The sequence below is a fragment of the Triticum urartu genome, chromosome 4 (assembly GCF_003073215.2).
Source record: "Triticum urartu cultivar G1812 chromosome 4, Tu2.1, whole genome shotgun sequence".
Classification (NCBI taxonomy): Eukaryota; Viridiplantae; Streptophyta; class Magnoliopsida; order Poales; family Poaceae; genus Triticum; species Triticum urartu.
The window spans coordinates 32,076,645-32,148,733 of NC_053025.1; the positions used below are offsets into that span (position 1 = coordinate 32,076,645).

At 48.3% G+C, this 72,089-nt stretch overlaps 1 protein-coding gene and 1 pseudogene across 2 annotated transcripts; one reads left to right on the forward strand and one right to left on the reverse strand.

Annotated features, from left to right (window-relative positions):
* The first annotated feature begins 8,693 nt into the window (after positions 1 to 8,693).
* On the forward strand, positions 8,694 to 10,870 carry LOC125553470 (annotated as a pseudogene).
* A 1,438-nt stretch (positions 10,871 to 12,308) lies between these two features.
* Positions 12,309 to 18,733, reverse strand: LOC125550457 (SWI/SNF complex subunit SWI3D). 2 transcript variants are annotated; one of them, XM_048713453.1, is made up of 8 exons: positions 18,168 to 18,733; positions 15,937 to 16,478; positions 15,060 to 15,791; positions 14,802 to 14,968; positions 14,455 to 14,729; positions 14,164 to 14,367; positions 12,957 to 13,153; positions 12,309 to 12,830 (listed from the first exon to the last, which is right to left on the reverse strand). In XM_048713453.1, the coding sequence occupies exons 1-8, from the start codon at positions 18,565 to 18,567 to the stop codon at positions 12,585 to 12,587; spliced, it is 2,763 nt and encodes a 920-aa protein (XP_048569410.1). In that variant the 5' UTR covers positions 18,568 to 18,733; the 3' UTR covers positions 12,309 to 12,584. The 2 variants fall into 2 exon arrangements, with proteins under 2 accessions (XP_048569410.1, XP_048569409.1); XM_048713452.1 differs by having other exon boundaries at positions 14,164 to 14,729.
* Positions 18,734 to 72,089: the final 53,356 nt, after the last annotated feature.

Here is a 72,089-nt window from a genome sequence, read left to right on the forward strand (position 1 = left end):
TTGGGAATGACGACCAAAACTTCCATGATCAAGTCGACCACAGCTGGGATTTCAACTTCAGTCGAATCAGTAGGGCTTTTAGGTTGTGGGGGATCCTCCGTGAAGGGATCCTCTTGGGCAGATGGCGTGTGAAGATGCTCCAAGAATACATTACTAGGAATGGTCTCTCTCTTGTAACCTATCTTTGCCAAGTCATCGACTGCTTGATTTTTCAGTCGGGGTATATGGTGAAGCTCTAACCCCTCAAACTTCTTTTCCAACTTTCTTACTGCATTGCAATAACCAGTCATGGCTGGACTCCTCACGTCCCATTCCTTCATCACTTGATTGACTACCAAATCCAAGTCCCCGTAGACCATTAGGCGCCGAACGCCGAGTGAAATGGCCATAGCAACCCATACAAAAGTGCTTCATATTCAGCTTCATTGTTGGACAAATCAAAATGAATCTGGAGAACATAGCTGAGCATGTCTCCTCGGGGGGATACCAATACCACCCCAGCACCAGAACCATTCAGCATCTTAGATCCATCAAAGAACATGGTCCAATGCTCCAAGTGGATCTGAGTCGGTTGTTGCTGCTCAACCCACTCGACGAGGAAATCTGCTATTGCTTGGGACTTGATAGCTTTCTTTGCCTCAAACTTGATATCCAATGGAAGGAGTTCAATCGCCCACTTTGCCACTCGACCAGTTGCATCTCTGTTGTTCAGAATTTCTGACAATGGTGTGTCGCTGACGACTGTAATGGAATGATCTGAGAAATAATGTGCAACTTTCTTCGTGGTCGTGTAAATTCCATAAACAAGCTTCTGGTAATGCGGATATCTCTGCTTGGACGGAGTCAAGACTTTAGAGATATAGTATACTGGGTGTTGGAAATATGCCCTAGAGGCAATAATAAAATGGTTATTATTGTACTTCCTTGTTCATGATAATTGTCTATTGTTCATGCTATAATTGTATTAACTGGAAACCGTAATACATGTGTGAATACATAGACCACAACATGTCCCTAGTAAGCCTCTAGTTGACTAGCTCGTTGATCAATAGATGGTTATGGTTTTTTGACCATGGACATTGGATGTCATTGATAACGGGATCACATCATTAGGAGAATGATGTGATGGACAAGACCCAATCCTAAGCGTAGCACAAGATCGTGTAGTTCGTTTGCTAAGAGCTTTTCTAATGTCAAGTATCATTTCCTTAGACCATGAGATTGTGCAACTCCCGGATACCGTAGGAATGCTTTGGGTGTACCAAACGTCAGAATGTAACTGGGTGGCTATAAAGGTGCACTACAGGTATATCCGAAAGTATCTGTTGAGTTGGCACGAATCGAGACTGGGATTTGTCACTCCGTATGATGGAGAGGTATCTCTAGGCCCACTCGGTAATGCATCATCATAATGAGCTCAGTGTGACTAAGGAGTTAGTCATGGGATCATGCGTTACGGAATGAGTAAAGAGACTTGGCCGTAATGAGATTGAACAAGGTATAGGGATACCGACGATCGAATCTCGGGCAAGTAACATACCGATAGACAAAGGGAATTGTATACGAGATTGATTGAATCCCCGACATTGTGGTTCATCCGATGAGATCATCGTGGAACATGTGGGAGCCAATATGGGTATCCAGATCCCGCTATTGGTTATTGGCCGGAGAGGTGTCTCGGTCATGTCTGCATGGTTCCCAAACCCGTAGGGTCTACACACTTAAGGTTCGGTGACGCTAGAGTTGTTATGGGAAATAGTATGTGGTTACCGAAGGTTGTTCGGAGTCTCGGATGAGATCCTAGACGTGACGAGGAACTCCGGAATGGTCCGGAGGTGAAGATCGATATATTGGACGAAGGGTATTGGAGTCCGGAATTGTTGTGGGAGTACCGGGTGACGACCAGCGTGACCGAAAGGTGTTTCGGAGGCCCCGACAAGCGTTGGGGGACCTTATGGGCCAAGGGGAGGGGGCACACCAGCCCACTAAGGGGCTGTGCGCCCCTCCCAACCCCTCTCGTGTAACCTGGAGAGGTGGGGGTGCCTCCCCTAGGGCAGCCACCCCTCCTGGCTTGGTGGGCAAGTTTCCTAAGGGTGGGGGCGCCCAAACCCATCTAGGGTTTCCCCTGTGGCCGCCGCCCCTCCCCTAGGGAACCCTAGGGCGCCTCCTCCACCCCCCCCTTCCTCCTATATATAGTGAGGGAGATAGAGGGCAGCCGCACCCCTTCCCTGGCGCAACCCCTCCCTCCTCCAACTCTTCCTTCTCCTCCATAGAGCTTGGCGAAGCCCTGCAGGAATACCACAAGCTCCACCACCACGCCGTCGTGCTGCCCGAGTTCTCCCTCAACTTCTCCTCTCCCCTTGCTGGATCAAGAAGGAGGAGACGTCCCCGGGTTGTACGTGTGTTGAACGCGGAGGCGCCGTCCTTTCGGCGCTAGATCGGATCTTCCGCGATTTGAATCGTCGCGAGTACGACTCCATCAACCGCATTCTTGTAATGCTTCCGCTTAGCGATCTTCAAGGGTATGAAGATGCACTCCCTCTCTCTCGTTGCTAGCATCTCCTAGATTGATCTTGGTGACACGTAGGAAAATTTTGAATTATTGCTACGTTCCCCAACACTGAGCGCTGAACTTTATAGGATTTTCCTTCTTCTTCCCGCTCGACCGTGAGTACTGTACTGACAACTTGTCTAGTGGCTACGATATAAAGAAGTAAAGGCTCTTTGCTAATTGGGGCAGCGAGCACCGGCTGGGTGGAAAGCAGGGCTTTGAGCTCTGCAAACGTTGCGTCAGTTTCAGGAGTCCACTCGAACTTATCAGATTTCTTCATCAGTCGGTAAAGAGGCAATACCTTTTCACCGAGGTGAGATGAACCGACTCAAGGCGGCAAAACAACCAGTAAGCTTCTGAACGTCATGCACACGAACAGGGCGTTTCATCCGGAGTATGGGCCCAACTTTCTCTAGGTTCGCGTTGATCCCTCGTTCGGAAACGAGGAAACCGGGTAACTTTCCTCCCGGAACTCCGAATGTGCACTTCGATGTATTAAGCTTGATATCATACCTTCTCGGGTTGGCAAAGGTTTCAGCGAGGTCAGTCAGCAGGTCGGAACCTTTACGCGACTTGACCATAATGTCATCCATATATGCTTCCACATTCCGACTGATTTGAGTGAGCAGGCACTTCTGAATCATCCTCATAAATGTGGCACCAGCATTTTTGAGACTGAATGGCATGGTGACATAGCAAAAGCACCCGAATGGGGTGATGAAAGCTGTTTTTATTTCATCGAGCTCATACAGTCGGATCTGATGATACCCGGAATATGCGTCCAGAAAAGACAAACAGTCACACCCCGCAGTTGAGTCGACAATTTGGTCGACGCAGGGGAGAGGAAAATGATCTTTTGGGCAGGCCTGATTGATATGCTTTAAGTCAATACACATATGAAGTGAATCGTCCTTCTTGGGGACCATGACAACATTGGCGAGCCACTCAGAGTGGTAAATCTCTCGGATGAACTCAGCTGCCATAAGCTGAGCCACTTCCTCGCCAATTGCCTTTCTCTTCTGTACGGCGGACCGTCGAAGATGCTCTTTGACTGGTTTCACTTTTGGGTCGACTCGCAAACAGTGCTCAGCCAGTCCCCTGGGTACACCCGGCATGTTAGAAGGTTTCCATGCAAAGATGTCCCAGTTCTCACGGAGGAACTAGACGAGTGCTTCTTCCTATTTGTTGTCGAGTGATGTTGAGATATAAGTAGGAGCAGCATTAGGATCGGTCGGATGAATATGAACTGACTTTGTTTCACCGGACGACTGAAATGCAGAATCTGTGACAGGCTTTTTGGCTCGCAAAAAATCACTCGGATCTGCATTCCTCTGGTATTCTTGCATTTCAACTGCTGCCATTTGTGCATCGGCAATTTTTGAACCATTCTGGAGGCACTCTTCTACCTTCTGCCGATTGCCAATGACCGTGATCACTCCTCTGGGGCCAGGCATTTTCAATTTGAGGTACACGTAACATGGTCGAGCCATAAAACATGCATATGCAGGCCTACCCAAGATAGCATGATAAGCACTCTAGAAATCCACTACTTCAAATGTCAACTTTTCCTTACGGTAATTCTTTGAATCACCGAAAACCACGTCAAGAGTGATCTGGCCGAGTGATTCGGCTTTATTTCCAGGGATAACACCATGGAAACTCATGTTGCTCTCGCTAAGCTTGGACATCGGAATGCCCATCCCCTTCAAGGTTTCAGCGTAAAGAATATTCAGGCCGCTACCGCTATCCATCAACACTTTGGTCAGTCGAGTGCCTTCAACAACTAGGTCGACTACCAACGCTTGCCTCCCTGGGGTGGCAACGCGTGTAGGATGATTAGATTGGTCGAATGTGATAGTTGTTTGTGACCACTTTAGGTATGTTGTTGTTGCCGGAGCAACCATATTCACTTCTTTGTTTATCACTTTCAGTCGACTTTTGCTCTCAACATCAGCAAAAATCACCAGAGTGGAATTGACATTGGGATAACCATCATCACCTTCTTCCTTGTCCTCATCCTTTGTCTGACTCCTTTTCCTTTTCACTGGGCTGCTTCTTTCAGAATTGCTGGATCAAGAGTCGACACTGTCGAGTGGTGTGTTTAGAATAAATCAGATTACCCTCTTCATCCTTCTTGGTATGAATGTGACATGGCAAATCCAACACATCATTTCCTGCTTGATCCTTTACCTTCTTGGGGGTCCAGGGCCCCTTAGGTTTCCCTTTAAACTTTCCTTGAATCACTACTGCAGTTTCACCAGGTCCCGCAGGCTCAGCTTTACGCTTCTGTTTCCGATTAGAATTGCCTCCGCCGGTGTCCCGACCCACTGGTTTACTCTTTACACTGCGGAGTTGATCCTCTTCTTCTCCATTAGTGTACCGAGTGGCTATTTCCATCATCCTAGTCAGAGATATATCTCATGTCCGACCGAATTTCAAGTTAAGCTCTCGATACCGAACACCTTCCTTGAAGGCACAAACTGCTTGATGTTGGGATACATTTTCCACTGTGTGATGCAAAGTGGTCCATCTCTGAATGTAATCCCTCAGAGTCTCATTCGGTTTTTGTATGCAATGCTGCACTTCTGCTAAACCTGCTAGCCGTTTGCAAGTACCCTCGAAAGTTCTGACAAACACTCGGGCAAGTTCTTCCAAACTGAATATACTGCATGGGGTCAATTGATTCAGCCATGCTCTGGTCGAACCTTCCAGCATCAGAGGAAGATGTTTCATGGCCACCTCATCGTTGCCGCCACCAATCTGCACAGCCACTCGGTAATCCTCAAGCCAAGTGTCAGGCTTGGACTCACCAGTGAACTTACTGACTCCAGTCGCCAACCTAAAGTTGGGAGGAATCTCTGCAGCCCTGATGGCCCTGCTGAAACACTCTGGACCTGAAACATGAACCCTGCTACCAGTCGAGCGGTCTCTGTCAAGGCCCTCCCTGTGTGCTCTATTCCTGTCGACCAAACCTTGAACGAGAATGGATCTCGCATCAAAGTCTGGCTCCCTTGGGTCGACTGGAATTCTTCGCTCGCCACTGTGCGGGCGTCTGTCATCATATTGCCAAGGCACATAAGACCCACTCCTCGGAGGAGGTGTGGGCACTCAACGACGGTCATCACGACCGAGTCGGTGATCATACTGCTCGTGGTTCCGTCCCACGTGCTGATCCTGCCGATGCACACGTCCCTCACGCCGCGGGGGCGATCTTGGGCTGTGGGCCGACTGAACTGTATCTGCCATCACAAATCTGCTATGAATTCTATCTCGCGACTGAGATATTGCCGTGTTCTGCTCTCCTTTTGCCCGAAGTAAAGCTCAGATCTGCATCAAACCTCTTCTAGCCTCCGATTGGGAAGGCTGGATGGACTCTGCTATACGGGCCGCGGCTGTAAGATTCTGAATCGGAGTGCGGTATACCTGATGCTGAGGCGGGAAAAGCTGTCGATACCGTCGACTGGACTCAGGGATCCGCTGCCGAGCACGCTCATCGAGTGCATGCTGAAGGTTCTCCAGACGAGTATGCTCAGCCAAAGTGGCCAGGCGCGTTGCCTCCAAGGCCCGAGCCTCGGAGGTCTCCTCGATGATAGGCGTGTGAAGCGCTTCTTCGTTGCGGCGGCGAAGTTCCTCCCTCTGCTGCGAGGAAATGGCTTCAGGATGATACTCCTCGTGAACACGTGACGGGTTGCCACTGTCGTCACCGCCATCGCGACGAAACCCGGGTGGGCTGTGCGGCGCATTGACCACCAAGACCTCCGCCGTAGGGTCGCTGTTGTCGCATTCGGAGAGAGTCTCGACGGAGCCAGTCGAACAGGCCGTAGAGAGATTCGTCGGGCTTGATTGCCACGACTTGTGGGGTGGCCGACTGACGTGCCACTGCGTGTTTCACCCACCACTGAAGCCGCGATCGACCGAATCGCTTGCGCCGGTGAACAGCGGGGAGCGAGAACACCACGGGAGCCGACCGATACTTGGTCGACGGCTGCCGCAGAAGGACGCCGCGAACGCACGCGTGAAAGTGCGTCGCCCCGCGGACGGGGAGCGTCTCGACGTCGAGGGGAGCTTCCTGGAGCCAGGCGGAGTCGTCGGCGACGAAAACAAGCGCACCGGGACGGATCTCGCGGCCCTCAGCCAATCCACCGCCGGAAACCATGATGATGGGAATCGGAAAAATCGCAACCTCACCAAAAAGTCGCTAAGACACCTGCCCCACGGTGGGAGCCAACTGTCGTGGTTCTAAGCCTGACAGTAGAATGGGGGTAGGTATGAGGAGGCAAGATCCTAGCTATGGTGAAGTTGTACACACAAGGTTTACGAGTTCAGACCCTTCACGGTGGAAGTAACAGCCCTACATCTCGGTGCTCGGGAGCTCGGTCGACTGAATTATGTGTGTGGAGTTACAGGGGGTGCGAACCCTTGTCCCTGAGGAGGGGGTGGCTTATATAGAGTTCGCCAGACCCCTCCGGCCCTCAGTTACACAGGGTTTAAGGTACATAAAGATGGGGCGTTACTGGTAACGCTAGAAATAAAGATGCATGAATAACCATTAAGTCTACAGAGTAAATGCCCGAGCGTTGCTGTACAGAGTGGCTTCAGGTCTTCTGGTCGTCGAGTGAGTATTTCTATGGTCGAGTGACATTGAATCTTCCGAGTGGAATGCTTCTGGTCGAGTGGATGATGTTATCCCTTGAATGCTTCTGACTTCAGGGTAATGTCCTTGGGGAGGGTGTCTAGGTCAGGCCTATGACCCTACCCTAGGTACATGTCGTCGTCAGCGGGGGCGAGGAGGTGGTCGCGGACGCCAAACATGCCCACGATGGTGAAGAAGAACCGACGCCATTGCGCGTAGTTTCCAGCGTGCAAGTTCAGGGTGATGGGGACATGGTGACGGATGTCAATCGTCTGGAGCACGGAGGTGGGGAAAGCACCGGGGGCCAGCACCGGTGCAGGAGCAACCGGCGGTGCAGGAGGGGTGCTCACCAGAGCAGCGTGGAGGACGCCAGCCGGCGGAGGAGCATCGTCATCAGAGGAGTTGGGAGAGGCGAGAGGGTTGGTGGCCATGGCAGCGGAAGGAGGAGGGTGGGCATGCACGAAGGGGTTGGTTTCCTCTGCGTCTGATACCATGTTTGAGGGAGAGAAGATCGAACACACTTGCATTGATCAGGAGAGTTACACTTATACAGGAGGGAGTAGAGGGCGTGAGCCCATGATGGTGATCGTGGCCGGGCCATATGCCTCGAGGAGGTGCTCGTGTGTGCTGACTCTGAAAACTACACACACACGCACACTCTGACGCTCTACCGTACAGGAATATAGGTACAAATACATGAGGTTTAACAATTTCTACTGGTTGAATTCCTTTTTTCTGCCAAAAAGTTGTGTAGTCAAATGACTTTATAGCTCATGCATGCCTTCGCCACTATCCGTCGTTTGATTTGACTGTTGTATATCTAACAGGGGGTGCAGATGAAACCCTAGCCACATGTTCACCTTTCTTTTCTTCCATAGGAAGAAATAAAAGACGCATCTATTTGTTCTGAATCATGGTATGGTGCTAATATAATGCATGCAAAGAGTAGTGCAATCAATTGCATGCAATAAGCAAGCAATTAGGTGCACAGGCAAAACCATAAAAATGCTAAGGCACACAAAATGAGACTAAATCCATGACATCATTTCAAATTTTTGATAGTTTGACGATGACAAAATCACAGACGGCTTTACAGAACACCAGTGAACGCACACGTCATGTCACGAAGTGCCACAGTAAAAAACAATCATTTCTTTGACAGAATGGGCCGGCAGTGTCCGGCGGTTCTCTGTGACCAGTCTAGACTACAGAGTGCACACATTGAATCGTTCGGCCATATTTAAGGATCTGATTGGACTTGTGGTGACGTGGTGTTATCTATATGTGGCAAGGAAATGCTCCTGCAGGCTCCAAATGGACCATCTTCATGTCCTCGCACGTATGTAGGCTTCGATCCCTGTCTCTGGTCATCGTTTGAAGTGTTCGACTGAAAATTGTTTATCTTCGCCATTACTTGTTGCAGGGAGGACGATGTAGTTACATATACCGAGTTACCTACGCGCTGCGCGCCCCAATTGACTGTACAGCTAGCTAGCTCAGCGTCGATCGATGGCAACGGCTCCACGGCGCCTTCCCCTGCTTCTCCTCGCCGTTGTCTTGTCCTCCTCTTACGTCGACGTCGCTGTAGCACAGGGAGTGGCACATTGGTTCTGCTCGACCACGGGCGACTACGGAGTGTATAGCCGGTACCGGCTAAATCTTTTGGCCCTCATGGCCGACCTCCCGGCGCGTGCCCTCGACAACCGTTTCTACTACAACGGCGCGGCCGGCGAATCACCGGACGAGGTGTTCGGCCTCGTCTCGTGCTATGCCGACCGCAACTGGACGGAGTGCCACGACTGCCTCTACACCGCGGCCTATGGGATACAGCAGTCGTGCCCGTTCGGCCGGCAGATGAAGGTTGCCTACGACTCGTGCCTTCTCCGCTACTCCAACGAGTCCTTCGTCTCCGTCGCCGACCTCGACTTCGCCATCTACGTGGAGGACCCGTACGGCCCGTACCCGTCCAGCATGAACAGGACCTACGTGGACGACCCGTCCAGCATGAACAGCACGAGATGGGATTTGCTCACCCGGTTAGCAGCGGAGGCCGCGCGTTCGCCGCTGCGGCTAGCGAACGGGAGCGTGACGTACGCGGCCAGCTCGCAGTCGCCGACGGCCATGCACGGTCTGGCGCAGTGCACGAGGGACCTGAACGCAAGCGAGTGCAGCGGGTGCCTTACCAAGTTCGTGGGAGAGCTCTCCAGTGTGTTCCCAAACAGCACCTATGCTGGCATCAAGGGCTACAGCTGCTACGCCGTATACAGCATCGGTGACGGCGAGTTTCTCCGTATCACCATTCCACCGCCGTCCAATCTCCCATCAGGTACTATTAATTCCTTTTCCTATTTCATTTTAATGGAAGGAGTACATCGCGTGACATTTGTCTCATTGAAGGAGTATGTGGTTTTTTTTTCATTTAGAAGCCCCGCCACTTGCCGCCGACAGGACTAGCAGCCGGACAACGCTGGTGGCCGGCGTGTCTGCCGGTGTCGTCGTTGTATTCGTCATCTCATCGAGTCTCTTGGTTTGTTTCCTTTTGCGCTATCGGAGGCAAAATCAGATTGCAAGACAAGTAGATACTTTTGACGATGATCCCATGGAAGACGACTTCGAGAAAGGCACCGGGCCCAAGCGGTTTCGGTACAGTGATCTTGCCGTCGCCACCAGCAACTTCTCTGACGAGAAGAAGCTGGGCGAAGGTGGCTTCGGTTCCGTGTACAAAGGATTCTTGAAAGAGCTTAAAGTTGAGGTTGCTATAAAAAGAGTGTCCAAGACCTCCAAGCAGGGGAGGAAGGAGTACATCTCAGAGGTGAAGATCATAAGCCGGCTGAGACATCGAAACCTGGTGCAGCTCATTGGCTGGTGCCATGGCGGTGGCGAGCTCTTGCTTGTCTACGATCTTATGCCCCACGGCAGCCTAGATACTCACCTTTACAGTTCAAACACCATATTATCGTGGCCACTCAGGTGCGGATATATTATGACTATTGTATCTCCGGCGTCTAGCTTATCTCTCCAACCTAATATGTTTTCGCTTATTTCGTTTGGTGTTGTTTTTAGGTATGAGATCGTGCTGGGGTTAGGGTCTGCACTTTTGTACCTGCACCAGGACTGGGAGCAATGTGTTCTACACCGTGACGTCAAGCCAAGCAACATCATGCTGGACGCGTCGTTCTGCGCCAAACTTGGTGATTTTGGGCTCGCGCGGCTTGTCGACCACGACCGAGGACCATACACAACTGGTATTGCAGGAACAATGGGCTACATGGACCCTGAGTGCATGGTCACGGGAAGGACAAGCGCCGAGTCTGATGTCTACAGCTTCGGCGTAGTCATGCTCGAGATCGCCTGCGGCAAGCGGCCCGCTGTTGCTCGGGGACGAGAAGACATCATTCATCTGGTGCAATGGGTCTGGGATTCATGGGAAAGTGGAAGGACCCTTGCCGCGGCCGATGCGCAGCTCAACCTGGAGTTCGACGACCGAGAGATGGAGCGCATGATGGCGGTCGGGCTCTGGTGCGCACCCTGACAGGACCCTGAGACCGTCCATCAAGCAAGCGGTCAGCGTGCTACGATTTGAGGCGCCTCCGCCAAGCCTTCCGGCAAAGATGCCCGTAGCGACATTTACCGCAACAATTGATTCTTCATTAGTTTCTGCATCTCAGCTTACAGGCGGCAGATGACAGATTATGCTTAATTGTTTGGAAAGAGTAAGACATGCACGTACACACACTAGTTCGCCGTGCAATCTGATGCTTCTTCTTTTTTGAAAACTTCCAATCTAATCATTTGTCATGACACTATAAAATACACCAGTAATAAAAAATGCATCCAGGTCTGTAGACCACCTAACAATGACTATAAGCACTGGGGCGAGCCGAATCCTTGGCGTCGTTATCGCCCCTTCCTCACAGGAGCTGGGCAAAACTTGTTGTAGTGGACAGTCGGGCTATCATCATACTAAGGTCCCACGGGACTAGCACACTAGACATTAATTGTCGTTGATTAAGAGAAGCATAGACCAGAAGGATCCAACATGTAGATCCGTGAACAAAGACTGGATCAAGGGGATCCTCCGAAGGCCAACACCGACCGAATTATGTGAGGTGCGCCGGAGACACACATCCACACGCTCTGACGATGCTAGACGCGCCGCAAGGACAAGGGTTAGGCAGGAAAAATCTTATTCAGGGAGCCATTGTCACGTCTTCCTAATCAAGACATAAACCCTAATCAAACGCCGGTCGAATCCCACGAAATCTGCCGGAAACAAACCTCCACCGCCCCGTCTCTTTAAGCAGGACACAAAGCCTATACATCTCTGTATCTTGACTTTTCTCCATACAACTAGTGAAGAAGCCGTAGAAGACCAAACCAGCAAGCACTTGACTAACCTCAAAGTTTCAAGGAGCCCACATGAGAACCTAAAATTGATGAACGCACTATGGTCGAGGGCACACGCACACCCCTTGCAAGGATTGCTTCATCACTGTGCTCTCTCCGGTCCTTTTTACTCTACATACAAGAATTGTCTGAAGTCAAACTTCATAAAGTTTGACTATATTTATATGAAAAAATATCAACATGCTAAAGTTATACAATATGAAAATTTAAGTCATGACGCATCTACTGATATTGATTTCACATTATGAATATTGATATTTTTTTTTATAAAGTTGGTCAAATTTTGCAAGGCTTGATTTCAGACAAATCTTATATGTGAACTAAAAAGGATTGGAGGGAGTACAAAAAAACGAATCAACATACCTAGTGACAAGAGCATGCTTGAAAACACTCGCAGCCAATATAGGCCTAAGCGCCAGACAATAATCCAGAAGAACGAGAGCCGAAGCGACAGATAACAATCCACAAGAACGAGAGACGTCGATCCGCGGACCACATGCTCAACCTCGGTGTAGGTTGCATCGGCTACGACGGCCACATCAAGACAGGGATAGAACCGTGGGGCATTTATTCGATACGACGCTGCCTCAACCGTCGAGACTTTGCCACCAAAGACACAAACAATACATAGATGGGAAAACAAACAAGCAAGACTCCAAGCATCTTCACACGAAATTCGCGCAAGGAAGACCACGAAAACCGAACCATCGCCTCCTCACAAGCACATCAGTCCGCATGAAAACTCTTTTGGTAACTTCAGGTCTACACGGAAGATCATAACATGGCTCAGTCACAAGCAGAGTGCACGGAGAGAGCATCACATCCAAAGCCAAAAATGGCCGGGTTTTTTCCTTATACAGATCACGATACGGTACGCTCCTACATGAATGCTACAACAACAACATAGCTTATGCCTGATTGGTCTGAGGTGTGCTTCTAAAAGAATCGGGTATACAGGTCGATCACCGAGGCGACAGGTTTTACCTCATCGACTCAGCTGCTCGGCCGGGGCATTGCGTTTGGCGGTCTTACTGCAGGGGCGCCATATCCGGGCGGCAATCTGTTCCCAGCTGCACCCTGCTGGTTCGGCCTAGATGGCAGTGCGCCCATGCGAGCTGCGATTATCGCGTTCCGCTCCATCAGAAGCTTCTTTCTGGTCTTTTCAGTGTACTCTCTTGTGCGCAGGGCCACGTGCTCAACATCTGCAAATAATGACATCTTCGCCTCCGTCTTCTGCAGCTGCATAAATGAAAATATATATAATTTGCAGTCTTTACTGGCACAGAACACTAGTATATAATTTGCAGTTATTACTGGCACAAAACACAGGAGGGATCATTTGGAGAGCAAAGCATCCGACTATACCAGTTTCTCGACCACCAGTGCAGCTAGCCGTCGAATTTGATCTTCTTCCTGCTCAGCAAGGAGCTTAGCCTTCGCAGCAGCTGCTGAAACAGCAGTCGCTGCGGCTCGTTTTAGCCTAGTTAAGGAATCATTATGCTCGGCGGTCACTCTTGAGACCATCTCTCCATCGGCAGGTACGTTTTCAGCACTGTTAGGTTCTGCAAGATAGGGATACCACAGGGGAGGATATCAGCTGATGAAAAATTGAACCACCAAGAGGTTTGACCTATGAAGCTAAATCTGTTTTCTAAATTCTGCCCCTCTAATGACTGCCTTTTTCTAATTCATACGACTCTGTTTACTTCATCGTGGTCAGATATCACAAAGCTCTCATCGGGCCATCCTTACAGGAGACAGCTGATATATATTCTCCAATATTTTGGGGATACAGATGTCAGAGAATGATTATGTCTGGGAACTAAAAGATCAAGAAGTGAAACGAGAAATTAGAAATAAATGCACTCATCATCCAACTGAAAAATGAAAAGGAAAACAAAACTAACCATTTTTTTTAGGCGTCCTGCCTTGGACGCTTAGGCGATAAGGCGCCCGGGCAGCGCCTTACAAATATGCCCGCCTTAGGCGCTTAGGCGTCGCCTTAGGCGCTTAAGCGTCTCCTAGGCGCTAGAGCGGGTGGTGCTCGCCTTAGGTCGCCTTACCGCCTTAAAAACAATGAAACTAACTACACGTATGTTTAACTAATTAAGTTGTTAAAGCACATAGATAGAACGGTTCAAGCAACTAAAGCATTTAGAATGCTCCTTCTCACTTCCACATCCATATTTTGCTACAAGTTGATCTCTTATGGCAGCACAGGAAAAGCAAACCACATATTCCATGGCTACAATACTATGTTTGCAAGCAGATCTAAAATTCTGGATTTAGCAGGTCCTGCTCAGAAACAGCTCAATCTGATGGCGTGTTAAGAAATTATGATGAATATATGGGAATGTGAATAATCTTACCCAGCATGACCAGACCAGCATAACTGCTTACATGTGCAGTTGACGCAAGTCAATGTTGCAACGAAGTCTTCTGGACTAGTGAATAATTATAAGGGTTAACTACTCAGAATGCGCTAATTGAACTTTGCATGCTTATTACTCTTCTCTTGTTTCATTAGAGATAGTTTCGGACTTTACGTATAAGCTAAATGTAGATGAAGTACCTTCCAGCTTGCCATTCCCCAATGTATGGGTTTTCTCATCTTGTACGGCAGTTGGGGCAGCAACTGCATCTTCAGTCTTGTTAAGCTCGATCTTGCCTTGTGAAGGTGAATCATCAACTGGCTCCACTTCAGAACTTGGTTTGTCCTTTAACAGCTCAGGATTAGTTGCACATGTAGTACTTCCTGCAACAACCTCTTGAGAAGCTGACAAACCACATCCATTTGCATTATTTTCTGGAGCAACTGAATCTTTGGTAGAACTTGACGGAACTTGTGTGTCGTTGGACGCACTCTTATCCACCAGAGGAATTGGATCATCGGTCTCCTTAGCTTTATTGGATTTAGGCTTCACTGTGGGTGCTTCATCATCGCAAGATACATTCTTAGTATCTGATTCTTTGTGGTCTTTTGGTGAAATGGATGGACTGTTTTGCTTTTCCACAGACACAGTATTCTCTTCCTTACCATTGATGTCCTTTTTCTCAGTACCAGTTGAATCTATAACCATATCCTCATCTTTTGCTTGATCCTCACCTTTTGCTTGATCCTCATCTTTATTTGTATTACTGAAAATTTCATTGACCCCATCAGCACAATACATTGCAATAGAATTTTACACAGGTGCAAACACTGCTTACCTTACAGTGACAAAAATGTCTTTCAGATCACTCGGTGGATCTTCAAGAATATAACAGTGCCTACTTGCCAATTGTAGTGCAGGAGAATCCTCTGAGATAGCTTTTAGTGAACTACGGCAAGAAGTGGTAGCATTGTCATCTTCCACAAGACCAGCCAAAAATGCTGCCTGCACAAGACATTTGACATACCTCATTGTAGAAAATACTGTATAATTAGTAAAGATGTCCAAGGGTATATGACACTATGGCAGTTCTTACCAGTGCCATAACAGGATTCCCTGCATCAGCAAATGAACCTTCATGTCCAGGGAAGTTACCAACAGCCTCGAATGCAGATTTCAGGATATCAATAGCATCATTTGATGCATTTTCACCAGAAATATCAATAGCATCATCTGGCACATTTTTCTCAGAAGTATCAAGATTAACAGAATTTTCCTTTGCTAGGTCAGTGTCAGAAGATGGTTTTGGCTCATCAACGTTTGGTGTTGTGACTGAATCTGCACCACCTGAATTTTTGGCATCTTTATTTTCAACAACACTTCCTTCTTCTGTTTTTTCTTCTGTGTGATTGCCTTCCGTTTTCTCTGAAGGCTTCTCATCCTTGGTATCTTTTCCTTCAACTTTCTCTTCAGTTTCCATTTTCTCAGGTACTTCAGGGGTGCCTTTTTCCACCAAGGCTTGCTCTGTGCTTTCATGGATATTTTGGTGAATATCATCACCATCATGGAAGCGATCCTCAATTTGCATTTGCAGAAAGTGTAACATACACTGTGTTTTTGTTTTTGTAGCAACATGTTCGGCAATCTCAGTCCATTTTCCACCAAAAATTTCCAGAGCTTCTAAGAGAAGCAATGTCTCCTCATCAGTCCAGCTAGTACCACGAGCACCAGAAACTTCTGTGGAATCCATGAGGATGAAATCTGTTTTGGACATGCCTGCATCGAATTTTGCTTCGTTGTAGCAGTTAGAACACAGGTCAAAATCTGCCTGCAGCAATAAAACAAAAATCAATGCTACCATCCACAAATTGAATCACAAGGTGCACTATATCAGAATGATTCTAATGGGTGATATAACATATGGTGATATAGCAATAATCCGAGCAGGGATGTGGCACTAAAAAAATGCTTACCTGGGTCCGGCAATGATAGCGCTTGCCTGAGCAATCAACTGAACAAGAGTTGCAATGGTACTCAACGGAAGGCTCAGCTGCTGCAATTACATCTTCCACTAGAACAGGATCAGGAAGCAAGGTAGGCAGAGGCACTGGAATTTCCCCCTCCCCTTTATTTGGTAAAGGAATCATGTATGACTGAACCGGTTCAAATTTAAACAGCTTCTCAATGAGACAAGCTTTCTCCTCATTGCGAGAATCGCTTTGGCTCTCCTCTGGCTTACTCTCTTCTAGGCCAGCAGGTGGAAAAGGGTGGAAATTGATCAGGCCCCAGTGATCCAAGAAATCAAACACTTCCTGTCGAGCATCGACCTCCCCAACTGACAGCTCAGCCAAATCTTTGGGCTCCAGCTGCAGCTGAGGATTGGCATGAAATTTCATCATGATGGAATTTCTAATCCCCGAGTATATCTCCGGTGTCCGCTTCTCAGATTTTCCATTAAAAAACGAAGGCAAGGTTTGCTTCTCAACTTGGTGGATTTCCTTCCATGAAAACCATCCTGCAGAAAAAAATGATTTGTTGTTGTGCACTTTTTAACTTCGAAAGAAAATTGATTTCAGAACATGAATAAAGAAGGAAAGCATGTCATCATAATTAAGACAATTAGGGTGGAAACTTGAAAGGCAGCATCAAACCATAAAATATATCTTCTGCTAAATAGTATTTACAATATTTTAGTTCAAGAAAATGGGCTTTGCATGCTTTGAAGTTTGAACAGACAAAAACCATACATTTCAAGAAAATAAGAGACTACGCAAAGATCAATCACATAGAATCATAAGGTGGTTGCTAGTATGGCCTTCAACAGACAAAAGCAGTATTAGCATATTACATGAATGAAGTGATTATGCCAGTATTAGTCATGGTTGCACATGGTTACTGGATTACAGCAATTATCAAGATCTGCCATGGTGCTTTCCCTTTCATGGTGAGGTAACTGTTTACTGTGTTATCAAGATTTACCAAGGTTGCAATTGCTCTTATATATGGTAATGTCAGAAAGCTGATCTATGGTTAAAATACTTACAAGGAGAAGATATCTCTCAAAAGAAAACAAGTCATGCTCCAAGCACGTGGAAGAAAGCAAAATGATGAGCACTCAACTCTTCATTTGCACAAGGCAACAGCAAAGAGGAAGGCAAATAGACATTAATAGCTGTTTACCACCACACACTAGAAGTAATAAAGGCAATGATTTGTAGTAAATTCCTATATCAAGCAGTTAAATCTGAAATCAACAGAATGAGCATGCACTCAAGTTTAGCTAAATCAACAGTTACATGAATGAAGTGATTATGCCAGTATTAGTCATGGTTGCACATGGTTACTGGATTACAGCAATTATCAAGATCTGCCATGGTGCTTTCCCTTTCATGGTGAGGTAACTGTTTACTGTGTTATCAAGATTTACCAAGGTTGCAATTGCTCTTATATATGGTAATGTCAGAAAGCTGATCTATGGTTAAAATACTTACAAGGAGAAGATATCTCTCAAAAGAAAACAAGTCATGCTCCAAGCACGTGGAAGAAAGCAAAATGATGAGCACTCAACTCTTCATTTGCACAAGGCAACAGCAAAGAGGAAGGCAAATAGACATTAATAGCTGTTTACCACCACACACTAGAAGTAATAAAGGCAATGATTTGTAGTAAATTCCTATATCAAGCAGTTAAATCTGAAATCAACAGAATGAGCATGCACTCAAGTTTAGCTAAATCAACAGTTACATGAATGAAGTGATTATGCCAGTATTAGTCATGGTTGCACATGGTTACTGGATTACAGCAATTATCAAGATCTGCCATGGTGCTTTCCCTTTCATGGTGACATCGTGGTTCATCCGATGAGATCACCGTGGAGCATGTGGGAGCCAACATGGGTATCCAGATCCCTCTGTTGGTTCGATGAAAACTACAATTAGCACATCATTGTGCAACTTACAAGTATTAATTCAGGTTACTTAACTGCAGCAACAATGCTAACCATCGAACTACACTCCTCTGCTACATGCTACTGGTTCATTCCGGTAAAGCATTTAAATAGCAGGAAGGATGCAGTGAGTGAATTTACCGAACGCTTCTACTCGGAAAGCCCTAGCAAAACGCGGACTCCTCACAACCACCCTCGTTCCGGCAATTCGCCACCCCAAACGAGAGATCAAGCGACTGTACAGGGGAGAGGGCTCACCGGCGAAGGTGGGGACCACATGGACGCCGGCGCCGCGGGATCGAACGGCCTCGAACCCCTCGTCCACCAGCGGCGTTTCCTCGGCGGGCGTCTGCGCCTTGTCGGGCCGAATCGAGGAGCCCTCGCCCGGGCCCGATCCCCCCGGCACGGCCGCCACGGGGGCCGCATCCGCCAGGGCGGTCGAGAGCTTGTGCGGCGACTGGCGCGCGGCGCGTGTGAGCGGCCCGCTGTGCAGCATGTGGGAGGGCGCGTGGAAGGCGGCGTTGCGCTCCTTGGCGTGCCGCTTGGACGGCGTGAACGACGACCCGGACGCCTTGCGCTTGCCGCCGCCGCCGCGGCGGCGGGGGGCCTCGGCCGGCGCCCCGTCGCCGTGGGCCGCGGGCTGGGGCTTGGGCTCCATGGGGGCCGCCGCGGGAGCTCTCGGATCCTCTCACCGCTCCGGCGCCGAGGGCCAGCTCCGAGATGGGGAGGCGAGTGAGGGCACGCCGCCTGCCCTGCGCTGCCCCTGTGAGTGCTCTCTCTGTCGGCTCTCCCTTCCCCTCTCCTTCCTCTGGACCGGGTTGAAAACCTGGGGTCCGTCGTTGGGTTCCCGTAGCGGCAGTGCGGCACGGTGCTGTCTCACTGGCTGGTGGAGCCCGCGCTGCCGGTGGCTAACGCCGGGACGGGAGGAGTTATACATAGGATTGTTTTTTTTTTTTGGAAAAAAGAGGTTGAAGAGATCTAGGGTTCCTCCCCCGCTGTCATCCTCCTCCGCCGGTAGATCGCCAGAATGAGGACAAGATTAAGAGCGAAGCAAACAATTCTTACAGCGGTAGAGCTTAATGGTGAGGTATACCGAATGAATGGTAATCGCCTAATCGGGTACAGCTTGTGAAAAGGAATTAAAATCACATATACTAAATACCCGATAATCCGGTACGACTACTGAAAAGGTATTAAAATTCCACGGTACAAAATTAATAGCATTGATGTTTTGATATACGTCGACGGTGGCACATCTTTGACGTAATTGTGCTAAAGCAACCATATTGATGTACAGATATACGCTGAGGATAGCACAATTATAGCACATCTTTAGCGTAATTGTGCCTCTCATGTGTGTTGTTCATGACGGTTTCTCTCGCCTCACAAAGCCTTCCAGCATTGATGAGGGGATAAAACCCTGGTCTGGGGTTAGCCGTGTTGTTTGGGTCACCTTAGCACAGTTTAGGGATCATTCTAGGTGTCCTACAGGCGATGGCGAGGTGATGTTGTTATCGGCGACATGGAATAAGGTCTTTACATCTTGTCCTCATTCTGACGGTGCTGGTTGGTATCGATGGAAGGCAAGGCATGTGGAGCTTTGGTCTAGGGCAGTTTGGGGGTCACAGTTTTGTCTTCACTTCTTGTAGGTGGTCTTTGATGATGTCGACGACAGCTCGTGATTCCATATGTTGGTTTCTTCTTCCTTTAGCGAAGCATGGCAAACTTTGGCTACGTCGGGAAGCCAGTGAGGTATGAACGGATCTACGGTGTTTGTCCAACTTTCTATGCCACATTCTTCTCTAAGATGGTGATGCGAGCCTCCATTCACTGTCAGTGGTAGAGGCAGGAATAAATTTCAGGTGTGGCAATATTTACGAAAAAGAAAATCATGTGTAATGTAACTATGCAAGATCTTACTAGAATACTACTCCCTCCATTGCTAAATATAAGACCTTTTAGATATTTCAACACAAACCACATAAAAAAGCAAAATGAATGAATCTATACTGTAAAATATGTTTATGTATATCTGTATGTAGTTTGTATTGAAATTTTTAAAAGGGCTTATATTTAGAAACGAAGAGAGTATATACTATACGGCCGCGCAACCCAAAACTCAAGTATTGGCACTCAAAATCCCTGGCAGTTTTGAACTAGGAAGCTGTTGCGACTCGCGGCCGTGAGTTGGCCGGTTGTATCATGTATTCGCTTTTTCATCCAACGGTTCAGATTCTTTATTCTACGTGCATTTGTATTTTAGCGCGGTGTAGTTAAGTTGCATGCACGCCGGTCAGCAACGTGCTCAACACGTAGGCAATATAGTGCAGTATATATACGAGGTACTTGTAGGCTACGTCAGCCCCCCCAGCATGAAATACGTAAGCGTACTGGTATATGTACTAGGTACTTGCGGCAGATTTAGGTGTGGCGGGAAGCCTTGCCAGTAAGTTGGCTCCGCCACTGGTCACCGACAACTTCTGGCTCCGGACAGCCACTTCCCGATAGCTAGTACGTCACAATGTCGCCCTGTCTTCGAGGGTGCTCCCGTGGCAAAATTTTGTGTTTTGACCCTTTTATCAAACAAAATCGAGATCTGACCCTAGTTTAATTTATTTTTTAAGATTTGACCATTTCTCCTATCGCCACGAGGCCCGGCGGTAGGATGCTATAGCCTACCGTCAGCACCTGCGGCGGTAGGAAATTTATCCACGTCAGCAGCGGTAACGGCCTCCGTCCCCCTCCGTCCCACCCTACCGCCGCTGGTCCTGGCGGTAGCCTGTCCGATCCTACTGCCAGGGACCTGGGGGTAGGGTGTGGGCAGTTATAAGCCCGCGGGCCGGCCACCCCACCCCCTTCTCCCCCACCCAGCCGCCCCAAGAACAGAGGAGTTGTTCCCCTCGCCCCCTCTCTCATCTCCTCCACTGCCCCCCTCTGATCTTCGTCGTTTTTTCATCGTTTTTGCGGATCGAGATGGCCCCGAAGAAAGAAAAGTAAGCTCCTTCGATCTCTCCAATTAGTTTTAGTCAAATAGCTTCCGATTCGTCGCATTATTTGATTCAAATCACCCCCCTTCTTGAACTAGATTTAAATATTTTGAACCCTAGGATTGATTTAGGTTGATTATAGATGTTATATTGTGTTAGATATGAACTCTAGTCACTAGTTGCTATGGTTATGTGAAGATGAACCCTAGTTCATATTATTTTTGAAGGATTTTTTTTATATGATGCATGTGGAGGAATTTATTGTGATATGATGATGCATGTTGATATGCTATGATGCAAGTAGTGGATATAGTTGGAGAACAAATGTTGAACCCTCAAGATGAAACTAGTTCATAATTTTTTGTGTTAATATGGAGAACAAGTTGAGGGAAACGGTGAAGGTAACCCTCAAGATGAGAACAAGTTGAGGGAAACGGTGAAGGTAATATGGAGTTCATTTTCTTAAGTTCATTTGCAGAAATTGGACATTGCAGAAGTTCACATTGTTTCGTTATCATTGCAGAAGTATGTCAGCAAAGCACGCAGGCTTGTGGGCCTGCTTGGATGCGCTACAAACACCGAGGATGTTTTTGCTCCTGCACCGATGCGTAGCCTCGCTTCATCGAGCCATGCAGCCTCGTCGTCTATGGCGGTTCAAGATGACGAGGAGGAGAGTGAGGACGATGATGATGAAGAGGAAGATGAAGAAGAGGGCGAGGAAGAGGGAGCAGAAGAAGAACATGGTGAAGAAGAGGAAGAGGACGATGAGGAGGAGGCGTACGATTATGACGACGGACCTCCAGCAACTCAGCCAACCCAGCGTGAGATGAGGAATGTGCCGAAGAAGGATTGGAAGAGTACATCCCCGTTTCAGAAAGCGCGTCCTACTCACCGCAAGAAGACGGCGGACAAGAAGCGATCAAAGACCAACAAGGACCGAACGTCGAAGAGGGGAAGGAGGGACTGAAGTTGCTGCTGTGACGTGCCGTTGAACTATAAACATTTCATGTTTGCTTTGTGAACCATTTGCTCGTGAAACCGTTTCGTGAACTTGCTATGTAAAACTTGCTCGTGGATGTGTGCTTGTTACGTATCCAACTTTATTATTTGTGGATTTGTGGATGTGTGCTTGCTATGTGATACATATGCTTCATGTTTATAAGTATTTAATTGTTATGTGCAAAAAATTGAAGACAAGAGAAGTTAGGAGGTGCAAAAATGCACTATGGGCTACCCTACCGCCAGGCCCTACGGCGGTAGGTATGTATAGCCTACCGCCACACCCGCCGGCGGTAGGGGGCCTCCCCCAGCACGCCCCCTCCTGTGACCAAAACTGCCAGCAGCTCAGCGGGAGGGTTGCACACCCTACCGTCAGGCGTCATGGCGGTAGGGTCCTACCGCCAAAGGCCCTGGCGGTAGGGTGTGCAACCCTCCCGCTGAGCTGATGGCAGTTTTGGTCACAAAAACCCAACACAGATGCTCCGACGCTACCGACACACCCTATGGCGGTAGGTTGTCGATCCCTACCGTCATGGTCCCTGGCAGTAGGGTTTGGGCATTTATAACCCAGCCGGCCCGCCCAACCCACCCCACCCCCTTATCCCCCCACCCAGCCGTCTTCCTCTTCCTCTCGCCCCTTTCTCATCTCCTCCACTTCCCCCCTCCGATCTTCTTCGTTTCTTCACGGATTTTGCGGATCGAGATGGCTCCAAAAAGAGGAAAGTAAGCTCCTCCGACCCCCCAATTACTTTGAGTCAAATCACTCCTCTTTTTTGTAGCCTAAGAATGATTCATGTTCATGTTCAAAATCATGATGAACCCTAGTTGATATGATGAACCTAGGTGATTGCATCTAGATAATACAAGTTAGGTGGTGATCCTTCCTGACGAATCATGATGAACCTAGTTGATATTTTTTGAACACATGATGAACCCTAATATAAGCTAGGTTTTTTTGAAGGTGATGAACCCTAATTGAATACAAGTTAGGTTTAGAATTTTTGACCATATGATGAACCCTAGGTTTAGATTTTTTTTTGGAGATGATGAACCCTAATGTGTGATGCATCCATATGTTTTAGGTCTGCAACCGTGGTGCAAGCATCGCCCATTCATCTCCAACACGACTGAGGGAGTCCTGGATTAAGGGGTCCTCGGGCGTCCGGCCTATGTGACGTGGGCCGGACTGATGGGCCATGAAGATACAAGATAGAAGACTTCCTCCCATGTCCGGATGGGACTCTCCTTTGCGTGGAAGGTAAGCTTGGCGTTCGGATATGAAGATTCCTTCCTCTGTAAACCGACTCTGTACAACCCTAGGCCCCTCCGGTGTCTATATAAACCGGAGGGTTTAGTCCGTAGAGGCAATCATAATTATACAAGCTAGACTTCTAGGGTTTAGCCATTACGATCTCATGGTAGATCAACTCTTATAATCCTCATATTCATCAAGATCAATCAAGCAGGAAGTAGGGTATTACCTCCATCAAGAGGGCCCGAACCTGGGTAAACATCGTGTCCCCCGTCTCCTGTTACCATCAACCTTAGACACACAGTTTGGGACCCCCTACCCGAGATCCGCCGGTTTTGACACCAACATTGGTGCTTTCATTGAGAGTTCCGCTGTGACGTCAAAGACAGGATTGATGGCTCGCCTTGTTATCAAGGACAGTATCACCTCCGGAAGAGCCCTAGCCTCAGGCCAAACCCTCCGGCTGGGCGACTTTACCATGACCGCCCGTTCGGCTGTCAAGTCGATGATGACTTCTTAGGTCATCAAAAATCGTCCCCGTATTGACTCCGAGTACTTCAAGCAGATGGATCCGGCGGAGTTGTCATCTTTAAACGAACTCCTGGATCGCATCGCCGCCATGGGGGTCGCTATAGACTATGATCAGATTGGGCTTAAACCCGATCAAAGAGATCAAATCTCCGCCGACCACCCATCAGATAGCCGTCGTGGAGGAGCAAAACAACAACTCTTCCCCTATGTTGAAGACGAGTTGTGTTCGGATTTCCGAGCTCGAAGAGCCGGATACCTATCTGCGGGACGACACTCCCAGCCCTCCGAACCTAGAATCGGGCGTCGAGCCTAGAAAATCATTTAACATCCCGGAGCCCAAACTAATAAGATCGGAAGTTTTTCAAACTCCGGACCCCAAATTGGGCCAGGGTTCGGATTTAAAGCCACCCACCCACCACAAGCAATATTCGCCGAGCAATTCCGGTCCTCCGGATATATGCGACCTCACGTACGTACGACAGCAGTCCCAGGAAACAGTCCATCACTTTTGGGCCAGATTCCTTCTTGTCAAAGACAAGATTAAAGATTGCCGCGACGAGGACGCGATTTCAGTATTCTGCAATAATTGCACGGATGAAGGAATCCTCAACGCCATCAACCGCCATCGCGTATTACACTTCGCTGACTTGGCAACCATAGTACAGAAGTACTGCGCAATGGAAAGCGCCTGGAAAACTCAGACAGCTCGCTGGGAACCACCGGTCTCCACTCAACCCCTCTGGCGGGCAAAAAGGAACCATTCGACGAGGATGCGGTTTTGTTTTTGGCGCGGAGTGCTATGTCCATGGTGGATAGGGACGACGTAATCCTTGATAAGCGGCCCAAATCCACCTCCTTCAAACCAACACATGAAATAGTGAAATTTCAAGTCCACCCGACGGACCCCAAGAAGACAGCTTCCATCGGGGCACAGCTGGACCCAACGGTCGACGCCGCCCTACGAGCGTTCCTGCGCGAAAACTGGGACATATTCGCCTGACACCCTTCTGATATGCTAGGGATCCCACACAGGTTGGCCGAACACAGCCTCAATATATTGAAGGGATATAAGCCGGTCAAGCAAACATTGCGGCGCTTTTCTGAACCCAAACGACAAGCTATGGGGGAGGAGTTAGCCAAGCTAATCGAGGCCGGATTAATCAGAGAAATAAAACACCCGGACTGGCTAGCAAACCTGGTGATGGTGCCAAAGAAGGATAAATCCTGGCGCTTGTGCGTTGATTTAAAAGACCTCAACAAGGCCTGTCCCAAGGATCCCTTCCCCCTCCCCCGCATCGATCAGATTATTGATGCTACTGCAGGACACGACTCACTGTGTTTCCTCGACGCATACTCTGGATACCATCAAATCAAAATGAAGGAGTCCAATCAAGCCGCAACGACATTCATTAACCCATACGGGCCTTTCTGCTTCAACACTATGCCCTTTGGGATTAAAAACGCCGACGCCACCTACCAACGCATGATTCAAACATGCCTGGAGAAACAAATCGGCAAGATAGTTGAAGCATATGTGGATGCCGTCGTCATCAAGGCTAGGCACATCGAGTCATTAATAGACGACTTACGTCTCACATTCGACAATCTCCGTACATATGACATCAAGCTCAATCCGAAAAAGTGTGTTTTTGGCGTTCCTGCTGGAAAACTACTGGGCTTCATCATTTCCAATAGAGGAATTGAGGCAAATCCAGCCAAAATCAGAGCTTTTTCACAATTGGCTACACCAACAGACCTTAAACAGGTCCAAAAACTAGCCGGATGCGTGGCAGCTTTAAGCCGTTTTATCTCTAGACTAGGAGATAAAGCATTGCCACTTTATCGCCTTCTCCGATGCACCGACCACTTCGAGTGGACGGATGCGACAACGGCCGGACTGGAAGAAATAAAGGCTCTTTTAGCGAGCAATGCAATCCTGGCCGCGCCGAACATCGGCGAACCGATGTTATTATACATCTCTGCAACACACCAGGTGGTGAGCGCGGTGCTCGTCGTTGAGCGAGAGGAGGATGGACACAAATTTCCGCTTCAAAAACCGGTGTACTACGTATCCACTGTCCTCACACCATGCAAATCCTGGTACCTCATTACCAAAAAGTAGCATATGCGGTCTTCATGGCATCCCGAAAGCTATGACACTACTTCCAAGAGTGCTCGATCACAGTGGCTTCCGAAGTACCACTCAATGACATAATAAACAACCGCGACGCTACGGGCCAGATTGCCAAGTGGGCCATAGAGCTCCTGCCATTTGACATAACATACAAACCATGCTGAGCCATTAAATCCCAAGTATTGGCCGACTTCGTCACCGAATGGACAGAAGCCGAACTCCCTAAAGAGTACGGTACATATTCCAACTGGGTCATGCACTTCGATGGCTCTAAAACGCTGTCCGGCTTAGGAGCGGGTGTTGTCCTAACATCCCCCACCGGAGACACAACCCATTACGTACACCAAATATTATACACAGACTCCAACAATGCTGCCGAATATGAGGCCTTATTGCACGGTCTTCAGATGGCTGCCTCCATGGGCATACAGCGCCTAGAGGTGCGCGGGGATTCAAATCTCGCAATATCCCAAATAAATGGAGACTTCGACGCCAAAGATCCGAAGATGGCGGCCTATTGTAACGCTATACTCAAAATATCAGCTCAGTTCGAGGGACTCGAGTTTCATCACGTGGCTCGAGAAAGTAATCAAGCGGCGGATGCCCTTGCTCGCATTGGCGCCAAGTGATGACCCACAAGTGTAGGGGATCTATCGTAGTCCTTTCGATAAGTAAGAGTGTCGAACCCAACGAGGAGCATAAGGAAATGACAAGTGGTTTTCAGTAAGGTATTCTCTGCAAGCACTGAAATTATCGGTAACAGATAGTTTTGTGATAAGGTAATTTGTAACGGGTAACAAGTAACAAAAGTAAATAAGGTGCAGCAAGATGGCCCAATCCTTTTTTAGCAAAAGACAAGCCTGGACAATTTCTTATATGAAGAAAAGCGCTCCCGATGACACATGGGAATTATCGTCAAGCTAGTTTTCATCACGCTCATATGATTCGCGTTTGTTACTTTGATAATTTGATATGTGGGTGGACCGGTGCTTGGGTGCTGCCCTTCCTTGGACAAGCATCCCACTTATGATTAACCCCTATTGCAAGCATCTGCAACTACAAAAGAAGTATTAAGGTAAACCTAACCATAGCATGAAATATATGGATCCAAATCAGCACCTTACGAAGCAACACATAAACTAGGGTTTAAGCTTCTGTCACTCTAGCAACCCATCATCTACTTATTACTTCTCAATGCCTTCCTCTAGGCCCAAACAATGGTGAAGTGTCATGTAGTCTACGTTCACATAACACCACTAGAGGAAAGACAACATACATCTCATCAAAATATCGAACGAATACCAAATTCACATGACTACTTATAGCAAGACTTCTCCCATGTCCTCAGGAACAAACGTAACTACTCACAAATCATATTCATGTTCATAATCAGAGGGGTATTAATATGCATAAAGGATCTGAACATATGATCTTCCACAAAATAAACTAACTAGCATCAACTACTAGGAGTAATCAACACTACTAGCAACCTACACGTACCAATCTGAGGTTTTGAGACAAAGATTGGATACAAGAGATGAACTGGGGTTTGAGAGGAGATGGTGCTGGTGAAGATGTTGATGAAGATTGACCCCCTCCCGATGAGAGGATCGTTGGTGATCACGATGGCGATGATTTCCCCCTCCCGGAGGGATGTTTCCCCGGCAGAACAGCTCCGCTGGAGCCCTAGATTGGTTCTGCCAAGGTTCCGCCTCGTGGCGGTGGTGTTTCGTCCCAAAAGCTTGCTTATGATTTTTTCCGGGGTAAAAGACTTCATATAGCAGAAGATGGACACCGGAGGCCTGCCAGGGGGCCCATGAGGCAGGGGGCGCGCCCAGGGGGGTAGGCGCGCCCCCACCCTCGTGGATGGTGGGTGGCTCCCCTCTGGTACTTTCTTTGCTCAGTATTTTTTATTAATTCTAAAAATAGCTTTCGTGGAGTTTCGGGACTTTTGGAGTTGTGCAGAATAGGTCTCTAATATTTGCTCCTTTTCCAGCTGCCGACATTCTCCTTCTTCATGTAAACCTTGTAAAATAAGAGAGAATAGGCATAAGTATTGTGACATGATGTGTAATAACAGCCCATAATGCAATAAATATTGATATAAAAGCATGATGCAAAATGGACGTATCACCAAGCGTGACCTCGTCCCGCCTAACATATTTTTGGAAAGGCTCTTCAAGCCATCCGTGGTGTGGCAGGGTGAGAGCAGCAACACCAGTCCGGATCCGATTATACCCCCAGATTCCGAACACAATACCGATATCATCGGAGGTTCAGCCACCAAAATAACACCATCGGCCCATCTAATAATGGCAGTAATTGCCCCATGGACCAAACCCTTCTTGGCCTACCTTAATAGGGGAGAGCTCCCCGAGGATCAGAATGAGGCTCGCTGCATTGTTCGGCGCTCGAAAGCCTACAAGGTCCATGACGGAGAGCTCTACAAGAAAAGCGCTACCGGAGTCCTTCAAAGATGTATCTTCGAAGAGGAGGGACGGCAGCTTCTGGCCGAAATCCATGCTGGCCTCGGCGGTCACCACGCCGCGGCTCGGGCCCTTGTAAGTAAAGCCTTCCATACAAGTTTCTTTTGGCCGACGGCGCGAGCAGATGCATAAGACCTTGTCCAACGTTGTGTCGGATGCCAGCTTTTTGCCAACCAAAGCCATATGCCGCCTACCGCCCTACAAAAAATCCCCATTACTTGGCCTTTCGCGGTCCGGGGGCTGGATATGGTCGGACCCCTTAAAGGAGGAAGCCATAAGAAAAAATATATGCTGGTCATGGTGGATAAATTCACCAAGTGGATAGAGGCTGAACCAGTTAAAACGGCCGAAGACGGACCAGTGATAGACTTTATATCCGGTGTCGTGCACCATTATGGTGTCCCACACAACATCATCACCAACAACGGCTCTAATTTTACAGCCGATGAAGTGAAAACCTGGTGTGCTAATCTGGGCATTAAACTCGATTACGCCTCCGTCTATCACCCAAAAACAAATGGTCAAGTCGAACGAGCTAATGGTCTTATCATGAGTGGCATTAAGCCTAGACTAGTGCGGTCTTTGAAAGAATCAGATAAGCACTGGGTTGAGGAGCTCGACTCCATACTCTGGGGGCTACGGACCATGCCCAATCGCACTATCGGATACACACCATCCTTCATGGTGTACGGCGCAGAGGCCGTTTTGCCCTGCGACATCATTCATGACTCAACTCGAGTGCGCATGTATGAAGAAAGAGAGGCCAAGCTTCATCGGAAGGACAGTCTAGATGCCCTGGAGGAGGAGCGCGACGTTGCAAAAGCCCGTTCTGCATTCTACCAACAACAGGCTCACAGATACCAAAGCAGAGAAGTGTGGGCCAAGACTTATAATGTTGGTGAACTCGTTCTATGCTTGCCAGAAAAGAAAAAAAGACAAACTCAAGCCCAAGTGGGAGGGTCCCTTCATCATAGATGAAGTTCTCACTGGAGGAGCGTACCACCTGCGTGATGCATCGGACAATCGCTTAGAGCTGAACCCGTGGAATGTTGCCAGACTCCGAAGATTCTACGCCTAGAGCCATACTCTTTGTTCGTCTTCTTCTCCCTTTGTTTCCATTTTTTCTCTCTTTAATTTTTTCTCTAGCTCTATAGCTCTTGTGCGGCCAAACCGCATGACGTACACATCCTTAAATGTATACGCTCATAATACCTGGGGGCTTATTTTACAGAAGCTTATTATTATTTTCCGAGCATCAAGCTCACCATATATGTGTCCTTTCCTCATATGTACCTTTTCTTCGCCATTATATGCACCTTTATGACTTAAGTTTTTGCCAAGCTGGGTTTCCTGGCTCCTGTGCTTATGCCATACGTTCCCATTTGTTCGGCTAGGGCATAAAGGGAGCACCTCTGCGACTGTCACATTCGGGTCATCCGGACGTGTACCTCAGACTGGGTGAAGCCGAAAGCTAGCGTTCTTAAGGGAATATTCGGTCGGTGGACTAAAGACGTTATACCCTAATTACACTAAGAACCCCCAGATGTTACGTATATTGCGATTTTTCAATCACAGTTCGGGCATGCATACTAACGCATGTTCACCCAGGGAAAGGACCCTTAACGGAACTATTCTCCCTGGAAGATGTTTCTTACAATTAACATGTAATATAACATAGCTAGCCGGATACAACTTGTCTGTTCAAGCAACTATGACCCCTACGCCTGGTTTCCACGCATACCTCGGTCTATAATGCCGATCCGGTATTCGGAAACACTCCGCACCTTCGAGTCCAGATGTCGAAGCGAAAATGTCTGCCATGACAATCGTTTTACAATTCGGCTAGGGACAAATTTGTCAATTGAAGTACATAGTCACTTGGACTAAAAAAACTTCTTCCTCTATGCCGTCTAACAGGCTGTCTAGCTTACAATCCTGTTGGGAAAACTTGGCGGCTATCTTTACTTGGTCATATACCAAGCTAACTAGAATTTCTTGTCCATCTGACCCCCGAGGTCCGACCCGGGCCATATGATTCGGATCAAGCTTGGTGTACCATGTTTTCACCATGGCCCAGGCCTCTCGCGCACCTTCTCGACAGGCCGATGATGTCTACTATGCAACCTTCTTCTTGTAGACGTTGTTGGGCCTCCAAGCGCAGAGGTTTGTAGGACAGTAGCAAATTTCCCTCAAGTGGATGACCTAAGGTTTATCAATCCGTGGGAGGCGTAGGTTGAAGATGGTCTCTCTCAAACAACCCTGCAACCAAATAACAAAGAGTCTCTTGTGTCCCCAACACACCCAATACAATGGTAAATTGTATAGGTGCACTAGTTCGGCAAAGGGATGGTGATACAAATGCAATATGGATGATAGATATAGGTTTTTGTAATCTGAAAATATAAAACAGCAAGGTAACTAATGATAAAAGTGAGCGTAAATGGTATTGCAATGCTAGGAAATAAGGCCTAGGGTTCATACTTTCACTAGTGCAAGTTCTCTCAACAATAATAACATAATTGGATCATATAACTATCCCTCAACATGCAACAAAGAGTCACTCCAAAGTCACTAATAGCGGAGAACAAACGAAGAGATTATGGTAGGCTACGAAACCACCTCAAAGTTATCCTTTCTGATTGATCTATTCAAGAGTCCGTAGTAAAATAACACGAAGCTATTCTTTCCGTTCAATCTATCATAGAGTTCATACTAGAATAACACCTTAAGACACAAATCAACCAAAACCCTAATGTCACCTAGATACTCCAATGTCACCTCGAGTATCCGTGGGTATGATTATACGATATGCATCACACAATCTCAGATTCATCTATTCAAACCAACACAAAGTCCTTCAAAGAGTGCCCCAAAGTTTCTACCGGAGAGTCAAGACGAAAACGTGTGCCAACCCCTATGCATAAGTTCATTGAACCCGCAAGTTGATCACCAAAACATACATCAAGTAGATCACGTGAATATCCCATTGTCACCACAGATAAGCATGGCAAGACATACATCAAGTGTTCTCAAATCCTTAAAGACTCAATCCGATAAGATAACTTCAAAGGGAAAACTCAATCCATTACAAGAGAGTAGAGGGGGAGAAACATCATAAGATCCAACTATAATAGCAAAGCTCGCGATACATCAAGATCGTGCCACCTCAAGAACACGAGAAATAGAGATCAATCACATAGCTACTGGTACATACCCTCAGCCCCGAGGGTGAACTACTCCCTCCTCGTCATGGAGAGCGCCGGGATGATGAAGATGGCCACCGGTGAGGGATCCTGTCACACCCTGATTTTCATGGCACAACACTTAAGATGATAAATCATGATAAAGTGTGGTTTGACAAAAACTTTTGCATTATTTGACTTTTTATTTGAGTTGGTTTTCTCTCTGCGTTTTTCAAGTGCTCTTAAAAGTCAACATAGCTTCACCTTCTATACTTCATCTCCTTGCCCCAAACTTCTGCCCAATGATCATGCCATGTGTATAGTGCAATATAGTATTTTCTTATAAAAATAATTTGGCCAAAAAGAATTTTCTAAAATTAGTTTTCCAAAAACCCTTGAATTGAGATTTGCACTGCAAGTACTTAATTAAGGGCAGTAAAAATCTTTCCAAAAATATATTGACTCCTATTAGATATAGGATACCTAGAAACCACAAAAATATAATTTTAAAAGTTATTTTCCTATTTTATTTAAAAGCTTTTTCTTAAGGCCAGAAATGGTCTTTAATAAGGAAAAATTATTTTATTGTTTCAAAAATATTTGACAAAAATCAGGGAAACTCAGTGGACATATATTTTCCATATATAAGAGTTTCAACACATGGTCATGTTCAAAATATTGGACAAAACCTCCCAAAACCCTTTCTGCCCATTCTAAGGATTTGAAATATTTCTACAGGAAATATTTTCATAAAAATCCAAGGAAAATCCAGCAAGTCACAAATGCATATTGTGATCACCTTGCAAAGCCTCATATCAACTAAGGTCATTTTGGTTCACCAAAATGCCCCAAAACCCTCTCTAACCAGAATCAAACTTGAACAACTTTGTACTACCACCTTTCTCTCCTTGACCCCAACTTTTCTGAGCATGTTCACATGACCAAATGAGGCCACTACACCAAGTGGTTCATCAAGGGGAAGTGATTTGCTCAACTAGATCTACACAAGTTCATTTCTGCTAATTTCTAGGGTTTACAAAAGTTGCATTGGAAACTTTGCCCAAATAAGCTCCAAATTGGTGGAAGGCCCTAATTATATGTGTCATTTCACCCTGTGGAATCTCATGGCAATTGGAAATCTTTTGCTTACCAAAACCATTATCAAACACCTTCTGCCACTTTTCAAAAATCACCATTTTGACCACTAAAACTATTCTCCTTGAGCTCAACTTTTTACCACAGCTCCTCCTAGTCCTCTCCTACCTCCAGTAACTCTTCCCTGGCCTCAGCTCAATGATTGAGGGGTAAAATACCCCCATCTACTTCCCTGGGCAGCCCCTCTCTCCCTCTTCTTCGACCTCTCTCCTCTCCTACTGGCCACCCAGGGCATCCAAGGCCATCTCCTACTTCTTTACTCCTCCCTAGAGCCACCAGACACCTTTGGCCGTTCCCACATTGCATAAAAAATGGCCATGCTAGCCATTTGCACGCTCTGGAGCGCGCTACAGTGCACTCCCGCACTGTAGCCGCCCCTTCCAACCGCCTCCGGCCACCTCGGGCCTCCCCAGCACGCCCGATGATGCACCTCGGCGTCCGAGACACGACAGCTGGTCGGCCCCCTCCTCCCTCTCTCTCTCCTGCCCCTGCTCGCACGCGCACCGGCTGCCCGAGAGATCTAGTGAGCGAGCTCACACGCGCGGCGTCTCTGACCCCTCCCCGCTCCCTCTCTTCCTTCCCCTAGCACTGGACCAGCCTCACGAGCACCCCAGACATGGCGCCAGCTCCTCCCGAGCCCTGTGGCGACGAGCAAGAGCCCGCCGGCGCACGGGTCCACGGCACCTCGCCGTTCGCCTATTTAAGGGCCTCCCCGAGCCCTACTCTCCTCACCACTCGCTCTCTCACTCCCCTAATCACCCCCCTACACCACTCACCCCTCTCCAGACGAGCCCGAGCTCGAGATCGAGCTCGAGCTCCGCCGCCTCGGGTCGCCGTCGATCCCACGGTACATGCCTCCCCTGCTCCTCCTTTGCCTCGATCTGGAACCCCCGAGCATCCCTGACCATTTCCCCCATGTTTCCCCTCTCTTTAGCTGCCAAAAACGGCCGGAACCGCCGCCACCCGAAGCAACTCCGCCATGCCTCCTTGTCGTCGGCGAACCAGGCCACCCCGGCGACTAACTCCACCTCCATCCGAAAGGCGGCTCCTCCCTGAGCACAACGGTACCACCCACGCATCCTCCTGTGCCCTATATCGCCGCCGGCGAGCTTGCCGTCGCCTCTGGACGGAGGTAGACGACGACGGCCGTGGGCGTATTTTGCCTTTACGCCTTCGACGTGGCAGCCTCGCGTGGGCTGAAACCCATCTGGGACTGCTGCACTGTGGCCCTTCTGGCCCAGTTGCACAGTGCTGCTTCTCCTTTTTCTTTTTCTGAAAACTTGCAAAAATTCCACAGGATTAAATATTAATCCAAATGCAATAATTCCAACTCCCATGTTTTTCTAAAAATCCCACCTATTTAATGGTATAACTTTCATTCGTGTCCAACCAACTTTTATGTACTGTTCAAATTTAAATTCAAATTTGAGCAGTTTAATCTCTGTTTGGAAATCCATTTCCCCTATTATATAACTCTAAATCCAAAACTAGGATTTTTCCCTTTCTTAGTTTTCCTCCTAGGATTTTACAAAAATGAGTTGACATTTTTCTGAGCACTTTGATTTTTCTGTTCTGCTATTGCCTTATTTTTTTCTCGTTATTATTTTGCGACGATAGATTGCGTTGCTAACGAAGGAGCTGGACCAGAGATATTTGAAGACCTCGAAGACTTTGTTAAAACAGGCAAGCAGCCCTTTGACCATGATGAGCCATTTTTCATCATAATAGCAATAGGCTCCGAATTAAAGGTCGGAACTGGTGCGTGTGCGGCCTCCAGGGCACTGTTCGGTGGCAGAGCTAGATCATGCCCATCGAGACAGTGCAGCTTGCTTGGCTGTGGCTCGAATCCGTAGAAGATCAAGTCCCCGCGGATGTCAGCCGTGTAGTTTAAGCTTCCAAACCTGACCTGATGGCCAGGGGCGTAGCTTTCGATCTGCTTCAGGTGGCCAAGCGAATTGGCCCGTAGTGCGAAGCCGCCGAAGACGAAGATCTGTCCGGGGCGAAAAGTCTCGCCCTGGACTTCATCATTATGGATGATCGAAGGAGCCATCGAGCCCAAAAGTGACGACACAGAGGAACTCTCAATGAAAGCACCAATGTCGGTGTCAAAACCGGCGGATCTCGGGTAGGGGGTCCCGAACTGTGCGTCTAGGCTGGATGGTAACAGGAGACAAGGGGCACGATGTTTTTACCCAGGTTCGGGCCCTCTCGATGGAGGTAATACCCTACTCCTGCTTGATTAATATTGATGATATGGGTAGTACAAGAGTAGATCTACCACGAGATCAAGGAGGCTAAACCCTAGAAGCTAGCCTATGGTATGATTGTTGTATGATGGAGTTGTCCTACGGACTAGAACCCTCCTGTTTATATAGACACCGGATAGGGTTAGGGTTACACAGAGTCGGTTACAATGGTAGGAGGTCTTGAATATCCGCATCGCCAAGCTTGCCTTCCACGCCAAGGAAAGTCCCTTCCGGACACGGGACGAAGTCTTCAATCTTGTATCTTCATAGTCCTGGAGTCCGGCTGAAGGTATAGTCCGGCTACCCGAACACCCCCTAATCCAGGACTCCCTCAGTAGCCCCTGAACCAGGCTTCAATGACGATGAGTCCGGCGCGCAGATTGTCTTCGGCATTGCAAGGCGGGTTCCTCCTCCAAGTTCTTCATAGAAGATTGTAAACACCAAGGATAGTGTCCGGCTCTGCAAAATAAGTTTCCACATATTGCCTTAGAGAGAATAATATTAACACAAATCAAATCTGCTGACGTATTCCGCAGCGTGACATGACACTACGGCCAAGTCTTTCACTCGAATCGTTTTTACTTTTCCACCTCAGCACGTTCTGCGAGGCGGTTTCCTTGGCACGTCTTGTCAAAGCAGAGATCGTGTCCCCCTTTTACGGGATTCTCATCAATACGGACATGGGTAACCCAATCGTGCCCGTTCGCACGTTTCCTCGATTAAAGGCGAGTTCCAAACGGTTACGGGGAGGGCTCTTGGTATTCAACCTCTTATAAAGAGACCAAGGCCTTACTCCTTTTTTCAATCTCAAACGAGTTCGCCCGTTGCCTCGAGTTCCAACACCCTAGGCTCCAGATTCCAGGCGCTTCGGACCTTCGACAATGTTCGGCTCTGACCTTCAAGGCCGATGGACGCCTTCCTCCATCACGGAGGAGGACGTGCTAAAGTTAAGGGAGGCTAAGTTCCTGACCGGCAAAATTTCTCATAGGTTGCCTGCTCAAGGGCAGACCGTTCCCAGTCCCTAGCCCGGTGAGAGCGTGGTGTTCATGTCTCACTTCCTTCGGGGGTTAGGCTTCCCAATGGATTCCTTTGTAAGAGGGCTGCTGTTTTATTACGGGCTCGAATTCCATGACTTAGCTTTGGAGTCCATCCTCCATATCTCCTCATTCATCGTCGTGTGTGAAGCGTTCCTCCGTGTTACCCCTCACTTCGGATTATGGCTCAAGACTTTTAAAGTGGAGCCGAGGATGATCGAGGGACGGGACGCAGAGTGCGGAGGCGCTGTTATAAGCAAGAATGCTGATGCTCCATGGCCCGAGGGCTCTTTTCAAGAGGAGCTTGGTTTGTGGCAACGAGAGTGGTTCTATATCACCGCTCCCAGGAGCGCCAAGTGGGTGGCGCCTCCTGCCTTTCGCTCGGGTCCTCCACCACGGCTAGCGTCATGGGTCAGCAAAGGGATAGATTGGGGGTTACCCAAAGACGTGCCCTTATTGCAGGGCCGCATTAGGGATCTCTTAGAAGGAGACCTCAGCCTGGTCAAGGTGACACAGGTCATGCTGATTCGCCGAATTTTGCCCGGCAAACGTCGCTCCCTTCGCCTGTGGGAGTTTAATCCAGAGGGACCGCGAGCTCTCCAGCATTTCCTGGGCGCAACGCCCGCGGAGATGTATAAACTGTTCTTCGGATCACAAGCAATGTGTCCGGATTTGATCGAGGATGCAGGCCTAAGCTGCAATCGCCCGGATACTCAAGTAAGTTACCTTGTGCCCGGACCTGCTATCCGTATAATTGTCATAAACTTGCCCCTAAAAGAGCTGTCCTTTTAAACAGGAGTGGATAGCGACGGCAAAGCTGATCAGGTGTCCGGCTCCCCTTCCCGAAACCAGGCCGGATCCCGTGCTTGTCAGGATGTTGAAGATAGTGCCTTTGGAGGGAAGGGAGGGGGAGGACAAGGAAACTATGGCCTCCTCGAAGGTGGCTGCTCCGAAGGGAGGAACCAACAATTCCTCTCCTAAGGGGAAGAAAAGGGCTGCCTCTGACGACCCGGAGACCATGGCCTCGAAGCGGGGGGAAAAATCCTCATCAGAGGGTCCAACGCCGGGGAGTTCCTCGGCCGAATTGCGTCCTCAAAGGGATCAGCCCTCCAGTGAGCCGTAAGTAAAGAAAGATTTTCCTTTTGAGGGATGAGAGAAATCCTTGATTTATATCTGAAAAGATTAACCGAAATTTTACCTTGTAGCTCGGACCTCAGCCTTTCTCAGCAGAGCTCGTCTTCGGGGGATCTTCTTCCGGAGATGATGGAGAGCAAAACGCCTCCTACTGTCGTACCGCCCATCGAGGCGGGCGACCCTGAAGTGTCGTCGCGGAGGATTTCTCCGGATCCGGTAGGGGCGGAAGATAGCTATGTGGCCCCCCAAGGTTCCCTGCGTCCGGCCTTCGAAAGAGGCCATAGGACAAGTCCGGCACCGTCTGGTGCTCGGCCGGAGGAGCTAAAGATTCTGCTGGGGCGAGCTTCCATCTCGGAGGAGCACCATGCCTTGATGGGCACGGTGATTGAAAGGATTTCATCCGCAGAAAGCGGATTACATGAGGCCGTCAAAAGTTTGCTGACGAGTTTTGAGGTACGTTAAATAATGTACACTCTTGTCAGTTGCGCATAAGTAAGATGCACCCTGTGTAGATAGTAGCCCCTGAGACTCTGCGCGTTGTCAAGAAGTGACGGCACGCAGAGGATCATAATCCCAGGTCTAAGATGTCGCCTTTGAATGTAGGTGGCGAGGTGTCCGGAATCGAGCCGAACTGATGATTTTGCCGAACTAAAGCGGCAACTGGACATGGCAGATGCCGACATCACGCTTGTCAACAAGCGGCTTGATGAGGCTCAAGGTATGTAATTCCTCGGGCGGCATTAGGTAAGAGGAGCTTCATGCCAGTGTCTTACAATGTGTGTGCTTGACGCAGATGGTGCGGCCGCCGTGGAAGGTCTTAGGGCAGAACTTGCCCGAGCTAAGGAACAAGCCAAAAAAAGTGATGCGGCTGCCGAGAAAGCCCTCGAAGAGCTGAAAGCCGAACAGGATGCTCACTGCTGAAGCAAGGAGGAGATGGCCGAGATGGCCGTGAAGTTCAAGGGCGCTGCTGACCGTTGCAAGCTTCTTGAAGAAGAAGACCGGGCAAGGCAGACGGTCTTAGAGAAGGCCGTTGCTGATGCCAAGGACGCTCGCTCTGCGATGAGAGCTGCGAAGGAGGAGCTGCGCCAAGCCGGACAAATTTCGGCTGGAAGGCCCTTTATGCTGCGGAGGAAGTTCTGTGATCCGAAGTTTGCTCCGTTGGACCGGATGTGGAGTGTGGAGGACACCTATCTGGATTTGGCAGCAAGTGCTGCGGATGCGACCGAACACTTTCGAGATAAAAAAGATCACGAAGTGGAAAAGCTTTTCTGGTCGCAGTTCCATAATCCAGAGCGTCCACTAGCAGTGGACGATCGCTTGGCTCAGTGGGCCGAACTGAATAGGTTGTCCAGACTCGCCATGAAGTACGTCATGGGTCATCTGTGGCCGGGGAGATCGGAGCCGAAGAGTTATTTCAGCTTGGTGCAACAATTCCTTGATGCGGTGCCACGTATCAATGCAATGAAGAGGTGTCAGCATGCATAGAGGGCGCACGGATGGCTCTTGCCCGTGTCAAGACATACTGGGCAGAAATGGAGACCACCGTTGTTGCGTCCCGCGATTCGGACAAAAGCCGAGTACCCTCCGAGCACTATTTTCAGGAAGTCCTTGAAGGCGCTCGTGTAATAGAGATGCAGTGCTCGAAGGATGCTATTTTATGATAGCATATGTAATTATAAAGCAATATTTTGATAAGTTGTAATGGCCTTTTATACTTGTGCCTTCAAGTATTGGGAACACCTCCTGTGCGGCCGTTTTAAAATATATATATATATATAAAATCTGAAAGATGGCAGTCGTTGGCTTCAGCCCCCACGCACATAGTGCGGGGGTGCTCGCAGAAGACGCATTTTCACACTTAATCCAACGTCTTGGTCCTATAGAGGAGGTGATAGCGCAGCGGGCTAGGCAACCGGACTATAATGCTTTAACACTTTCACTTAGCCATAGGAGCTTGACAGTGGGACTATTTAGGTAGCCCCTTGGTGGCGACTGCGCTCGCCCGATTTCGGGGCGCGTATGTGCCTAGCCAGGAAACGGCCCTTCGTAAAACGGAGGAATCCTATAGATTCCGATAGGTCATCGAGTGGCTGACCAGTCTCACGCTACATCATGACAGTCAGTTTTCGGCTTTCTCTACTGAGTTGCTCGCCCGGCCGAACCAGGGCACAATCGCAGTAGTTCTCCTGGTGCTACCTTAGCCGATAGAGCGGAACGTAAGGTAGCCGAACTGAGGAGCCGGGCAACCCAACATTTGACCAAAGACATGATTCAGAGCTGATGCATATAATGCCAAAACTCGCGACGCCGAACACTCCCTAAGGTGTTCGGTCTCTATGAGTGCGGGCAAAACAACACTCTTTATTAAAAAGCCCCTAGTGTCCAGGTACGCGCGAAAATTCTGACGTGGCCACATGCCAAGATGCCAGCCTCCTCCGTGGTTATATCAGAAAAACCAGGGGATGTGTAGCAACAAGAGACAGTAAAAAAGGTTTACGCAGGGTCTTAATCTAAAAAAAATCCTTAGGACGGGTCCCTACTGCACGTCTGCGCCTGTGTCTCCATTGTGCCGTATCCTGGACGGGCGCCGCACGACGTTCATCTGTAAAAGAGAGGAACTGAGTTGAAAATGGGTCGTGTCGGACAAAAGTTTAAAATAAACAAGGTATAAAGTAAAATATAAAATTGAGCTTTATTGTCTCTTATTGTATATATACGGAGCCCCTAGTGCGGGGGTATATGGCCACTAAGCCTGCATCAATGATAGTTTTGTACCGAACTCGTCTATCCGCGTTCGTGGTCTTTAATGACCTTTTTCGAAGTTTTTGGCTGGTGAAGCCATGTTACTGTGGGGCTGTCAAAGCGGCCGCACAGTCCTCCGCTTGGGGGAGGCGCATTTCAATGCTTCCCCTTCAAAGAGATGATGCCTCGTGGACCGGGCATCTTAAGCGTTAGAGATGCATAATGCTGTGTTAAAGCGGGCAAAAGCTTCGTGTCCCAGTAGTGCTTGATAGCGACTTGAGAACGGGACGATGTGGAAAGTCAGCTTTTCGCAGCGGAAGTTATCGGTAGAGCCGAATATAACTTCGAGCCGGAGAAAACCCATGCAATGGGTGTCCGGACCAGGCGTTACCCCTTGAAAGGCGGTGTTGCTGCGGCGGATTCTTGCTGGGTCTATCCCCATGTGACGGATTGTGTCCTGATATATCAGGTTTAGTCCACTGCTTTCGTCCATAAGGACATTTGAAAACTGGAGTCCGCCAATTATTGGATCGAGTACCAAGGCAGTCCAGCCTGTGTTCCTGATACTTCTAGAATAATCCAGCTGATCGAAAACGATTGGTTTTGACAACCAGTGGCGGGACTCCTTTGGGATAGGTCATGTGGTACGTACCTTTATGGGCGCTGCACGTTTTGTTATGTGAAGTAGGTTTACTGTTTTTACTTCTTGTGGGAAGTTCTTTTGTTTCCTGGTGCTCTGCTTTTGGGGTTCGTCCTCGTCTTCGCTTGGTGTGTCGAGCCCCTGGCGTTCGGCGTTGAGTCTGCCGGACTGTTTGAAAACCCAACAATCTCTGTGGGTATGGTTAGCAGGCTTCGCGGGAGTACTGTGTATTTGACATATCCTGTCCAGGATTTTGTTTAAGTTGGGTGGATCGTCCCTGTTATCCTGGGGCGGCGGCTTTGTCTGATTCTGTCGTGAGCTTTTGAATCCGGCGTTGACTGCCGTGCTCTTCGGACTTTTTTCCTTAGTCCGGCGACGGTCCTTGTTGCGTCGTGGTTTTCTGTTTCCATCCCTAGCTTCGGATGTACTTGGATCGCTGGGGCTGCATCTTGCCAACCAGCTGTCCTCTCCTGCGCAAAAGCGGGTCATGAGGATTGTCAGTGCGGCCATTGTTCTTGGCTTTTCTTGGCCGAGGTGTCTGGCGAGCCATTCGTCTCGGACATTATGCCTGAAAGCTGCTAAGGCTTCGGCGTCCGGACAGTCGACTATCTGATTCTTTTTAGTGAGGAATCTATTCCAGAATTGCCGAGCTGACTCTCCGGGCTGTTGAGTTATGTGACTAAGATCGTCTGCATCCGGAGGGCGGACATAGGTCCCTTGAAAATTTGCTCGGAAAGCGTCCTCGAGCTCTTCCCAACTTCCGATTGTGTTTTCAGGAAGGCTTTTAAGCTAATGCTGGGCTGGCCCTTTGAGCTTAAGGGGTAAGTATTTGATGGCGTGGAGGTCATCTCCTCTGGCCATATGTATGTGGAGGATATAATCCTCGATCCAGACTCCAGGGTCTGTTGTTCCATCATATGCCTCTATGTTTACGGGTTTGAATCCCTCTGGAAATTCGTAGTCCAGGACGTCGTCGGTGAAACATAGGGGGTGTGCGGCGCCCCTGTATTTGGTTGTGCCGGATTCTGATAATGGCTTTGTTGCATTGCTTACGAGAGCTTGCTTTCTTGGCCCGTAAATGGACCTGACTGGGCCATGGTGCGAATCCTTAAGTGGGTCGCATGCCGACTTGAGTGCAGCCCCCCTTGCTGCTTTATGCTGGCCATGGGGTCAACTATCCGACCGAGTGGCTTTCTTATTTTTTGAATGCGAGGGCTCTAGGGCCTCTTCGTCGAATTCAAGCAGTAGCTTTCTCTTCAGGTAGCTTTTAGTGCGGCGACTGTCGCCGTATTTATCTGCCGTATTGATTACTTTGCTCCATCTGATCCTGAGTGCATCTTCCGCTGTTTTTAGCTTCCGCTTCTGCTTTTTCAGGCTGCGTGCTGTTGCCACGAGCCTCTTGTGGAGATTCTTCTGCTTCGTGGGTTTATCCGGTGGAAGGTCGTCCGGAGTGCCATTTTCGCTGGGGGAGGGATGTTTGGTTTCTTCATCCGTGTTGCCCTGTTCGGATGGTTGCTCTAAGGCCTGCTCGTCGTCTACCGGCTCATCCTGCTCTATGGCTGGGTCTTTATCGAGGCGGGGCTTGGGTCGGCATTTACGCCGACGCTTCGATTGTTTTTCGAGGGATCGATCCCCCGTTCCATCCCCTTTTTCCTCGTTGTCGCTTCCTTTAGGGGTATCCACCATGTACACATCGTGAGATGAGGTGGCTGTCCAATGCTCTATGGGCGTTGGTTCATCTGTATCTCCTGCATCGTCGTCCATGCTGTCAATGTCTGTGGAGTCGAAGTTGAGCACATCGTTTAAATTGTCGACAGTGGCTACCAAGTGGGTGGTGGGTGGGCTTTGAATTTCTTCATCGTCCGTATCCCATCCTTGCTGACCGTAGTCCGGCCAGGGCTCTCCTGATAAAGAGAGAGACTTTAGAGAATTTAGGATGTCGCCGAAGGGCGAGTGCTAAAAGATGTCCGTGGCGGTGAACTCCGTTATTGGCGCCCAATCGTATTCGATCGGCAGGGGCGCGGGGGATTCGGAGTCCGGAGAGGAATCCGGATCCTTGGAGTCACGGGCCGTGCGGAGTACGGGGCTGGCGTTCGGCTCGATTGCCTTTGAGATTGCTGCCCCCGAGGTGACGTCCAACCGCTCATCCCCGATTGGCGCAATAGGCTCCGAATTAAAGGTCGGAACCGGTGCGTGTGCGGCCTCCAGGGCACTGTTCGGTGGCAGAGCTAGATCATGCCCATCGAGACAGTGCGGCGCGCTTGGCTGTGGCTCGAATCCGTCGAAGATCAAGTCCCCGCGGATGTCAGCCGTGTAGTTTAAGCTTCCAAACCTGACCTGATGGCCAGGGGCGTAGCTTTCGATCTGCTCCAGGTGGCCAAGCGAATTGGCCCGTAGTGCGAAGCCGCCGAAGACGAAGATCTGTCCGAGGCGAAAAGTCTCGCCCTGGACTTCATCATTATGGATGATCAAAGGAGCCATCGAGCCCAAAAGTGACGACACAGAGGAACTCTCAATGAAAGCACCAATGTCGGTGTCAAAACCAGCGGATCTCGGGTAGGGGGTCCCGAACTATGCGTCTAGGCTGGATGGTAACAGGAGACAAGGGACACGATGTTTTTACCCAGGTTCGGGCCCTCTCGATGGAGGTAATACCCTACTCCTGCTTGATTAATATTGATGATATGGGTAGTACAAGAGTAGATCTACCACGAGATCAAGGAGGCTAAACCCTAGAAGCTAGCCTATGGTATGATTGTTGTATGATGGAGTTGTCCTACGGACTAGAACCCTCCGGCTTATATAGACACCGGATAGGGTTAGGGTTACATAGAGTCGGTTACAATGGTAGGAGATCTTGAATATCCGCATCGCCAAGCTTGCCTTCCACGCCAAGGAAAGTCCCTTCCGGACACGGGACGAAGTCTTCAATCTTGTATCTTCATAGTCCTGGAGTCCGGCTGAAGGTATAGTCCGGCTACCCGAACACCCCCTAATCTAGGACTCCCTCAACGGGATTCCTTGCAATCCTCGTGGATAACCTAGAAGTCAGACGCCTTGCCATACCTTCGTCCACATCTTCTGAACACAGATTTGGCGACGCCACGACAAGACGGAAGATACCTTCTTGAGGAATGAGGAAACCAAGACTCAGAAGATGGTAACACCCTCGACACCGCCCTAGGATGATGTAATCTTGTCCTAAGATGATGAGGGTGTAAGATATGCAAGATCATGATATACATCGCTAATAGAGCAACCATGTCCTTACCGTTGTTGTATCGGCAACCACCGGTGGATGAGAACCTCGCCATTAGGTCCGCCTCACTAGAGTGAGCAGGAAAACGGTTCTCTTCATCCCCCGCCCTTGGTGTCGATGTTATCATCAATGAAGCCGACATGTTGGACCTCTACTATGCCTTGTTAATGTCATTGCATAAAGGATTACCTACCTGGTACCATCGACGGCTTAGAAGACAAAAAGGGATCGTCGTGATTAAGAAGACAATAGAAGACCAAGTCAGTGCCAGTTACGAGGACCCACCTTCACTCCATCTTCTTCACAGATGAGAAGTTGTTGAAGAATCTTCAGGCTCAACCCTGATCGTTTCATCAAACAACTACAAGAGACATAGTGACACCTGAGGAAAACCCAGAAGACTGCATGAGGCACGGAGCAAAGCACGACTACTGAATCCGAGAACCCCTAGGGTAGGATGAGTCGTGTACCCCCTATGCGCAGTCGAGTCCGTATGATGGTTCGAATAGAACCATGACTGTGTGTTGCTTGTTTTTATTTGTTTGTGTTTTGATATAAGTCGCACTTTTGCCCTAGGCAACAAGTACGCGACTATATCACCTTCCTTACCTTGCTTCTTTTGTTTGACTCTTTCGGCACTTGTTTGTTTGCACTCGCACTATAGAACCCCCTTTAGGCATTCCCCTCCTCTATGCTACTTTTCCCTCTCATCTCTCGCCTCAACTGAAGACCGGCAAGACAAGCTACACCAAGGATTCTGCCTCGGCAACCAACTAGCAATGAAGACTTCTGCTACAATCTCCACGACCAAGTGCAACCCCGTAGAATTGTGTTTAACCCTCCAGACTAGAAACCCATTCCTAGACCCTTTGAGACTTCACGAGATACCCCCGCTCGAGTCCTTAACCATGAGCTTAACCCATAGAATTGCAAGAGAACCAGTTAAGCCTCTGTAGACCTTGCACAACACTGGGTTCATTATGGAACTAGTGGACATAGTGGACGAGCACATTATCATCCTGATATAGCACCAGAACTGACGATGCCATAGGGAAGACCAGTTTGGGGATATATGAATAGAGGATAAATGACTTGACGAGTTTATAACAGTAACCTTGAGGAATTATCTGAGACTCTTTGGTGGAATATATGGCTTCCATGTTGGTAGATGAACTTGGTGGGATCATGATTATAGAGTAGCATGGCTTTCATTACCCCTGAGTAAATTGGATTTAGACTGATGATCTCGATCATGATACCATGTTTCTTGGAGGACAATAAACTAGGAGATTGGGTTAATTGTTGGAGTTGATTTAGGGATCTATATAAGCTTGACCTTGGAGTTACTTGACCCCGATAATGGGAAATTGGTGGACTGAATATAGTAAAGATAACCCTTTTCAAGTATATGAGGATTATAGGACATTAGAAGATCATGTGGAACACCATAAACATTGGATTTGTAGAATTAATGGATTGTGTAGTGGTTGATGGAAGTTAATGGGCTGTTGGAGTTGATTCATAGGAAGGAAAAAAGATCTTGGAGTGGCTTACGACGTGTTTCCTTAGGATAGAGGTGCTTTATCTTAGACCTTGGAAGAATAGGCTAAGCACTTGGATTGGCATGTTTAACTCCATCTTGGAAGCTTGTATACCCATGGATTTTTAGGGGTAGCCATACATATGAGTTTGGGGATCGTAGACATATATAGTTTTGTTAGACCTCCTCTTGGGAGTCATGAGGATAATAATAGCATGAGTGATGATTGGAGCTGACCTACAAGAGTTGATGCTTTCGGTGGTATAAGGTTATTTGTTTAAAGGACTAGATAGAACAATTGGCATCTCAGAAACTGTGCCCAAGGATAAGATGATAAACGTTCACTCGCACACTAGATCCTTGAAACCCTTAAGCCCTACCAAGCTACAACATGGTCGGATCATAACTTTGGGTCTTGACTCTAGATCGAAAACACCTTGGCCCACACTCAACCGTTACCACCACCAATGCCCCAGCCTACCTTATGTACCCCATGAACAGAAACTTCATGGAGTACTTGGTCACGGTGGTTGTCACATTTACTTGGTGACCTACTCGTCTAACTGAAGATGGAAGAAGAATCGTTCAGCTGGTTAAGGAACATCTGAAGATCGCCATGTCAAGGAGGAAGAACTATACCAACCACTACCGTCAAGAAGTGAACTTCCTCATCGAAGACCATGCGTATCTGCAAACCACTCCTCTCTAAGGAACCAAGCATTTCCATGACAAGGAAACCCACACCAAGATCCATCGGCCCTCTTCGAGATCACTCCAAGGTTCAACAACCCCCTCTGAGATCATTGCAAGACGAAGAATAGACGGCTACCAGCTAGAGTTAGCACCTGAATCACCCACTGTGCACAACGTTTTTCCACATGACACCACTCTGGAAACGTTTCCAACTTCCTAACTAGCCCGACCTCTACAAGGACATCGATCACCGAGCCATCGACCTCCAACCCAATATGACCTACGCGAGAGACCCCAATTGCAATCTGGATCAAGCAGGGCGACAAACACGAAGCCACACCATCAAGTACTTCAAGCTCAATGGAGCACTACACGGAAGCAGAAGCAACATGAGGACTTGAAGACTACCCCAGATACAAGTTTCTATATCCCTTTCCGCGCCTAGTTTGGGAATCTGGGGGACGAGATTCTTGTAAGGGGGATAGGTCTGTCACACCCTGATTTTCATGGCACAACACTTAAGATGATAAATCATGATAAAGTGTGGTTTGACAAAAACTTTTGCATTATTTGACTTTTTATTTGAGTTGGTTTTCTCTCTGTGTTTTTCAAGTGCTCTTAAAAGTCAACATAGCTTCACCTTCCATACTTCATCACCTTGCCCCAAACTTCTTCCCAATGATCATGCCATGTGTATAGTGCAATATAGTATTTTCTTATAAAAATAATTTGGCCAAAAAGAATTTTCTAAAATTAGTTTTCCCAAAACCCTTGAATTGAGATTTGCACTGCAAGTACTTAATTAAGGGCAGTAAAAATCTTTCCAAAAATATATTTGACTCCTATTAGATATAGGATACCCAGAAACCACAAAAATATAAATTTAAAAGTTATTTTCCTATTTTATTTAAAAGCTTTTTCTTAAGGCCAGAAATGGTCTTTAATAGGGAAAAATTATTTTATTGTTTCAAAAATATTTGAAAAAAATCAGGGAAACTCAGTGGACATATATTTTCCATATATAGGAGTTTCAACACATGGTCATGTTCAAAATATTGGGCAAAACCTCCCAAAACCCTTTCTGCCCATTCTAAGGATTTGAAATATTTCTATAGGAAATATTTTCATAAAAATCCAAGGAAAATCCAGCAAGTCACAAATGCATATTGTGATCACCTTGCAAATCCTCATATCAACCAAGGTCATTTTGGTTCACCAAAATGCCCCAAAACCCTCTCTGACCAGAATCAAACTTGAACAACTTTGTACTACCAACTTTCTCTCCTTGACCCCAACTTTTCTGAGCATGTTCACATGACCAAATGAGGCCACTACACCAAGTGGTTAATCAAGGGGAAGTGATTTGCTCAACTAGATCTACACAAGTTCATTTCTGCTAATTTCTAGGGTTTACAAAAGTTGCATTGGAAACTTTGCCCAAATAAGCTCCAAATTGGTGGAAGGCCCTAATTATATGTGTCATTTCACCCTGTGGAATCTCATGGCAATTGGAAATCTTTTGCTTACCAAAACCATTATCAAACACCTTCTGCCACTTTTCAAAAATCACCATTTTGACCACTAAAACTATTCTCCTTGAGCTCAACTTTTTACCACAGCTCCTCCTAGTCCTCTCCTACCTCCAGTAACTCTTCCCTGGCCTCAGCTCAATGATTGAGGGGTAAAATACCCCCATTTACCTCCCTGGACAACCCCTCTCTCCCTCTTCTTCTACCTCTCTCCTCTCCTACTGGCCACCCAGGGCATCCAAGGCCATCTTTACTCCTCCCTAGAGCCACCAGACACCTTTGGCCGCGCCCACATTGCATAAAAAATGGCCATGCCAGCCATTTGCACGCTCTGGAGCGCGCTACAGTGCACTCCCGCACTGTAGCCTCCCCCTTCCAACCGCCTCCGGCCACCTCGGGCCTCCCCAGCACGCCCGACGATGCGCCTCGGTGTCCGAGACACGGCAGCTTGTCGGCCCCCTCCTCCCTCTCTCTCTCCTACCCCTGCTCGCACGCGCACCGGCCGCCCGAGAGCTCCAGTGAGCGAGCTCACACGCACGGCGTCTCTGACCCCTCCCCGCTCCCTTTCTTCCTTCCCCTAGCACTGGACCAGCCTCACGAGCACCCCAGACACGGCGCCAGCTCCTCCCGAGCCCTGTGGCGATGAGCAGGAGCCCGCCGGTGCACGGGTCCATGGCACCTCGCCGTTCGCCTATTTTAGGGCCTCCCCAAGCCCTACTCTCCTCACCACTCGCTCTCTCACTCCCCTAATCACCCCCTACACCACTCCCCCCTCTCCAGACGAGCCCGAGCTCGAGATCGAGCTCGAGCTCCGCCGCCTCGGGTCGCCGTCGATCCCACAGTACAGGCCTCCCCTGCTCCTCCTCTGCCTCGATCTAGAACCCCAGAGCACCCCTGACCATTTCCCCCATGTTTCCCCTCTCTTTAGCAATCGAAAATGGCCGGAACCGCCGCCACCCAAAGCAACTCCGTCATGCCTCCTCGTCGCCGGCGAACCAGGCCACCCCGGCAACTAACTCCAGCTCCATCCGAAAGGCGGCTCCTCCCTGAGCACAACGGTACCACCCGCGCATCCTCCTGTGCCCTATATCGCCGCCGGCGAGCTTGCCGTCGCCTCTGGATGGAGGTAGACGACGACGGCCGTGGGCCCTCTCCGTCAGCCTCACGCCCTGACGGCTGGGACCCACCCGTCAGGTTCAAAACGCACGCGCGTGCATTCCGGTTCGTTGCGTCGGTTGAAGGCGTATTTTGCCTTTACGCCTTCGACGTGGCAGCTGTTGGGGAACGTAGCATAAATTCAAAATTTTCCTACGTGTCACCAAGATCTATCTATGGAGTCATCTAGCAACGAGGGAGGAGTGGATCTACATACCCTTGTAGATCGTGCGCGGAAGCGTTCAAGAGAACGGGGTTGATGGAGTCGTACTCGTCGTGATCCAAATCACCGATGATCCTAGCGCCGAACGGACGGCACCTCCGCGTTCTACACACGTACGGAGCAGCGACGTCTCCTCCTTCTTGATCCAGCAAGGGGGAAGGAGAGGTTGATGGAGATCCAGCAGCACGACGGCGTGGTGGTGGAAGTAGCGGGATTCCAACAGGGCTTCGCCAAGCGCTGCGGGAGGAGGGAGATGTGTCATGGGAGGGAGAGGGAGGCGCCAGGGCTTAGGTATTGTTGGCCTCCCTTCCCCCCACTATATATAGGGCCAAGGGAGAGGGGGGGGGGGGCGCAGCCTTTGGCCCTTCCTCCAAGGAAGGGTGCGGCCAGGGGAGGAGTCCCTCCTCCCCAAGGCACCTCGGAGGTGCCTTCCCCCTTTAGGACTCTTCCTTTCCCTCTTCTCTTGGCGCAAGGGCCTCTTGGGGCTGGTGCCCTTGGCCCATATAGGCCAAGGCGCACCCCCTACAGCCCATGTGGCCCCCCGGGGCAGGTGGCCCCACCCAGTGGACCCCCGAGACCCTTCCGGTGGTCCCGGTACAATACCGGTGACCCCGAAACTTGTCCTGATGGCCGAAATAGCACTTCCTATATATAATTCTTTACCCTCCGGACCATTCCGGAACTCCTCGTGACGTCCGGGATCTCATCCGGGACTCCGAACAACTTTTGGGTTACCGCATACTAATATCTCTATAACCCTAGCGTCACCGAACCTTAAGTGTGTAGACCCTACGGGTTCGGGAGACATGCAGACATGACCGAGATGACTCTCCGGTCAATAACCAACAGCGGGATCTGGATACCCATGTTGGCTCCCACATGTTCCACGATGATCTCATCGGATGAACCACGATGTCAAGGACTTAATCAATCCCGTATACAATTCCCTTTGTCTAGCTGCGATACTTGCCCGAGATTCGATCGTATCGGTATCCGGTGGTGTGTGTTCTCCCTTGTTAGGGTTGGGGTTCCGCAAGTCTCTGTTAACTCATTCCGTAAACAGTCAGCTGTTCCCCGGTGAGTTGAGTCAATTGATCAACTTGTGCACATATGATATTCTACGAGGTTTTACAACGGTGGGTCTCATGGAGTGTGGCTGATTCGTGCCAACCCAACAGACACTTTCGGAGATACGTAGTGTACCTTTATAGCCACCCAGTTACGTTGTGACGTTTGGCACACCCAAAGTACTTCCTACGGTATCCGGGAGTTGCACAATCTCATGGTCTAAGGAAATGATACTTGACATTAGAAAAGCTTTAGCATGCGAACTACACGATCTTGTGCTATGCTTAGGATTGGGTCTTGTCCATCACATCATTCTCCTAATGATGTGATCCTGTTATCAACGACATCCAATGTCCATGGTCAGGAAACCGTGACCATCTATTGATCAACGAGCTAGTCAACTAGAGGCTTACTAGGGACATGGTGTTGTCTATGTATCCACACATGTATCTGAGTTTCCTATCAATACAATTCTAGCATGGATAATAAACGATTATCATGAACAAGGAAATATAATAATAACTAATTTATTATTGCCTCTAGGGCATATTTCCAACAGTCTCCCACTTGCAATAGAGTCAATAATCCAGTTCACATCGATATGTGATTAACACTCAAGGTCACATCCCCATGTGACTAACACCCAAAGAGTTCTGGGTTTGATCATGTTATGCTTGTGAGAGAGGTTTCAGTCAACGGGTCTGCAACATTCAGATCCGTATGTACTTCGCAAATTTCTATGTCATCTTGTAGATGCAACTACTACGCTACATTTGGAGCTATTCCAAATAACTGTTCTACTTGGAGCTATTCTAAATTGTTGCTCCATTATACGTATCCGGTATCTCTACTCAGAGCTATCCGGATAGGTGTTAAGCTTGCATCGACGTAACCCTTTACGACGAACTCTTTTACCACCTCCATAATCGAGAAAATTCCTTAGTCCACTAGTTACTAAGGATAACTTTGACCGCTGTCCTGTGATCCATTCTTGGATCACTCTTGTACCCCTTGACTGACTCATGGCAAGGCACACATCAGGTGCGGTACTCAGCATGGCATACCGTATAGAGCCTATGACAAAAGCATAGGGGACGACCTTCGTCCTTCCTCTTTCTTCTGCCGTGGTCGAGCTTTAAGTCTTAACTTCATACCTTACAACTCAGGCAAGAACTCCTTCTTTGACTGATCCATCTTGAACACCTTCAAGATCATGTCAAGGTATGTGCTCATTTGAAAGTACCATTAAGCGTTTTGATCTATCCTTATAGATCTTGATGCTCAATGTTCAAGTAGCTTAATCCAGGCTTTCCATTGAAAAACACTTTTCAAATAACTCTGCATGCTTTCTAGAAATTCTATATCATTTCCGATCAACAACATGTTAACAACACATACTCATCGAAAATTCTATAGTGCTCCCACTCACTTCTTTGGAAATACAAGTTTCTCATAAACTTTGTATAAACCCAAAATCTTTGATCATATCATCAAAGCGTACATTCCAACTTCGAGATGCTTACTCCAGTCCTTAGAAGGATTGCTGGAGCTTTGCATACTTATTAGCATCTTTCAGGATTGACAAAACCTTCCGGTTGTATCACATACAACCTTTCCTCAAGAAAATCATCGAGGAAACAATGTTTTGACATCCTATCTGCAAGATTTCAAAAATAATGCAGTAATCGCTAATATAATTCCAACAGACTCTTAGCACCGCTATGAGTGAGAAAGTCTCATCGTAGTCAACTCCTTGAACTTGTCGGAAAACATCTTAACGACAAGTCGAGCTTTCTTAATGGTGATACTTACCATCATTGTCCGTCTTCCTTTTAAAATCCATCTGTACCTAACAGCCTTACGACCATCAAGTAGTTCTCCCAAAGTCTACACTTTGTTTTCATATATGGATCCTATCTCGGATTATATGGCCTCGAGACATTTTGGAATCCAGGCCCACCATCGCTTCTCCATAGCTCGTAGGTTCATTGTTGTCTAGCAACATGACTTCCAAGACAGGATTACGTACCACTCTGAAGTAGTACGCATCCTTGTCATCCCACAAGGTTTGGTAGTGACTTGATCTGAAGTTTCATGATCACTATCATAAGCTTCCACTTCAATTGGTGTAGGTGCCACAGGAACAACTTCCTGTGCCCTGCCATACACTAGTTGAAGAGACGGTTCAATAACCTCATCAAGTCTCCACCATGCTCCCACTCAATTCTTTCGAGAGAAACTTTTCCTCGAGAAAGAACCCGATTCTAGAAACAATCCCTTATTGCTTTCGAATCTGAGACAGGAGGTATACCCAACTGTTTTGGGTGTCCTATGAAGATGCATTTATTCGCTTTGGGTTTGAGCTTATCAGCCTGAAACTTTTTCACATAAGCGTCACAGCCCCAAACTTTTAAGAAATGACAACTTAGGTTTCCCTAAACCATAGTTCATACGGTGTCATCTCATCGGAATTATGTGGTGCCCCTTTTAAAGTGAATGTGGTTGTCTCTAATGCCTAACCCATAAACTATTATGGTAATTCGATAAGAGACATCATGGTATGCATCATATCCAATAGGGTGCAGTTATGACGTTCGGACACACCATCACACTATGGTGTTCCAGGCTGTATTAGTTGTGAAACAATTTCCACAATGTCTTAATTCTGCGCCAAACTCATAATTCAGATATTCATCTCTATGATCATATCATAGATATTTTATCCTCTTGTCACGACGATCTTTCAACTTCACCCTGAAATTACTTGAACCTTTCAATAATTCAGACTCGCGATTATTCAAGTAAATATACTCAACATTTACTCAAATCATCTGTGAAGTAAGAACATGACGATATCCACTACATGCCTCAGCACTCATTGGACTGCACACATCAAAATGTATTACTTCCAACAAGTTGCTTTCTAGTTCCATTTTACTGAAAACGAGGCTTTTAGTCATCTTGCCCATGTGGTATGATTTGCATGTCTCAAGTGATTCAAAATCAAGTGAGTCCAAACGGTCCATTTGCATGGAGTTTCTTCATGCATATACACCAATAGACATGGTTCACATGTCTCAAACCTTTCAAAAACGAGTGAGCCCAAAGATCCATCAACATGGAGCTTCTTCATGCGTTTTATACCGATATGACTTACGTGGCAGTGCTACAAGTAGGTGGTACTATCATTACTATCTTTTGGCATGAACATGTGTATCACTATGATCGAGATTCAATAAACCATTCATTTTAGGTGCAAGACCATTGAAGGTATTATTCAAATAAACAGAGTAACCGTTATTCTCCTTAAATGAATAACCGTATTGCGATAGACATAATCCAATCATGTCTATGCTCAACGCAAACACCAATCTCGATGGTAGAGGGAGCGTGCGATGCTTGATCATATCAACCTTGGAAACACTTCCAACACATATCGTCAGCTCACCTTTAGCTAGTCTCCATTTATTTCGTAGCCTTTTGTTTCGAGTTCTAACACTTAGCAACCGAACCGGTATCTAATACCCTGGTGCTACTAGGAGTACTAGTAAAGTACACATTAACATAATGTATATCCAATATACTTCTATCGACCTTGCCAGCCTTCTCATCTACCAAGTATCTAGGGTAATTCTGATCCAGTGGCTGTTCCCCTTATTACAGAAGCACTTAGTCTCGGGTTTGGGTTCAACCTTGGGTTTCTTCACTAGAGCAGCAGCTGATTTGCCGTTTCATGAAGCATCCCTTTTTGCCCTTGCCCTTCTTGAAACTAGTGGTTTCACCAACCATCAACAATTGATGCTCCTTCTTGATTTCTACTTTTGTGGTGTCAAACATCGCGAATATCTCAAGGATCATCATATATGTCCCTGATATATTATAGTTCATCACGAAGCTCTAGCAGCTTGGTGGTAATGACTTTGGAGAAACATCACTTTCTCATCTGGAAGATCAACTCCCACTTGATTCAAATGATTGTTGTACTTAGACAATCTGAGCACAATCTCAACAATTGAGCTTTTCTCCCTTAGTTTGCAGGCTAAGAAAATCGTCGGAGGTCTTATACCTCTTGACGTGGGCACGAGCCTGAAATCCCAATTTCAGCCCTCGAAACATCTCATATGTTTCACGATGTTTCAAAACGTCTTCGGTGCCTCAACTCTAAGCTGTTTAACTGAACTATCACGTAGTTATCAAAATGTGTATGTCAGATGTTCGCAACATCCAGAGACAACGTTCGAGGTTCAGCACACTGAGCGGTGCATTAAGGACATAAGCCTTCTATGAAGCAATGAGGACAATCCTCAGTCTACGGACCTAGTCCGCATAATTTCTACTATCAACTTTCAACTAAATTTTCTCTAGGAACATATCTAAACAGTAGAACTGAAGCGCGAGCTACGACATAATTTGCGAAGACCTTTTGACTATGTTCAGGATAATTAAGTTCATCTTGTGAACTCCCACTCAGATAGACATCCCTCTAGTCATCTAAGTGATTACATGATCCGAGTCAACTAGGCCGTGTCCGATCATCACGTGAGACGGACTAGTCAACATCGGTGAACATCTTCATGTTGATCGTATCTTCTATACGACTCATGCTCGACCTTTCGGTCTCTTGTATTCCGAGGCCATGTCTGTACATGCTAGGCTCGTCAAGTCAACCTAAGTGTTTCGCGTGTGTAAATTTGTCTTACACCCGTTGTATGTGAACGTAAGAATCTATCACACCCGATCATCACGTGGTGCTTCGAAACGACGAACTTTCGCAACGGTGCACAGTTAGGGGGAACACTTTCTTGAAATTTTAATGAGGGATCATCTTATTTACTACCGTCGTTCTAAGAAAATAAGATGTATAAACATGATAAACATCACATGCAATCAAATAATAGTGACATGATATGGCCAATATCATATAGCTCCTTTGATCTCCATCTTGGGGCTCCATGATCATCTTGTCACCGGCATGACACCATGATCTCCATCATCATGATCTCTATCATCGTGTCTTCATGAAGTTGTCTCGTCAACTATTACTTCTACTACTATAGCTAACGGTTAGCAATAAAGTAAAGTAATTACATGACGTTGTTCAATGACACGCAGGTCATACAATAAATAAAGACAACTCCTATGGCTCCTGCCGGTTTTCATACTCATCGACATGCAAGTCGTGATTCCTATTATAAGAACATGATCAATCTCATACATCACATATATCATTCATCACATCCTTTTGGCCATATCACATCACATAGCATACCCTGCAAAAACAAGTTAGACGTCCTCTAATTGTTGTTTGCATGTTTTACGTGGCTGCTATGGGTTTCTAGCAAGAACGTTTCTTACCTACGCAAAAACCACAACGTGATATGCCAATTGCTATCTACCCTTCATAAGGACCCTTTTCATTGAATCCGATCCGACTAAAGTGGGAGAGACAGACACCCGCTAGCCACCTTATGCAACCAGTGCATGTCAGTCGGTGGAACCAGTCTCCCGTAAGAGTACGTGTAAGGTCGGTCCAGGCCGCTTCATACCACAATGCCACCGAATCAAGATTGGACTAGTAACGGTAAGCATATTGAACAAAATCAACGCCCACAACTACTTTGTGTTCTACTCGTGCATAGAAACTACGCATAGACCTAGCTCTGATGCCACTGTTGGGGAACGTAGCATAAATTCAAAATTTTCCTACGTGTCACCAAGATCTATCTATGGAGTCATCTAGCAACGAGGGAGGAGTGGATCTACATACCCTTGTAGATCGCGCGCGGAAGCGTTCAAGAGAACGGGGTTGATGGAGTCGTACTCGTCGTGATCCAAATCACCGATGATCCTAGCGCCGAACGGACGGCACCTCTGCGTTCAACACACGTACGGAGCAGCGACGTCTCCTCCTTCTTGATCCAGCAAGGGGGAAGGAGAGGTTGATGGAGATCCAGCAGCACGACGGCGTGGTGGTGGAAGTAGCGGGATTCCAACAGGGCTTCGCCAAGCGCTGCGGGAGGAGGGAGATGTGTCATGGGAGGGAGAGGGAGGCGCCAGGGCTTAGGTATTGTTGGCCTCCCTTCCCCCCACTATATATGGGGCCAAGGGGGGGGGGGGGGGGGGGGCGCAGCCTTGGCCCTTCCTCCAAGGAAGGGTGCGGCCAGGGAGGAGTCCCTCCTCCCCAAGGCACCTCGGAGGTGCCTTCCCCCTTTAGGACTCTTCCTTTCCCTCTTCTCTTGGCGCATAAGGGCCTCTTGGGGCTGGTGCCCTTGGCCCATATAGGCCAAGGCGCACCCCCTACAGCCCATGTGGCCCCCCGGGGCAGGTGGCCCCACCCAGTGGACCCCCGAGACCCTTCCGGTGGTCCCGGTACAATACCGGTGACCCCGAAACTTGTCCTGATGGCCGAAATAGCACTTCCTATATATAATTCTTTACCTCCGGACCATTCCGGAACTCCTCGTGACGTCCGGGATCTCATCCGGGACTCCGAACAACTTTCGGGTTACCGCATACTAATATCTCTATAACCCTAGCGTCACCGAACCTTAAGTGTGTAGACCCTACGGGTTCGGGAGGCATGCAGACATGACCGAGATGACTCTCCGGTCAATAACCAACAGTGGGATCTGGATACCCATGTTGGCTCCCACATGTTCCACGATGATCTCATCGGATGAACCACGATGTCAAGGACTTAATCAATCCCGTATACAATTCCCTTTGTCTAGCGGTACGATACTTGCCCGAGATTCGATCATCGGTATCCCGATACCTTGTTCAATCTAGTTACCGGCAAGTCTCTTTACTCGTTCCGTAACACATCATCCCGTGATCAACTCCTTGATCACATTGTGCACATTATGATGATGTCCTACCGAGTGGGCCTAGAGATACCTCTCCGTTTACACGGAGTGACAAATACCAGTCTCGATTCGTGCCAACCCAACAGACACTTTCGGAGATACCTGTAGTGTACCTTTATAGACACCCAGTTACGTTGTGACGTTTGGCACACCCAAAGCACTCCTACGGTATCCGGAGTTGCACAATCTCATGGTCTAAGGAAATGATACTTGACATTAGAAAAGCTTTAGCATGCGAACTACACGATCTTGTGCTATGCTTAGGATTGGGTCTTGTCCATCACATCATTCTCCTAATGATGTGATCCCGTTATCAACGACATCCAATGTCCATGGTCAGGAAACCGTGACCATCTATTGATCAACGAGCTAGTCAACTAGAGGCTTACTAGGGACATGGTGTTGTCTATGTATCCACACATGTATCTGAGTTTCCTATCAATACAATTCTAGCATGGATAATAAACGATTATCATGAACAAGGAAATATAATAATAACTAATTTATTATTGCCTCCAGGGCATATTTCCAACAGCAGCCTCGCATGGGCTGAAACCCATCTGGGACTGCTGCACCATGGCCCTTCTGGCCTAGTTGCACAGTGCTGCTTCTCCTTTTTCTTTTTCTGGAAACTTGCAAAAATTCGACAGGATTAAATATTAATCCAAATGCAATAATTCCAACTCCCATATTTTTCTAAAAATCCCACCTATTTAATGGTATAACTTTCATTCGTGTCCAACCAACTTTTATGTACTGTTCAAATTTAAATTCAAATTTGAGTAGTTTAATCTCTGTTTGGAAATCCATTTCCCCTATTATATAACTCTAAATCGAAAACTAAGATTTTTCCCCTTCTTAGTTTTCCTCCTAGGATTTTGCAAAAATGAGTTGACATTTTTCTGAGCACTTTGATTTTTCTGTTCTGCTATTGCCTTATTTTTTCTCGTTATTATTTTGCGACGATAGATTGCGTTGCTAACGAAGGAGCTGGACCAGAGATATTTGAAGACCTCGAAGACTTTGTTAAAACAGGCAAGCAGCCCTTTGACCATGATGAGCCATTTTTCATCATAATAGCATTTTCGTTGTTTCATCGAGTGCATGATATATATCTTGAATGGTAACCTTGCTAGGATTGCCTCCGTTGCATACTCCATTGATACTTGCATTGTTCATGACTCTACCCTTGCTTAGAGTTGTGTTTGTGGGTTGTAGAAATATGCTATAGTAGATGGCTACGCAAAGTGGGTTAGGGTTATGCATGGAAAGAAACAAGTGTGGTTTGACATACTTGCAAACAGCCCCAGTGGGTGCCACTAATGCCCCTGGGATATGATGATGAATTAGGTCACTACTTGGCGGAGAGGTAGTGTACCGAGGCTTGATGAAAGTGTTGTTTACAGAGATGGATTAGATTTAAGATTTGTCGACTGTCCCAACCTTACATGCGCAACCACTCTACCCTTGTATGGGAAAGGGCATTATTGATTACCTAGGCCAATACTAGCTTGGAGCCCACATTACTAGTGACAGGGGAGAGTTGGTGCTCTCTCTCGGGACGGGGTCGTGCCAGGTACGGCGGCCATGACTGTTTTCACAGGGCACCGGATACACCGTTGTGTCCCCTCTTGGATGTTACGATCTCGAGTGAGTCTCGTATGATGTACATCGTGAGGATACGGAACAACGTGTGGACTCCTTGTTAGTGTCGTCTAGGGAAAGATAGTGATCGGGTGCTTACCCCGGGTATTTGAGGTACCGCGGGTCATGGATGACACGGAAGTTCCCCGGATCTTGTGGGTAAAGTGTGCAACCTCTGCAGAGTGTAAAACTATTCGAATAGCCGTGTCCACGGTCAAGGACAGTTGGGTGGTGCTTCTTAGACTACGTCCATATGTTTCTGACAAACAACACGGTTTTGTGAACCTATTGACGTGATTCTGAGAAGTCACGATGAGCTTGAGCATGAGTTGTTCATAACTCTCTCTCGATGTTGATGTCTGTAACCTCCTAATACTTGTTGGAGATGCATTCATATCATTGATAAATGTTGATCATACTTGCATGAGAAAAACTAGCTTTCCGCAAAAATGCCAATTTAGCAGTAGTGCCTTGCATAATTATTTTGTTATCACCCTTGGGTTGCTTGCGAGTACATTCAAAGTACTCATTGGCTTGCCACTGGTTATTTTATTGGCCAGGCATGAAAGAACATGATATGATGAAGAATACTTCGGTGACGAACATGCGAGCTAGGACGCTTCCCAGTCAGAATGCCTGTAGGGTTAAGGCAGATGGCATGGGTCCAAGTTATCGACGAAGATTTCCGCTGCTTGTGTTTCATTTGAGGTTTAGCCCTTAGGGCTTTATCAATGTAAGACTTGACCATAATGGTCATAATTTGTGTAAGACGGTATGTATGGATGTAAGACTCTTGTTATTCAGCTTCTGTGTGTTCAGTGAGCATTGATCTCTGGGATCACTGTACACGTGCATTCGGTGATCACGACTTATGAGTCGGGGTCCCCACAGATCCCCCTCCGGCAGGGTGCCGGAACGGGGTCCCGATTGGTTTTTGGTGGCTACAGAGGCTTGCGGCGGCGGAACTCCCGATCTAGGTTATTATTTGGCGGTTTATGTATTTATAGGAATTGTTAGCGTAGGTCTCACGTCAGGGGGTCTCCGAGTCGTCCACGAGACAGGGGCCCACGCCCAGGGGGGTGGGCGCGCCCCCACCCTCGTGGACAGACCGGGACTCTTCTGGCCCAACTCTTTTACTCCTGGGGCTTCTTTTGGTCCATAAAAAATCATCAAAAATTGGCACGTCAATTGGACTCCGTTTGGTATTCCTTTTCTGTAAAACTCAAAAACAAGGAAAAAACAGAAACTGGCACTGGGCTGTAGGTTAATAGGTTAGTTCCAAAAATCATATAAAATAGCATATAAATGCATATAAAACATCCTAGAAGGATAATATAATAGCATGAATACTTCATACATTATAGATACGTTGGAGACGTATCAGCATCCCCAAGCTTAATTCCTGCTCATCCTCGAGTAGGTAAATGATAAAAGAAATAATTTATGAAGTGTGAATGCAAGCAGGTGCACAAGTTTGATCAATGATAATTTCAATCACCTTTTCTAGCATTGTTATATATCATAACAGTAGATCATATCATAAAGCTTCTCATGATCAAGTAACAAACTATTCACATGTTAAAGTATATATCATAAACTTTCTTGAAAGCTAACAAACCGTTCTCAGTCATCAAACAATTGCAATTCATCTTATTTTCAGGAAGGGTCTATGTAAGAGCTTTGATTTAGCAAATCCCACATACTCAACTATCATATAGTCTTCCATGATTGCTACCACTCAAAGCATATTTTTAGAACAAATAGTATTCATCAAGCACAGAGAAAGATAGGGGCTTAATGTTTCGCCTCCCAACCTTTTACCTCAAGGGTAATGTCAACAATAATAATTCATGATCAAATATATTTGAATGGCCATATATGCTTAGATCTTACATCACATGATGCTTGCCAACTAAAGAGTAGGTTGGAATGAGAAGGAATACTACTGACTCTTGCATAAAAGTAAAAGATAGGCCCTTCGCAGAGGGAAGCAGGGATTTGCAAAGGTGCCAGAGCTTGAAGCTTTAAAACAGAGATGAAAATAATTTTGAGAGGTATGCTTTCATTGTCAACATAACGACCAAGAGTTCCCAATATCTTCCATACTAGATACATTATAGGCAGTTCCAAAACAGAAAGGTAAAGATTTTACTCCCCCTCCATCAATCAATCACACTCCACGGCTTGTCCGAAACAATGGGTGCCATCCAACTACCAACAATCCTGGGGGGGGGGGTTGTTTAAATTATTTGTGAATTTGTTTTTGATCTTTTGATCATAGGACTGGGCATCCCAGTTACCAGCCATTTTCTCATGAATGATGAGCGGAGTCCACTCATCGTGAGAATAACCCACCTAGCATGGAAGATACTGACAGCCCCTAGTCGCTACATGAGCGATTCGGGCATACAAAACAGATTATTAGTTGAAGGTTTAGAGTTTGGCACATGCAAATTTACTTGGAACGACAGGTAAATACCACATATAGGTAGATATGGTGGAAACTCATGGAATAAACTTGGTTCAAGGAATTTGGATGCACAAGCAGTATTCCTGCTTAGTGCAAATATTTTGGCTAGCAAAGGATTCTAAATACCAAGCACCACATGTTAGAGGATCCATAACAATATAACTTCTATACAAATATACCCAAGCATAACTCATTATGTTGTCGTCCTTGTCCAACTTCAACTAATTTGCTCAGGTTTGAAAATAATTAATGGGGATCACAATCATACAAGATGTCCAAGATAGTATATTTATATGTGAAATCTCTCTTCCTTCAATATTCTTTCATGAATTGTTCAAGTGACCAATACAATGTTTGCTAACCTTCAAATTTTTTACCACCTCTACTTCTTATATGTGAAGGCATTACTCCCCATGGGAAAGGCATATGAAACATATATAATTTCAGATTTATGACATTCAAATCATTCAACCATTTACTCATAGGATATAAGTGAAGCACACGAGTAAATGACAAACTACTCCAAAAAGATATAAGTGAAGATCAATGAGTAGTTAAATAATTATGTAGCTATGTGAAGACACTCTCTCATTTAAGAATTTCAGATCTTGGGATATTATTCAAACAACAAGCAAAACAAAATAAATCGACATTTCAAGGATAGCACTCATCATGTGAAGAAGCAAAAACTTAGGCTCAACCGATACTAACTGATAATTGTTGAAGAAGAAAGGTGGGATGCCTACCGGGGCATCCCCAAGCTTAGATGCTTGAGACTTCTTGAAATATTATCTTGGGGTGCCTTGGGCATCCCCAAGCTTGAGCTTTTGTGTCTCCTTAATTCCTCTCATATCACGGTTTCCTAAATCTCGAAAGCTTCATCCACACCAAACTCAACAAGAACTCATGAGATAAGTTAGTATAAACCAATGCAAAAACCTTATCATTTTCTACCGTAAAAAATCACTAAAATTATTATTCAACATTTCATACTAAATGCCTCTGCATATTTAATACTCCTATCCTCAAATTTAATCATTAAACAAGCAAACATATGCAAACAATGCAAACATAACAGCAATCTGCCAAAACAGTACAGTCTGTAAAGAATGCAAGATTCATCATACTTCCCTAACTCCAAACATTATGAAAGAAATTCTACCACACTATAGAAAATTTATCAGAGATTATTATGCAAAATGTTTCAACATTTTATCATATACTGGATTTTCTAGGGAATTTTTGCAACAGCGATAAACTTTCTGTTTTGAAACAGCAACATGTATACTTGCAAAATAAGCATGGTAAAGGCTATCCTTGACATTTTTATTGAAAATAGAGATGCAAAACATTATTCTAAATAACATAAAGAAAATACTAACAAAAATAAAATGACGCTCCAAGGAAACATATATCATGTGGTGAATAAAAATATAGCTCCAAGTAAAGTTACCGATGAACGAAGACGAAAGAGGGGATGCCATCCGGGGCATCCCCAAGCTTAGGCTCTTGGTTTTCCTTGAATATTACCTTGTGGTGCCTTGGGCATCCCCAAGATTAGGCTCTTGCCACTCCTTATTCCATATTCCATTGAATCTTTACCCAAAACTTGAAAACTTCACAACACAAAACTTAACAGAAAACTCATAAGCTCCGTTAGTATAAGAAAATAAAACCACTTTTGGTACTGTTATGAACTCATTCTAAATTCATATTAGTGTAATATCTACGGTATTCCAACTTATCTATGGTTCATACCCTCCGATACTACTCATAGATTCATCAAAATAAGCAAACAACACATAGAAAACAGAATCTGTCAAAAACAGAACAGTCTGTAGTAATCTGCATCAAACGCAAACTTCTGGAACTCAGAAAAATCTGCCAAAATAGGATGACCTAGATAATTTGATTATTGATCTACTGCAATTGTAATCAGTATTTTATCACTTTCTGGTGATTTTTTAAAAAAAATCGTGAGCAGAAAGTTTTTGTCTTTTTCAGCAAGATCAAATAATTATCATCCAAGAAGATCCTATAGGTCTTACTTGGCACAAACACTAATTAAAACATAAAACCACATCTAGCCAGAGGCTAGATGATTTATTTATTACTGAACAAGAACAAAAAGCAAGGAACAAAATAAAATTGGGTTGCGTCCCAACAAGCGCTAACGTTTAACGCCCCTAGCTAGGCATGATGATTTCAATGATGCTCACATAAAAGATAAGAATTGAAACATAAAGAGAGCATCATGAAGAATATGACTAGAACATTTAAGTCTAACCCACTTCCTATGCATAGGTATGTTGTCAGCAAAAAACTTATGGGAACATGAAACAACTAGCATAGGAAGGTAAAACAAGCAAATCTTCAAGATTTTCAACACATAGGGAGGAAACTTGATATTATTGCAATATGTAGAAGCATATGATCCTCTCTCATAATAATTTTCAGTAGCATAATGAATAAATTCAACAATATAACCATCACATAAAGCATTCTTTTCATGATCTACAAGCATAGAAAATTTATTACTCTCCACATAAGCAAATTTCTTCTCATGAATAGTAGTGGGAGCAAACTCAACAAAATAACTATCATGTGAAGCATAATCCACTTGAAAATAAAAATCATGATGACAAGTTTCATGGTTATGTTTATTCTTTATAGCATACATGTCATTACCAATAATCATCATAAATAGGAGGCTGTCGGTGTACTAGAGTAGGGGTACCCTAGTATCCCGAACTTGTGCACGGGCAGTCGCAGCATCCCGCGGCAAGGCTTGCCGGGTGACCGCCAAGGTCCTCCGTGGTTCCTTTGGAGCCATTCAAGGACAAAGTATCCAAGCCAAGGAGACAAGACCCTGGCAAGAGGAGCTTGCCGGGAAGGCCAACCAAGGCATCTCAAGACCCCGGCAAGAGGAGCTTGCCGGGAAGGCCAACCAAGGCATCTCAAGGAACTTGCCGCGACGCGCCACGCGTCCCGGCAAGGCCCGGTGAGCGACAAGCTCCCGGACGCGACAAGACAACGACCGCGGCAAGGCGCTTGCCGCGGCAAGCCACCACTCTGTGCCCGCGCTCCAGCACATCCACCAACGTGTCGCTCTGGGACCCTTCTAGGCGTACGTGGCGGGAGGCTGTGCGGCCAGCGGTGAGCGGTGGCAAGCGGCGCTGACAAGATTGCCATCGTGGCGAGCGGTGGTGCCCCTGACGGTCCCTTTTGCACTATTTAGGCGACGCGGACGGGCATTTAATGCCCTTGTCCCCTGCCGTCAGGGTTAGGTATGATACACTGTAGCAGGTAGCTGTACCAACCGCAGCACCTTTCCATTTTTACCCTCGTCTACGTTGCCACCTGTCGGTGACCCCTTGAGCATATAAAAGGAGGCCCAAGCGCAACGTAGAAGGGGTTGGAAAGAAGAGAACACTCACGCTCGGTCTCGTTAGCTGCTGGGGTGTACTGTAGCACTCCGCGCTCCCAAGCAAGAACTCAATACAAACCACAAAGCAGGAGTAGGGTTTTACACATCCGTGCGGCCCGAACCTGGGTAAACTGCTCGTGTGCTTCGCCTCGATCCACTCTTCGTGCGACCCTCGCCCCCGCCGAACCGAAAGGGACTCGGTCCGCCGGTCCCATAGGTGTTCGTGGATTAGTCCCCCGACATCTTTGGCGCGCCAGGTAGGGGCGTCGAGGTTGTGTGAACCAGATCCGGCGTTCGCACGAGCTAGATCTTCATCATCTTCATCGACATGCCGCCGAAGAAGAAGGCTTTGGAGGCGGCTGCTCCGTCCACGCCGAACCCACCACCGCCGGAGCAAACGACTGATGGGGCAGACGTCGGCGGAAGAACGGGCGTCGACGAGGGAGCTCATGGTGCTGCCAGGTCCAAGGACAAGGCTGCGCTGCCTATCGGCGGCGTAGCCGGCTCCCACAACGACCGGGCGCACTCCAAGACCTCGGCGCTCGTACATGCACCGCGCCCATCTTAGGAGGCGCGGGACCGGCAGCGTCATGGTACTCACGGTACCATGCGTTTGCTGGACCAAGATCGAGCTGGTGGATCTCGGAGTGCTCAAGACCAGCATGCACGCCAACATGCTGGCACGAGCGAGGCACGATCGCCTGGACGGGATACTGCTCCTTCTAACATAGTTAGAAGTCCGAGCATATCCCGCTCCTCGCACCGTTCGCCACCGCCACCCGCCACTGCAGCAGAAGCTTTGGCGCGAGCTCAACTGCTCCTGGACTACCCTCCAACGGCAGACAAGATTGACGACTGGAGGGCCACCATTCAGAGTCTCATCGGCTTCGCCAACGGCGACACTCAACGGCAGCCGAGCACGTCGCAGCCGCGGCAAGTCAGCCAGGCACGAGCCGGTGGCGACAAGACCGGTGGGGGTGCAACCACTGTGCACTCTCCGCCCCGAAGGCCAAGATCGCTAACTCGCCGGATCCACCTCGACAGCGACTCCACGGCGTCATCAGATCCACGAGCTCGTCACGATCAGCGCCAAGTTCTTCACGAACGACAGCAAGAAGATGCTCGTACTCGCATCGAGCGCCGAAGAGAAGTGCGACGTCAATCGGACCAGCGCGCTGGGCCCTCTGTCGACATGCATGCGCCAGGGGAACCAGGCGACCTGCCGTACGTGGTAGGTTGCCCTGCGTTTACTCGTGAGCTGCAGCAAGTCCAATGGCCCAGCATGAAGAATTTCAAGCCAGACGTACCAGAGAAGTACGACGGCAAGTCGCATCCGTCGGAGTTCCTCAGCATCTACACCATCGCGGTGCAGGCTGCTGGGGGGCGGGACGACAAGATCCTTGCCAACTACTTCCCGCTAGTGCTCAAGCCCAACGTCAGGTCCTGGCTCATGCACTTGCCGGACAACTCCATATCCTCCTGGGCAGACCTATGCCATCAGTTTGTCGGCGCCTTTACAGGCGGCCACAAACCTCATGGCTAAGAGAGTGACCTTCATCTGCTCGCCCAGAAGGAAGGAGATCCCCTGCGCAAGTACATTCAGAGATTCAGCCGTGTACAACACAACATCCCAGATGTCCACCCTGCCGCGGTCATCAGCGCGTTCCATCAGAACGTGCGTAACCGCAGGATGCGAGAGGAGATGGCGATGTGCAAGATCAGAGACGTCAGTGAGCTGTATGCCCTGGCCGACAAGTGTGCACGTGCTGAGGAAGGGAGGAAACTCCCCGGAGAGAATACAGGAGCAGGAGGATCTGACAGCGAGGATGCTGCCCCGGCAAAGAAAAACCGGCGGCGGAACAACAGGAAGAAGAAAGGCAAAGATGTGCTAGTCGTTGAGCAGTCCGGCAACGAAGGTGGCGCCAAGAAAGCCAAATCTGGTAGCTCCGGCAAGGAGATTGCCGCATGCACCAACTGCCAGGCTGTGGTGGTCGCCGACAAGCAGGACGGCACCGACTAGCAGTACTGCAAGATCCACCGCACCAAGGGCCATGATCTGCAGAGCTGCAAGAAGGTCGAGCAGCTTGTCCAGCAACAAAAGGCTGAATACGAGCGACGCGACAAGGAGAGGGCCCAAGGAGGCGCTGGAGAATCCGGCAAGAAGCGCGTCGGCCGGGGAGGACGCCGCGGCAAGGCCAAGCAGTGGCAAGGAGACAGACCTCCCCGCGGCCGCGACAAGGATGAAGATGACGACGATGACGAAGACATGGATGATGTCGAGACCAGTGAGCAGGAGTTCCAGAAAGCCACAGAGGTCTTGTGCGTTGACGGCGGTGCTTCTCTGCATACTTCGCACCGCCAACTCAAGCAGTGGGTGCGGGAAGTCAATGCGGCGGAACCACCTGTCGAGTCACGCAAGCTTCTGAAATGGTCTAGCACGCCTATCATCTTTGATATTGAGGACCACCCTGATCGCACAACTGCGGTCGGGTGCTTGCCGATGTTGGTTTCACCAACTATCCGCAACCTCAAGGTCACTAAGATGCTAGTTGACGGCGGGGCCGGCTTGAACCTGATCTCCTCCGCTGTACTCCAGAAACTCCAGATCCCTGACAGCGAGCTTGAAGAGACCGACACATTCCAAGGAATCAACCCGGGAAGGAGAAAGCCGAAGGGGAAGGTCACGTTGCCAGTAACATTTGGCAGCGAGGTGAACTTCAGGACTGAGAGGGTCACTTTTGACGTTGCCGATTTTCCATTGCCTTACAATGGGATACTCGGCCGTCCAGCACTCGCCAAGTTCATGGCAGCCTCTCACTACGCATACAACATGCTGAAGATGCCAGGCCCGATAAGCGTCATCTCTGTCCTTGGCGACAAGAAGGATGCTCTTATCTGCGCCGACAAGATCTACCGGGAAGCGGCAGCCGCAACAGATCGCAAGTCACCTGCCGTTGAAGCTCCCGGGAGGAAGAAGACCAAGTCCGGCAAGAGTTCTGACGCCCACTTCGGCAAGCGCACCTCTTCGGAGTGCTGCGCTGCCGTCGAGGACGCACCATCGAGCTCCACCGGCAAGTGTAAGAAGGCAATGGCAACTCCGCCAAAGACCAAGAAGGTGTCCGCCAAGGAGGACGGCACTGGTGGTACCTTCACCATTAGTGCCACTCTCGACCCTAAATAGGAAAGCGCGCTCATTGCTTTCCTGCGGGCGAACGTCGACGTCTTTGCATGGCAACCGTCTGACATCCCCGGTGTTCCCAGGAAAGTAATTGAGCACCATCTTGCCGTTTGTCCTCATGCGCGGCCCGTCAAGCAGAAGGTCAGGAAGCAAGCAGTGGAGCGCCAAGAATTCATCACAGAAGAGATCAAGAAGTTGGAAGCAGCAGGCCTTGTCAGAGGAGTGCTCCATCCTACGTGGTTGGCCAATCCTGTAGTCGTGCGCAAGGCGAACGGGAAATGGAGACTTTGTATCGACTTTACCGATGTTAACAAAGCTTGTCCCAAAGACCCATTTCCTTTGCCGCGCATTGACCAGATTGTTGACTCCACAGCCGGATGTGACTTGCTTTCATTTCTTGACGCATACTCAGGATACCATCAGATCTTCATGGCAGAAGAGGATGAGGAGAAGACCACATTCATCACTCCATGTGGCACGTACTGTTTCATACGGATGCCTTTCGGATTAAAAAATGCTGGTTCAACATTTGCAAGGGTAGTCCATGTCGCTCTTGAGCCACAAATACACAGAAATGTGGAAGCCTACATGGATGACATAGTGGTCAAGAGCAAGGACAAGGCAACTCTGATTCAAGATTTAGACGAGACCTTTGCAAATCTGCGCAAGATCAACCTCAAGCTCAACCCCAAGAAGTGTATGTTTGGAGTCCCCTCCGGCAAGCTTCTCGGGTTCTTCGTGTCTCAGCGGGGAATCGAAGCCAATCCCGACAAGATCAAGGCCATTGAGCAGATTGAAGCACCAAAGCGCGTCAAGGATGTAAGAAGACTTGCCGGTTGCGTGGCTGCTCTCAGCAGGTTTATCTCTAGGTCTGCTGAGCGTGCCCTGCCGTTTTTCAAAATATTGAAAAAGGCAGGTCCAATGAAATGGACTCCAGAAGCGGAGGCTGCGCTGCAAGACTTGAAGAGATACCTGTCCTCCACTCCAACACTTGTCGCACCTAAGCCACAAGAGAAGTTGCTGCTGTATATAGCGGCAACCAGTCAAGTGGTTAGTGTTGCGTTAGTAGTGGAGAGGGAGGCAGATGACGAGCCAGCAACCACGGCAGGCACATCCAGCGACAAGCAGGGGGCTTCCCCGACAAGCTCTGGTCCCGACAAGGATGGATCTGCGTAGACGCGCGAGGAGATACAGAAGAGAATGGTACAGCGCCCAGTTTACTTTGTCAGTTCCTTTCTGCAGGGGGCTAGGTCAAGGTACTCTGGCGTGCAGAAATTGCTTTTCGGCCTTCTCATGGCCTCGAGAAAGCTGCGCCATTACTTCCAAGCACATGAGATCACAGTTGTCACTCGCTTTCCGCTGAAGAGGATACTACAGAATCCAGAAGCGACAGGCAGGATTGTTGAGTGGGCACTGGAACTGTCAAGCTTTGGCCTCAAGTTTGAGAGTACTTCAACTATCCAAAGCAGAGCATTGGCAGAATTCATAGCAGAATGGACGCCAACACCAGATGAAGAAATTCCAAAAACGAGCATCCCCGTCAAGGAAGCAAGCAAAGAGTGGCTGATGTACTTTGATGGTGCCTTTTCGCTGCAAGGCGCCGGCGCTGGCGTGCTGCTTGTCGCACCCACCGGAGAGCGCCTCAAGTACGTAGTCCAGATGCACTTTCCCAAGGAGCAAGCAACAAACAATACTGCAGAGTATGAAGGCTTGCTTGCCGGTCTCAGGATCGCGGCAGACCTTGGGATCAAGAAGCTCATTGTCAGGGGTGACTCGCAGCTTGTCGTCCGCCAAGTGAACAAGAGCTATCAGAGTCCGTTGATGGAAGCCTACTTCGACGAAGTGAGAAAGCTAGAAGAGCACTTTGACGGCCTACAGATGGAGCATGTTCCAAGAGCTCAGAACGCCATTGCCGATGGCCTATCAAAGTGCGCCGCACTTAAGTTACCTGTGGAACCAGGAATCTTTGTGCTCAAGCTGACTCAACCATCTATAACGCCATCAACTGGACAGAGCAAGAAGAGGAAGTTGATTTCTGGTGACTATTTTCCGGCAGAGCTTCCCGAAGCCGCCGCCAAGAAGGTCCCCAAGATCAACGCCAAAAGCGCTGAGGAGCAGTCTGCTCCGGCAAGCCCTAGGGTTTGTTCCGTTGAAGCAGAAGCTCCCGACAAGTTTTGCTCCGGCAAGCTTGACGGGCAACGTCAAGCTCCGGCAGAGCTGCAGGTTCTCGCCGTAGAAGCGGATGTTCCCGCAGCAGCAGATTTGCCTTTAGTCCTTATTGTCGAGCCACAAGCTCCAGCATGGGCACAGCAGATTGTCCGTTTCCTTCAGACAGGAGAACTTCCCGAAGAGCAAGAAGAAGCGGAAAGAGTAGCCCAGTAGTCAAGTATGTACCAGTTTGTCGACAACACACTGTACAGAAGAAGACTCAACCGTGTGAAATTGAAGTGTATTCACCGGGAAGACGGACAAAAGCTGTTGGCAGAGATACATGGAGGCATATGTGGTCACCACATTGGCGCAAGAGCGCTTGCCGGCAAAGCATTCCGGCAAGGTTTCTTTTGGCCGACAGCCCTCCAGGATGCAACTGCACAAGTAGCCATGTGTGAAGCATGCCAGTTCCATTCCAAGCAGATACACCAGCCAGCTCAAGCTCTCCAGACGATCCCTTTATCCTGACCATTTTCGGTCTGGGGGCTCAACATCCTCGGCCCCTTTCCCCGAGCAGTCGGGGGCTTTGAGTACTTGTACGTTGCAATTGACAAGTTCACAAAGTGGCCGGAAGTGGAACCAGTGAGGAAGGTGACAGCACAGTCAGCAGTCAAGTTCTTCAGGTCGATTGTTTGCCGCTTCGGGATCCCTAACAGGGTAATCACCGACAACGGTACGCAATTCACGAGCCGCACCTTCATGCAGTACGTCCAAGATCTTGGCGCCAAGGTCTGCTTCGCCTCTGTTGCTCACCCGAGAAGCAACGGTCAAGCGGAGAGGGCAAATGCTGAAGTGCTACGTGGGCTCAAGACCAGGACTTTCGACAGGCTGCACAAGTGCGGAAGAAACTGGATCGAGGAGCTGCCGGTGGTTCTTTGGTCGATCAGGATGACGCCAAATCGAGCCACCGGCCAGACACCTTTCGCTCTAGTCTATGGAGCAGAGGCAATTCTCCCCACGGAACTCGTATACGGGTCACCTCGAGTGCTCGCTTATGATGAGCTTGAGCAAGAGCAGCTGCGACAAGATGACGCGCTACTCCTTGAGGAAGACCGTCTTCAGGCTGCTGTACGAGCTGCTCGCTACCAGCAAGCTTTGTGCCGCTACCATAGCCGCAAAGTTAACGCCAGAAGTCTCGAGGAAGGCGACCTTGTTCTTCGGCGTGTTCAGTCCGCCAAGAATTCCAACAAGTTGACGCCGAAGTGGTGCCGGGGTTTCTGATCCACGGGCACCTATGGGACTGGCGGACCGGGTCCCTTTTGGTTCGGCGGGGGGCGGAGGTTGCGCAAAGAGCAGATCGAGGCGAAGCAAGCGGGCGGTTGGTCGTGCGAGGAGTAAATCGAGGCGAAGCACGCGAGCGATTTACCCAGGTTCGGGCCGCACGGATGCGTAAAACCCTACTCCTGCTTTGTGGATTGGTATTGATTTCTAGCTCGGGAGCGAGCGTGAGTGTGTGGAATTGCTGAACCTCGCGAGAGCTCTCGAGATGGCCGACCCCCTCTACGTTGCACACGGGCCTCCTTTTATACTCAAGGGGTTACCGACATAGAGCAACGGGGGCCAAGGGCAAAAATGGAAAGGGTGCGTGGGTAGGCACAGCTAGGTGCTGTAGTAGGCACAGCTAGCTGCTACTGTGTTATCATACCTAACCCTGACGGCAGGGGACAAGGGCATTAAATGCCCGTCTGTGTCGCCTAGACAGCACCGAAAGGGACCGCTAGGGACGCCACCGTCTTTCCACGATGGTTGTCTTGTCAGCGCCTGCCTGCCACCGCACGCCCCTAGCTATGCAGCCTCCTGCCACGTGCGCTCGGGAGGGGCCCTGGAGCGACACGTGGGTGGATGTGCTGGAGCGCGGGCGTTGGAGTGGGGGCTTGCCGCGGCAAGCGCCTTGCCGCGGCCGTCGACTTGTCGCTTCCGGGAGCTTGTCGCTCACCGGGCCTTGCCGGGGCGCGTAGCTCGCCGCGACAAGTTCCTTGGAATGCCTCAGACGGCCTTCCCGGCAAGCGCCTCTTGCCGGGGCCTTGGGACGCTTCTGATGGCCTTCCCGGCAAGCTCCTCTTGCCGGGGTCTTGTCTTGAGTACTTTGTTCTTGAATGGTCTTCAGAGGGACCACGGGGAATCTTGGCGGTGACCTGGCAGGCCTTGCCACGGGACGCTGCGACTGCCCGTGCACAAGTTCGGGGTACAAGGGTACCCCTACTCTAGTACACCGACAGGAGCCCCCGGGCCTGGGCTAGACACGGTGCCGAGCACTGTTGGGCCAGGCCCAAAACAGTGCACGGACACGCGCGGCCTGGGTCACGCCGCACGTCCCCCCGCTTCCATCGCGGACGCCCGAAACGGCACGCGTCAAACGCGGCGTCGTGGGTGACGTGGGCGGCGCGCGTGGGGC

Coding starts and splice junctions, on each gene's coding strand:
- LOC125550457 (XM_048713452.1), bottom strand. CDS start 18,567: ATGGAGCCCAAGCCCCAGCCCGCGGCCCACGGCGACGGGGCGCCGGCC. Junction 16,479..18,167: donor TGTGGTCCCCACCTTCGCCG/GTGAGCCCTCTC, acceptor TTTTTTCTGCAG/GATGGTTTTCATGGAAGGAA. Junction 13,154..14,163: donor GGGGAATGGCAAGCTGGAAG/GTACTTCATCTA, acceptor CCTATCTTGCAG/AACCTAACAGTGCTGAAAAC.